The 72089-nt window shown below is 38.2% G+C and overlaps 1 protein-coding gene across 1 annotated transcript; it reads left to right on the top strand.

Annotated features, from left to right (window-relative positions):
- The first annotated feature begins 36394 nt into the window (after positions 1 to 36394).
- Positions 36395 to 50702, top strand: LOC149167263 (putative boron transporter 2). Its single transcript, XM_089432912.1, has 13 exons — positions 36395 to 36511; positions 36618 to 38220; positions 38590 to 38672; positions 39005 to 39197; positions 39384 to 39522; positions 47358 to 47523; positions 48123 to 48289; positions 48513 to 48686; positions 48841 to 48936; positions 49034 to 49171; positions 49282 to 49601; positions 49748 to 50018; positions 50097 to 50702. The coding sequence occupies exons 2-13, from the start codon at positions 38117 to 38119 to the stop codon at positions 50508 to 50510; spliced, it is 2265 nt and encodes a 754-aa protein (XP_089289038.1). The 5' UTR covers positions 36395 to 36511; positions 36618 to 38116; the 3' UTR covers positions 50511 to 50702.
- The last annotated feature ends 21387 nt before the right edge of the window (positions 50703 to 72089 follow it).

Genomic DNA, 72089 nt, shown 5'->3' with positions numbered 1-72089 from the left:
TTAAAAACAATGACTATAATCATTAAAAATTAAGATTAAAAACTAAACCTGAATTAATCACCACGTGTCAATTCATTCTCCTTCAAAATTGATCGGTTGCCACTCATTTCCATCTGAACCCTCACCTTTATTTATTTACACTATTGAGTCCTGACTTCTTCACTCATGGATCTATCCTGATGATGAACCACGAAGGATGGTTTGAAACGTCGATTCTAATAATTTGTATGTGATGACTTCGGAAGACAACACTACACATAATATAAATCGCAGAAGCCTCAAATCAATAAAAAAAATTGTCCCATCCAATTTGGATTTGATTTTCTTGGTCATTTGATGAATTATAATTTCTTGTAGTAAATATGTTGTTTCCTGTAGTACTCTTCCAGCGTGTATATACTTGCCCAGATTTGCTCAAAAAGATTGGTTTTGGTCCCTTAGGGTTGAATCATGACTCCTAGGCTCTAAATCAATGATTAGGGAAGACTAAAGACCACTTAGGACTTGCCTCTTTACCCATGCAAAACATTTCAGCGATTTGGGCTAATGGACATATTTATGAAATAGATAATACAATGATGATTGCCACATCCAATGAACTCTGTTAATGGATCTAAACTCTTTGAAATGTAATGGTTTACATTTAATTCATGATCTTTACTTTATGCAATTAGAATAGGTTTATTTCCTTGTATTTTCTTTCTTGCAATAGGTTAAGGTTTCCATTTCGAGCATTTCATTTCCTGTAATTAGTTTAGGATTTGATTTCATTCATGCACTCCATGACATCATGACAGCGAAGGAAAGACACATTGTATGTTGCACATATAGTGACGATACCTCTTAAGTTTGTACCAACCTCGGGTTGATAATTAAAGTTGGTAGCCTTGGGAGTTGCATCATTCTTGTTGCAATATCAAGGCTCATCACTTAGTACATGTAGCCGACTAAACCAACCAAGACTCCACATGCACTTCTTTTATCAAGCCACACCTATCCACAAGGTCAATATTAACATAACTATAATTAGATCGAGGATTAATCAAAATAGAATAACTCAACCACAGATCTTACCTTCCATCTCAATAATGGATGTCTAATGATTTGCATACTTATTAGATATCATTTTTGGGATTCAACTGCGTTAAGTAAGTCATTCATCTAGGACCATTTCCATGAGAGGTAGATTTGCATACTTGTTGTCTACAACTGCATAAATCCGAGGAATGTTGTGACCAACATCTCCAACATTCTATGCCTGATCTAGGTGGATCTCAAGACAACAGGGGAATGAAAAAGGCTCAAAATTCAAAGTGGCAGAAACGCAATTTTCTTGACATCAAATCGAAATGCTCGTCACCCTGATTCCAACGGTGCGAACGACGCTCCAATCCAAGTCCAGATGAAGGAGATAGACGCAGTCAAAGTTTTGGGTTGACTTGCCTATGTGGCAGGCTTAAAGGAGGTAAAATTTCACCCAAACCCGACCCCAGATTCCGGCCAACCTGGGCCGGATTCCAGGTGAATTTGTGGCCTAGTTAAAATGTCTCCTTCGGCCTAAAAATGGGTATTTTAAAAATATTCATGTTGTTATATAAAATAAAGATATATATATATATATATATATATATATATATATATATATATAATAGGCCGACGGGCCACCACCCCCGTCGGCCTTCCAACTGATATAACAAATATGATACATTGGGGGTGGATAGTCATGACCTCTCCATCCCACCGCATTGTTTGATATGTATATATAGGCACGGTTGGGCGCGGGCTGCCAACCTCGGCGCCCACCACTGGTCGTCACCCCACCACATATAACAACAACATTGCGGAGGTTTTGGGTGGGGGCACGGGCCACCAATCCCGTCGCCCCACACCACCATACATTAGCGAAACGGAACCTTCTGCCACTGGCCCACAGCAAATATGGAAATACACCACATCATTAAACGACCGCCAACTGCCAGCTCACACTGCCTTACACACTGCCAGAGTATGGAAAGCCGTCACGGGTAAGGGATACACAGTTGGGCAATCCATGTCTGCCGTTGCAACAACCAAAACCGCCGCCGTTCAAAGCAATCCGCCCGCCGATATCTCCGCCAGATATAAGCCACAATTCCGCCGGAAATGAGCCAAGAGTCGTCGCTGTTTCAAAACAATGTTTAAATAAAAAAACATGCCATCAACGAAGGTTCCGCCAGGTTAAAAATAAAACGTGTCGTTGTATTTTTAAAAAAACAAATGCATATTTTGAGAGGGGCGGGGTTTGACTGCCCGACCCCTCCCCTAATAATTCCTATTATTACCATTGCGCCAACCGAATAGTTGGTATGTCTGCCCACATTTTTATAAAAGAACCCAAGTTTCCTAGAGTGCTGGGTGGAGGAAGGTGGGCATGCGGATCAATGCAGGAGAGTGGAACCCTAAGCAGCAGAAAACCAGAGTTGGAACCCTACCTGAGCAAAATTTTCCAGGGGGGTTATTTTGGTCCAATGTCAAAATTGGGCAAGTTTTATATTGATTTTACACCACTCCGCGACGGGAATCCAATGGTGGTATTAGTTTCTACAACATAGCTCTCCATTTTTTTGGCCAATTTCCAGCATGGAGGTATAAGACTCCTTTTTGTAACTGATGATTGTATTTCTCTTTCTGATGCCATTTAATGAATGAAGGCCTCCCCATTGATCGAGCAGGGCCCGGAGACGTAGTCCAAGATGGATGAACTCTGTTATCAAGCTTCTTGTCTTCTTCTTATGCTTCATGTGTTTCTTCTTCTTCTTCTCTCATGTGCACATTAATTCTCTATGGTTAAGCTACAAATTATTCATGTAATATTTAATACATATATAAGCAAAAGATAACCTGGATCAAGTGGTATCAGAGCAGGTCTTTTTAGATGTGAATTGCATGTTTGTATGCTAACAAGGAACAGGTGTCAAAGAGGTGAAGGGAAACTAAAGTCTTTCGATCCCGAAGCGAGGCATGCACATCGAAGAAGAAACATGGCAGATGAAGAGGCTCGTTATGAAGAGGAAGTAAACTTCTGCAAGATTTTATACACAATGGCAGATCATGTTGAGAAGCAGTTCTTAAGACTTGACAACTTGAAAGTGCAGAGAAAAAAAGCTCCATAAGGACAAGGTTCAGTGCACAGAGATGATGGAGGAGATCCACCTCCTTCTCCTTCCTCCCATCACCATCATCATAAAAATTCAAGGGATGCACATAAGAAACCTTTCTTTAAATTAGATGTCAAATTTGATCTTCCCATGTATAACGGTGAAAGTAATACAGAGAAGCTTAGTAACTGGATTAGGCAAATCGAGATCTACTGCAGGATTTAACAGAGTGCAGAGGACAAGACAAAGATTCAGTTGGCCTCTCTTCGGCTGAGTGGCACCGCTCTCGTCTGGTGGGAGAGCAAATTGTGAAGCAGTAAGAGTGTGGGTAATCTTCCTTCCTCATGGCCTAGTTTCATTTCTGCATTAAAGGAACAATTTTATCCCTTGGGTTATAAGCAAAAAGCCTTAATGGATTGGCAATATTTAAGGCAAGGCAAAGGTCAGGATGTGCAAAGTTTTACAAAGGAGTTTAGAAAACAAGCACTTAATTTAGGCATTGCACTTGACTCACCTAAAGTAGTAACCAAGTATATTAGATCATTACATAGTTACATTAGACATTCCTTATTATTGTTTGAACCTACTACCCTTGAATCGGACAATGTAAAGGCCATTCATCTGGAACACAGGGGAACACATGGACAAGATAACCACTCAAAGAGAACCACAGCAGCCAAGAGGAGGGGAGCAAAGCCCTCTTGTACACATTGTGAGAAAGAGGGGCATGATGAAGAGAATTGCTGGAAGCTGCACCCTGAGCTGAGACTTGAGAGGAATTACAGAAAGGGGAAGCAGAAGGCCGTCACCACCGTGCAGCAAAGCCAGGATTCTGAGTCAGAGGAAGATGAGAAGGTCACAACTGTAGGATTTGCACGGGGTAGGTCCATTGGCTTGGGGTCTGACTCCGGCGATGAGGCGAAGTTTGCAGCCCTTGGGATCGCGGCAGGAGGACCCATAGATTTGGGGTCTGATTCCGGCAATGAATCAAGGATTTCAATCGACATAATGAAAAGGGCACTCCCCACAGCAGGACTCCAAGAACTTGAGAAGATCAACCACTGCATCCAAGCAAAAAATGTTGAGCTAAGGAGGCTTTTACAGGAGGCAAGGGAAGAAAACCAAAGATTACTACACCAGTTGCAAGCCAAGGACGAGGCCTTGGAAAAGTTGCAACATAGCTATCTGGAGGTAAAAAGTAATTCTCCGATTTCATATGATTTTCATGATGATGAATTTGCTGCTTTTGAAAAACATACTATAGGGATTGGATTCAAACTAATGAAGAAAATGGGATATCAAGGAAAGGGCCTCGGCATCAAAGGCCAAGGCATCATAAACCCCATCAAAGTCAAGGAGTTTCACACCATGCAGGACTCAGATACACTAGAAAGGAAATGGGGGAAAGCTCCAATACAGCTAGTAACCAGCCAACGACAGATGATGAAATTCCTTCCTCACAGTCCAGCGATAGTGAAGGCTCCATGAACACTTATCAAAGCAACACCAAGGGAAAACACCCCAAGGCGGCCCCGAAAGTTTGGAGGAGAAAGAATCATTGTAATCATTGCAACAAAGAGGGACACCAACAAGCCACATGTCCGATGCTCCATGTTCTGGAAACATTGCTAGAGGAGCCGAAAGGTGAACATGTTCAACAGATGAATCCACCCCATTCACGGTGGTCTGCTTTATTAAGTTGGTTTTTTAGGGTAGTATCTTGTTATGGCCACCATTGTAAATCATACGTTGCAAGTAAATGTAAAAATGATGGTGTGTTTCCCATCACTTCAAGACGGAATGATGATATTTTGGCCTTTCCTTATTAGTATTTGAGGTATTAATTACTTTTTATGTAATCCTTGGCCAATGCGTGTGTGCTATGAACTCTTGACAAGGAGGGGTTGTTGAGTGATGTGTGGTGTGCATAATTGCAAGAATGTACCAGTTTCACGTGCAGGTGATTGAAAGTGTGGATTGAGACAACGTGATAATGCTTTTGGGGTCCAAAAGCTCTTTAGTGGGGAGCATTGATCTAGGTGGATCTCAAGACACTAAGGGAATGAAAAAGGCTCAAAATTAAAAGTGGCAGAAAGGTAATTTTCTTGACATCAGATCAAAGTGTTCGTCGCCCTGATTCCAACAATGTGAATGGCGCTCCAATCCAAGTTTGGATGAAGGAGATAGATGCAGTCAAAGTTTTGGGTTGACTTGCCTTTGTGGCAGGCTTAAAGGAGGTAAAATTTCGCCCAAACACGGGTAGCCTAGTTAAAATGTCTACTTCAACCTAAAAATGGGTATTTTAAAAATATTTGGGTTTTTATATAAAATAAAAATATATATATAATAATAGGCCGACGGGCCACCACCCCCGCTGGCCTTCCAACTGATATAACAAATATGATACATTGGGGGTGGACGGTCGTGACCCTGCCACCCTACCGCACTGTTTGATATGTATATATAGGCACGGTTAGGCGCGAGATGCCAACCCCGGCGCCGTCACCCCACCACATATAACAACAACACTGCGGAGGTTTTGGGTAGGGGCACAGGCCACCAATCTCGTTGCCCCACACCACCATACACCAGTGAAATGGAACCTTTCGCCACCGGCCCGCAGCAAATATGGTAATACACCGCAGCATTAAACAACCGCCAACCTCCAGCTCACACCACCTTACACGCCACCGGAGTATGGAAAGCCGTCACGGGTAAGGGATACACAGTTGGGCAATCACATGTCCACCGTTGCAACAGCCAAAACCGTCGTCGTTTAAAGCAATCCACCCACCGATATCTCCACCGGATATAAGCCACAATTCTGCCAAAAATGAGCCAAGAGTCGTCGTTGTTTCAAAATAATGTTTAAATAAAAAAACACGCCGTCAACAAAGGTTCCACCAGGTTTAAAAATAAAACATGCCATTGTATTTTAAAACAAACAAATGCATATTTTGGGAGGGGTGGGGTTAGACCGCCCGACCCCTCCCCTATTAATTCCTATTATTACCATTGCGCCAACCGAATGGTTGGTAAGTCTGCCCATGTTTTTATAAAAGAACCCAACTTTGCCAGAGTGATGGGCGAAGGAAGGTGGGCACGCAGATCGAGGCAGGAGAGTGGAACCCTGAGTAGTAGAAAACCAGAGGTGGAACCTTACCTGAGCAAAATTTTCCAGGGGGGTCATTTTGGTCCAGTGTCAGAATTGGGCAAGTTTTATATTGATTTTACACCACTCGGCGACGGGAATCCAATGGTGGTGTTAGTTTTTGCAATAGAGCTCTCCATTTTTTCGGCCAATTTCCAGCATGGAGGTATAAGACTCCTTTTTGTAACTGATGATTGTATCTCTCTTTCTGATGCCATTTAATGAATGAAGGCCTCCCCATTGATCGAGTAGGGCCTAGAGACGTAGTCCAAGATGGATGAACTCTGTTATCAAGCTTCTTGTCTTCTTCTTGTGCTTCATGTGTTTCTTCTTCTTCTTCTCTCATGTGCACATTAATTCTCTATGGTTAAGCTACAAATTATTCATGTAATTCTTTAATACATCTATAAGCAAAAGATAACTTGGATCAATGCCTCCTAAGTGCTATAGATATGTGTAGAAATTAATGTGTAAATTCAAAGTTGCTCATGAAATTTAGTAAATCACAAGACTTGAAGCTAATCTACTAATCTACGGAAGTTAATTCGCCATCTAGAACACAAATCATAGACATGCAAAAGGAAACATCACACATGCACAAATATTTGTCTAGGGGAAAGAAACTGCTCAAAACCCCTTACTATTTATATTGCATTAATCAGAGAATAGAAATGAAATATATATCCTTTCTCAAGCTTGAGCACACCCTGCAAGTGTAGTCTATCCCTTTCTCTGATTCATTGACTCTGGCCAACACTTCACAAGTTTTGAAGCCCTCCAAGCTCTTATTTCCTTGCGTTATTCCTCAAAGAAATTAGCCCCTTTTATTTAGGAATTCCCCACTATCGAATTGTGCAATTTCTTTAGGTCCTTCCTATGATTGCATGAACCACCTGTACACATTGGAATATGCTACAACTAATATTAAACTGCCTTGGAATCTCCATCTCAACTGGGTAACTCAAATTCTCTACATGAAACAACTATTTTGGGTTGATTTATCAATTAACTGGTTGATCACTGAGTGTGGCTGAAGTTCCACTTCCACAACTTGACCTCCACTAGTTCTTTGGAAAATTAGAACTAGTTAAACTAACAATGACTCAATTTAACTGAAATAGATTGCTACAAATTTTCAATCAAATATATTGAATTAAACTCAAGCTTACCCAACTCGAATTAACTTATTTAACTGAGTGATAATTTCCATGTCACCTCAGTTAACTACCTCCAAGATTTCTGTTGAAATAGAAATTCAAATTTTCTCTAGTTTAACCAAGGAAAAGTCAAACTGAGATGTTCTTGCTGCATTTTCAAAACTCCCTCTTAACAAGAAATGGATTATCAACCACCCCTACCCTGCACCTGTGGAACTCGAACTTCCCTATTGACAAGGCCTCTGTCAAAATATCAACATATTATTCCTCTGTCGGAATGTATTGAAACAACATAATCCACCTCTGCAGCCAATCCCGTAGATGGTAATATTAGATATAAATATGCTTGGATCGATCGTGAGAAACAGGATTTTCAGAGAGTTTGATGCAACTATGATTATCACAGTAAATCACAATTAGATACATCATCTAACTAAACAAGCCAACAAGTATCTTTCTCATCTAGATTGCCTCACATGCTCCTTGACTTGAAACCATGTATTATGCTTCTGTTGAGCTAAGTGCCACAAATATTTGCTTCCTTCTATACCAAGAAATCGTTGTGGACCCAACACTAAAAACTCCACTTGATGTATTCTTCTAGTTTTATGGACTCCTTGCTCAATATCCATAGGTGAAGCCACACAACTTCTCTCCCTCTGTCTATCTGTACCAAAATCCAAATTGGGTAGTGCCTATGAGGTGCCATAGAAAATGCTTAGCTTCGCTCCAAAACAGTTTGGTTGGCCTAATAATAACTTCGCTCAGATGGTTGACTGCAAAGCACATATCTGGTCGTGTGTTCACAAGTACATGAGTGAACCCACCAACTGCTGGTAAACAATTGCATCCACTTCCTCACCTGAAGTGGCATCCTCTTTCCTCTAGTGGGTCGCTAGAGGAGTCTCCATGGGTTTGCACCTATCCATGTGGAACCTATGAAGTATCTTGTTGGCATACTTTCCCTGAGACACAAACAATTCCACATCACCTTGTCATACTTCCAGTATGAGGAAGTAGTGCATGAGACCCATGTCATTCATCTCAAACTCTCTTGCAAGGTCTTCCTTACAAGATCTGATCAGTTGCTCATCACCAGTCAAAATCAAGACATAATCATATAAAACAATAATCAACAATTTGCCTTCTACCAAAATATGATAGAGGTTTGCATTTACTTCACTTTTGGTGAATCCCAAACCAGTGAGATAGTTATCAATCCTGGTGTACCAAGCACAGGGTGCTTGCTTGATACCATACAATGCTCACTTGAGTCTACACACATGATACTCTCGATTAAAAATCTCGAAGCCTTCTGGTTGATTGATATACACCTCCTCCTCAATAACTCCATTGAGGAATGTTGTTTTCACATCCATCTAGTGGATCTTCCACCCCATCTGTGCATCCAGAGCAATGATTGATATGATGGATGATTACCTTGCTACATGAGCAAAGGTCTCCTCATAGTAAATCCCCTCAACCTGAGGGTACCCCTTAGCCACAAATCTGGTCTTGTAATTTTCTATCCTCTCATCTGCTACATGCTGCACCTTGAAGATCCATCTTGAACCCACAAATTTTTTTCTGCTGGTCTTGGGACTACTTTCCAAACATTGTTGTTCACAATGGATTCATACTCCTCCACCATCGCATCAAGCCATACAGGTTGATCTACTGCTTCCTCGAAATAGGATGGCTCAGTCTCTACTAGTTCAGTAATTAGAGCCATGTAGCCAGTGTACCGATCTAGTGACCTTCTTTACCTGCATTGATTTGAAGGAGCACCCATATTCTCCCTCGCATTCTGCATAAGTCTCTCAGCTTCTCTGGTTCTCTTCCTACCTTCTCTATATGGTTTTACTTGAGTGCCTGTCTCCACTCTCTGCTCCTCGACTTGTGGCTACTCCACAACATACTGAGGCTCCTCCTTTGGAGGTAAAATCTCCTCCTCTGGTGGGATCTGAAGCTCCCTCTCAAAAGAGCACTGCATGGCTTTGTCTTCATCAAATTTTACATCCCTTCGCACAATTGTCATTCGGAGGGATGGAAAATACACACAGTAGTTGTAGGGGATTTATGTGTAACCCACAAATACCCCCAACTCTATTATCAGCTCTAGCTTCTTCCTTGATTATTTGGATACATGGAAGTAGATAGAGGCTCCAAAAATATTGAAGTGTGACACATCCGACATCCTCCCCGAGAAAGCCTCCTCCAGCATAATCATGCCAAGAATCCGATGAGGACTCTTGTTTTGCAAATAGACTGATGTGTTGCATGCTTCAGCCCACAAGTGCAAAGTTAGGTGTTGGTCATGCAACATCACCCACACTACTCCCATAGTGCTACACATATTCCTCTCAGCCACTCTATTCTACTGTGGATTGTGGAGTGTTTTCAACTCTCATCGAATGCCTTCAAACTCATTCGACATGTACTCACCTCCATTATCACTCTTGAGAGCCTTCACCTTCTTGTTTGTTTCTTTATCCACCAATGCCTTGAACTCTAGTAGCTTGGAAAAAAATTCATACTTCTTTTACATGAAGAAGATCCAGCGCTTCCGCGAGAAGTAATCAATAAAGATGACAAAATATTTGTGCCTAACAGTGGAGGTTGTTGAGAAAGGTCCACATACATCAGAGTGGATACTTTCAAGGACTTTATATGATATGTTTTCCCGATCATGGAAAGTGGCTTTTGTGTACTTCCCCAAGGTATACCCTTTGCATGTGTCATGTTGCTCTGGTGCTCCTTTAAGGAGGCTTGTGGTAATCGACTGCATGATCTCCAAAGCAACATAATGCAAATGGCCAAGTATTCTATGCAAAAGTTCAGCAACATCACGACTCTGCAACTTCTCAACCTTTGTGCTCAATGCAACACAATCCTCCACCTCTAGCTTGTAGAGTTTATTCACACAAAACCTGATCTGGTTCACCTGTCCCATGGATATGTGTCTCAGGAATGCCTTTCCTTTGCTAAAGATCACATCATAACCACAGTCTTACAAAAATGAAATTGAGACAAGATTCTTCTTTAGACCTGGAACAAAGATCACATCCTTCAGTCTAAGAGGGGAGCTCGACTCCCTCTAAAAGGTGACTGTACCAATCCCATTCACGTTGTACCTTCCATCATCTCCCATATCGATGTGTATATGGAGATCCATATCCTCCAAATCACTAAAAAAATATCTATTCCCCGTCATATGGAATGAGGCACCACTGTCCAGGTACCACACAATTCCCATCATTGTGTTGGTTATGCATGCAATGGGAGAAAAGTCAAGCTCGAACTGTTAAGCCAAAGCTTCACTTGCGGCTCCTCCTAAGGTTTTATTGCTTGTCTTCTTGTGTGGACACTTCGTGGCATAGTGCCCGAATTCATGACAATGGAAGCACTTGATTCTGGATAAGTCTATCTTCTTTCCCCCTTGACTAGATTCTGCTTTGGAATGGGATTTCTTCCCTTTCCCTTTCTCCTCATTTCTAGCCAAGGCACAATTCTCTTCATCCTCTCTCTTAGATGAATTATCATCTCTAGTGTTCCGCCTTATTTCCTTTTGTACCAAATAAAACCATATGTGTCCCTAATTTGGTAGTTTCTCCCTCCCACTCACCGACTCTTGGTAGTTGTGTTAGCTCTTTGGAAGGCCTCAAAGAGTTAGGGTCACCAAATCATCCTCTACTACAGTAACACCAACTTGACCAACTTCATCACCACATTTTGTGAACCTTCTCGGGTATTGTGGAATGGTCTCATTCTTCTTCATCTTGATATTTCTAAGTTTGTCCTTGAGTGCTAGCTTCTTGTGGTCACTACTATTTTGGAATAGATTCGTTAATTCCTATCACATTTCATATTAAGTCTCTTTCCCATGGATATTTGAGACAATATGGTCTCATAATCGCTTCAATATGATTATCCTTGCCTTGGCTACACACTTCTTCCATTTTGCTAGATCCTGAGCTTTAGATGCTACTGGTTTCATAATATCATTACCAATGAATTCCTTCAACCCATTATCTTCCAGCACTGCCTCCATGTGGTCCTTCCATGCAACATAATTCGAGCTTCCCTCAAGGTCATACTTGAGCCTTAGTCCATATAAATCCATTCTTCTAGCTCTGAAGAATTGATCCTGCAAATATGATCCTCGTGTAATAATAACTTCGAAATCTCTGCTCTACAGTGAATCCAACTCTGATACCATGTAGAAATTAATGTGTAGATTCAAAACTGCTAATGAAATTTATTAAATCACAAGACTTGAAGCTACTCTATTGATCTGAAGAAGTTAATTCACCATTTAGAACACAAATCACAAACATTCAAAATAAAACATCACACATGCACACATATTTGTCTAGGGGAAAACAACTGCTCAAAACCCCTTACTATTTATATTGCATTAATAGGAGAATAGAGATGAAATACATATTCTTTCTCAAGCTTGAGCAAACACTGCAAGTGTATAGTATATCCCTCTACCTAAATGACTGACTCTGGCCAACACTTAGCCAATTTAAAAGCCCTCCAAGCTCCTATGTCCTTGTGTTGTTCCTCCAAGAAATTAGCCTCTATTATTTAGAAATTTCCCACTATTGAATTGTGCAATTCCCTTAGGTCCTTCCTCTGATTGCATGCACCACCTGTACACATTGGAATATGATACAACTAATAGTACACGGAATTGGGATCTCCATCTTCACTGGGTAACTCAAATTTTCTGCATGCAACAATTATTTTGGGTTGATTTATTAGTTAACTGGTTGATCACTGAGTGTGATTAAAGTGCCACTTCCACAACTTGACCTCCACTACTTCTTCTGATAATTAGAACTAGTTAAACTGACAATAACTCAAATTAACTGAAATAAATTGCTAAAAATTAACAATAAAACATACTGAACTGAACTCAAGCTTCCCCAACTCGAATTAACTGAGTTAACTGAGTGACAAGTGCAATGTCACCTCAGTTACCTACCTCCAAGATTTCTGCTGAAATAGAAATTCAAATTTTCTCTAGTTTGACCAAGCAAAGTCAAATTGAGATTTTCTTGCTGCATTTTCAACAATCTGAGGTCTTCCACCCTGGTACAATGGACAATCCTTCTTGCAATTATCTTTTCCACATATCCAACATTGCAATGGTCCCCTACCATCACCTTTGTTCTGCTGCTCTCCAGGCTGCTACCCATGTCCCTTCCCAACTACATTGAACTTCTTGTAAGGAACACCATTTTCTTTCTCACATGCATCCTGAGGTTTTCCCCTCTTTGGTGGCCACTTCCTTTTAACTTTCTCATTTCCCTTCAAATCAGGCTTAGGCTTAGCTTTGCACTTTGAATGCTCGTAACAATGCTTCGACTTCCAAATGGCCTTCTCCAACGATATGGGCTCATCAAACTCAATCTAGTCTCTATATGCTGGTGGCAACCCACTGATGAATCTATGAATATTAGCCTTCTCATCCTTGAGGTAAGGACATACCTAAACAACTCTAGGAACTTGCTAGTATACTCATCATATGTCATAGAACCCATATGCAGCTCATAAAATTCCTTAGCTCTATCATCAAGTACCTCTGCGATAGATACTTCTTCTTGAAGAGTCTCTCAAACTGATCCCAAATCAACCCTTCTTCTCAAATACCCTTGACATTCTTCGCATCTTCCCACCAGATATATGCTTTCCCTTTAAGACTAAAGATAGTTATTTTTTCTTTCATGTCCTTTAAGTAGTTATGCAATTTGAATAATTTCTTCATCCCAAGCACCCATGCCTCTACATCTTTTGACTTCTTTATCTCTCCATCAAATGTAGGAAGCTTGATTTTATTGAACTCCTTAGGCAAGTACTCACTCCTCCTATAAGGATGATGATGGTGATGATGGTGATAATGTCTCTTGGATGAGGAACTAGAATGATACACATACATAGTAGTCCTCCTATCAAGTGCATCCAATGATCTGCCGCCTCTTACTGTATCCCCTTTATCCAACCTGTATTCGAATCGAAACCTGCTACCATGGGCTCCATTAGTTTTCTCTTATTGCTCTCAACCGATCCTCAACCATCCCTGTTTCTACAAATCTGATGAGATCTGAAGAATCACTGCATTGACTTCTGCCTTCTTTTCCTGAGCCTCAACCAACCTGTCATTGTCTGCTTTGAAACCTCTGATATCTGCCCTCAAACTCCTCAATCTATCTGCTATACCAGGAGAATACTCATCTCCTTATTACCCAACTGATCTGTAGGGAGAGTCACGGGAATTGCAGTCTACGATTTTGCTCGTCATCTTTGATTCTCTTCTTTCTACAAGTAGGCCATGTCAAATAAACCAAATAGATACCAAAATCAAAACCACACCTCATTAGCGTTCAAGGGAGGCTTATCTCATTTGCAACATTAATCCACATTAGCATGATACATATATAATCATAATAATATCAATATAACAACATAATGCATAACCATACCAACTGTATACCATGACCCCATGCATGACAATCATAACCTTGATAACATCATATTTTTCTCAAAGAAAGCGCAACCGCCTCCTCCCAAACTTACCCACTTTCACCAATTTGCCCAGAGTGAACATGAGTTGAGGGTCACTGTGGTAAGACTCAACATCCTATATGACCTTAAGGAAATTGAGTCGATAACTTAATACCACAATGACTTCCCTAAGGTGTTACAGGACCTCGAGGAGCTACCCAACCCCTCCAGGTGTCCAACCCATGAGCTAACTCTCTTTTTCAATGACTTGGGCTCTCATTCGCTCCCTTGTCAAGGCCTCCAAACAACTGTAACCCTCCAATCACTCCCATAGGTTTGCTTTCCAGTGACTATGGACTTTTCCAGTAAGTTCTGTGCTAGCGACCTCGAATTCTTAGCCACTTTTTCAGGGCTAGAACTCATGCCTCTGCCTAGAACTCAATGAAACTTCTAGAAATGATGAATAACATAGAAACAAAGCTTCTAAACCAAGAAATTTAACAAGGAATTGACCTAACCCCTCCCAACTAGGACAGGCATTCCATCAAACACATGGTAAACATGCAACCTACAGGTCATGAATGCATATCTAAACATAGGGATCTGAAACTTATTGAGGCTTACTAAGAAGGACTAATGCCTTCTCACAATAGTTGTCATAACACCAATTAAGTCATGCATTCATTAACCAGACATTCATTAATTAAAATGTGATAAGAACCATACTTAAATTTGTCATATAACCATGCTTATAACCATCATATAACCAAGTAGATAACAATGATAGAACAACCATTAAAGCCACATAATACAAGTACAGTTACTTATCAAAGACAAGAGAAACTTATCTCTTATTAACCATATGCAAAAGCCAACCAAGTCAGGGACTTCCACGTACCACCCGACCATAGATTAGGATGAACCAAATCTTTCTTTCAGCCAATCACCTTCGTGCCATATTCCAAGCATGAATGTGGGATCTCATGGGATAAACCAATCCATAAACAACCAAGGGAATCCATAGGTTAAACCATATCCACCCCCAACCCTTGGGATTTTCCTGAGACCACCTCACCCAAATCCAAAACCTTCTGACAATCTAAATCTCAACCTGTTAGCGTTCGAATTTGCCTCAGGCTGAGGAAGGCAAAACTCAAGGCAACATCAAACCACGCTCAGCCTTGTAGCTAGCCCTACGAGGATAGGAGAGGGCTCTCTCTGGGTCAATGTCGAAAAAATATAATCAATGAGGCTCGAGATGACTGAATTGATGACTAATTTTAGGCTAGGTATGAAGTACAAGGATTATGGAATTTATTTTTTGAAGTTTTGTTGAATTCAAGGGAAAGGCAATTTTGGGTGCGGGGATGAGGCACAGCTTTTGCAGAGGTCTACTTGAGGCAAGATAGGCGATTGATTTGATGCCTTTAAAGTGATTGAATGAATAGAACTGACAGGTGAGGAGCTAAGGAGAGCAAGGAAGTCTCAAGGATTCTCCTTAAACTGAAGAAAACATGGAAAATTAAACAAATTTAAAGGCAGAGCATAGCAAATTTATGGATTCTACCTTAACACTTCATTTGTTTAATTGCAGAAGATTAAATAAGGAAAGTGGTACACATACACAACTTACAAGTACTGAGAGAAACACACCATCAACACATAACGCCACATGAATCCCAAGTAGTGTTGCAAAACCCTGGTCTATCCTTTGCCAAAATTGCAGAGAAAATATGTACAATAGTGTATCAAGCTATTCCCAAGAGTCCAACCCTGAAAATGACCAAGAAAATACATAATATAGGCAAGCTAACACATTCCTTGCCTCTAGGGGTCGAGCTCATCATCCTAGGAGCTGTTTCAACCAATTCTAAACAAAGCACTACAATCTAGGCAGTCAAAACAACTTGCCTCTATAAGCTAGGAAACCAATTCATTCATTAAATTTTTGCTATTTTATGAATGAATCATCTAGAATAAGTAAATAAATGTCAAGTCAACATAAAGTTCCATTAATTACATCAAGGAGGGTGAAAAATCCCATCACAAGTCAAAACTAGTCAAACTGGCTTCGTTTCCTGAGCTGAAGATGAAAACTTTGCAAAAAATCCTGATGCGTAGCGCGCCTGAGCCCTATGCGTAGCGTGCCTTTCCACCTGCTTTTGGGGCACTTCCTGGCATCCAAATTGAGCTCAGGTTGGCTTGTTGGAAAGCCCTGGATGTCTACTTTCCAACCCAAGTGGAATTTTCCAATTTGATGTCCATTTGCCCCTCCAAAAGTGCATTCTCCCAAGGTTGCTTCCTGTGTGTCCAAAAAGGGGCAGTGAGGTCATTTTTTGCATGTTTTTTGACCTTTTGGGGACCCAAACCTTGATGAAATGCCTTGGCAGTAGCTGAGCAGGTGTATTTCATCATGAAAAATCCAAAAATGCAAACCTTTCGTGATTTGGACCTCCCAATCTTATGGGTCGCCCGCGGCGCGCTACGTGTTGAGCCAAAAAACCTGTTTTTAGAGCAAAAAATTCAAAATTGACAAAATTTTCTCCAAATTCCTTGAAATTTGGATTGAAAGTTATTCATCAAGTGCCATGTTCAGCCAAAGAAGCTTCGGCCAAAACTCGAAGTGGATCTAGCCTCTTTCGCCGTTTTAGTGCTTTGCTCAACCTCCTTGGATCTAGCGATTGTATTTTTGACATTTCTCTAAAACCATGACACCTGTGTAAAAAGTGAAGGAGGTTTTGCTTCCCTGGCATGTTGTGGACAAAAACCTCTCTCAGTTTTCCCAAATTCATCTTTGATTGCTCAAAAACATCATGTGAGTAAAACCTATCCCGATGTGTGAAACAAGGGATTTTGTTGAAATGAAGCGAAATGAAGGGGATAAGAGGCTTCTAAATTCTTGGGGAAATTTTTGGAAGTAGGGAGGGATGTTAGGAAGCAGGGGAAAGTGGAATCTCGGAGATCGAGTGAGGGGAAGGGGTCCAAAAGGGCAAAACACAAGCCCAACCTAGAAAATTGCCAAGTTGTAGCAAGAAACTAGGGTTTGTGGAAAAATGAGGAATTTGGGGAATCTCAGTGATGGGAAGTGTTTAATAAGGTACATGAAGGATAGCGGAAGGTGTATGAACATCTGGATACGAGTTTTGCCGATGATTTGACCGTCCAAGAGAATTTACCTCCAAAACCCTAGGAGAGGGAAATGAACCTTGCCTAGGCGCAACTGAAGCATGAACAAGGTGTAAAATGACCCAATGGAACCTGACATGATGAGGACAACCCTATGAATGATGATAGACTCAGCTGAATGATGACATGGACCGACATTTGGACAAATTTAAAAGGAGTGAAAGAAAACCCTAGACCTAATGCCTAGTGACCAAATTTTGCTTGAAGACTCTTTGAAATGACAAAATTTGACCTTGACACTCTGAGACCACTTTGTAAGAGCATATTTGATCACTGGAGGAAGGCTGGAAAGACTGACACTAACATTGGCTCCAATGGGGATGGTAGCTCCTTGGAGGTGCCAATAATGACAGATCTTTGGGAGAGCAGACAGTGCCTTCGTCCATTCAGCAATGGAGTCAAAAACTCAAACTAAAATGCGTGACTGAAAACTGATGACTCAATTTTAAAATTGAAAGGACTAATCAACTGACTCGACAAACTGTACTCATAAATACTAAGACCTGAAACTTAAAACAAAAGCTTGTTGGCAGTACATGGCCACCTGTGTTTCTTACAAGACAATATATCCTCAAACTATATCAAAATGCCAATGCAACCAATCAAGAAGATGGCTTCTTGACTGATCCTTCTTATCAGATCTTCTGGTCAACAGTACAAACCTATCACTGGGCATCCAAAAACATAGTTGACCATGGCTGCAACAAAACACTGTAATAAACACTTTCACTGCTGGCTGTAACAAACTTGCTAGAGGATCGTAAAAAACAAGAAGATTTGCCATTGCCACCTCCTGCTGAAAGATCAAGGTGTCCTTTGTTTCAATTTCTGATCTGCCTTCATCATGTGCTTCGGTAAAAGTATGCTCATGGGCTTCAAAAAACTCTGAACAAATGGATGGGCAGATCTCTTCTTGGAAAAGCATTTCAGCACATGAAACATATGAAGAGGAATCTGAATGGAAATCCTGAATGTTTTGTTCTTCTGTGGTGTGAATGTGCTGTAGGTCATTTGTATATGATATGACGGCCAGGTTTTCATGTTCCTTATTACATTCTTCAATCATAAGGAAAGAAACTTCAGATGATCCTTGAAGCACAATATTATCATTTATGTTGTCTACCACAAATTCATTCAGAGAAACGTTTTCACTTGCTTGAGCAAAGATCTCACCTTGCTGTTCATGAGCTGACTGAATGACCTCCTCATGAAGACTCTGTTCTGATGAGATGGGAGCACTTAGATTTGTAACTCTGTTTTCTTCATGCCAGATGATCTCAACAGCCGAGTTTTTCTTTATAGGATTCGGCACAAGGTATTCTTGGTCATCATGATCTGAATGTTGATCTGAAATAGTTGACTTGACTGCATCACATGAATCTTGACTACCCTGCACGCTGTCTTCTTCTGTGGGCAGATCTGAAATAGAACCCTCTCTTTCATCATTTTCAGCCATATGGCCATCTTCAACCTGCTGATCTTGATTTTGCTGCAAAATTTCCTGATCATCTTGATGGGTATCCACTAGGTTCTCTTCATGTTGCTGAAATGGATTCTCATACAGAGCCTCCATGATCTCATCATCCATAAAATTATCATCTTCATAATATTTCTCAAGGCTTTCAATAAAAGTTGAAGCATGTTTGCAACAGTCATGAACTAAATTTAATGATGGATAAGATGCTTGATATCTTTCAATAAACAAGGCATGAAAATCCTTTAAACAGTAAATACAGGCCAGCGGCAAATTTTCATACCAGGATTGGGCTTCACCTTCCAGAGTGGCTAGGAATATCTTCATCAAGCAATCTTCAGGAAAATCAACCTTCAACTTGCGAATATGCATGTGAAATCTAACCAAATGTAGAGCAGCGTCCTTCCTACCATCATCTTTAAATGTAGGCAAATTCCTTGACCAATCTACCTTCGGAATTTTATTTGGAAAACCAGGGATGTGATCGCGGCTCATGGGAGCATATCTTCTTGTGATTCGGTCCATCTTGAAAATCTCACAACTACTGATCTCTCTGCAGTGATGTCACCATGAAGCACAGGTTGCTGGATTCTTCATGAAAGGAGTCGCCAGGTGAATGATTTCAGCTTTGCCAGTTTTTGATCGTTGTCCACCATCAACAATCAGATCTAAACTTGAGACATGTACTGGGGTAATTAACAAGTTAAATGTCACGTTTACAAGCTAGACCGGAGATTGACTGAAGCAGCATTTATCTACTTCTGCTAATGCAAAGCAAAAGCGTTTCGAAGGCTACCTGGCTAATCTTCAGGCTCCGTCTGTAGCTTATAAAACAAATGACATCAACAAGAAAACCATGTTCTCCCCAGTATGGTCGCCACTATGTTAGCGCTCGAATTTGCCTCAGGCTGAGGAAGGCAAAACTCAAGGCAACATCAAACCACGCTCAGCCTCGTAGCTAGCCCTACGAGGACAGGAGAGGGCTCTCTCCGATCAATCTCGGCAAAAGGTAATCAAAGAGGCTCGAGATGACTGAGTTGATGACTAATTTTAGGCTAGGTATGAAGTACAAGGATTATGGAATTTATTTTTTGAAGTTTTGTTGAATTCAAGGGAAAGGCAATTTTGGGTGAGGGGATGAGGCACAACTTTTGCAGAGGTCTACTTGGGGCAAGATAGGCGATTGTTTTGATGCCTTTAAAGTGATTGTATGAATAGACCTGACAGGTGAGGAGCTAAGGAGAGCAAGGAAGTCTCAAGGATTCTCCTTAAACTGAAGAAAACATGGAAAATTAAACAAATTTAAAGGCAGAGCATAGCAAATTTATGGATTCTACCTTAACACTTCATTTGTTTAATTGCAGAAGATTAAATAAGGAAAGTGGTACACATACACAACTTACAAGTACTGAGAGAAACACACCATCAACACATAAGGCCACATGAATCCCAAGTAGTGCTGCAAAACCCTGGTCTATCCTTTGCCAAAATTGCAGAGAAAATATGTACAATAGTGTATCAAGCTATTCCCAAGAGTCCAACCCTGAAAATGACCAAGAAAATACATAATATAGGCAAGCTAACACATTCCCTTGCCTCTAGGGGTTGAGCTCATCATCCTAGGAGCTGTTTCAACCAATTCTAAACAAAGCACTACAATCTAGGCAGTCAAAACAACTTGCCTCTATAAGCTAGGAAACCAATTCATTCATTAAATTTTTGCTATTTTATGAATGAATCATCTAGAATAAGTAAATAAATGTCAAGTCAACATAAAGTTCCATTAAGTACATCAAGGAGGGTGAAAAATCCCATCACAAGTCAAAATTGGTCAAACTGGCTTCGTTTCCTGAGCTGAAGATGAAAACTTTGCAAAAAATCCTGATGCGTAGCGCGCCTGAGCCCTATGCGTAGCGCGCCTTTCCACCTGCTTTTGGGGCACTTCCTGGCATCCAAATTGAGCTCAGGTTGGCTTGTTGGAAAGCCCTGGATGTCTACTTTCCAACCCAAGTGGAATTTTCCAATTTGATGTCCATTTGCCCCTCCAAAAGTGCATTCTCCCAAGGCTACTTCCTATGTGTCCAAAAAGGAGCAGTGAGGTCATTTTTTGCATATTTTTTGACCTTTTGGGGACCCAAACCTTGATGAAAAGCCTTGGAAGTAGCTGAGAAGGTGTATTTCATCATGACAAATCCAAAAATGCAAACCTTTCGTGATTTGGACCTCCCAATCTTATCAGTCGCGCGCGGCGCGCTACGCGTTGAGCCAAAAAACCTGTTTTTAGAGCCAAAAATTCAAAATTTTCTCCAAATTCCTTGAAATTTGGACTGAAAGTTCTTCATCAAGTGCCATGTTCAGCCAAAGAAGCTTCAGCTAAAACTCGAAGTGGATCTAGCCTCTTTCGCCGTTTTAGTGCTTTGCTCAACCTCCTTGGATCTAGCGATTGTATTTTTGACATTTCTCTAAAACCATGACACCTGTGTAAAAAGTGAAGGAGGTTTTTCTTCCTTGGCATGTTGTGGACAAAAACCTCTCTCAGTTTTCCCAAATTCATCTTTGATTGCTCAGAAACATCATGTGAGTAAAACCTATCCCGATGTGTGAAACAAGGGATTTTGTTGAAATGAAGTGAAATGAAGGGGATAAGAGGCTTCTAAATTCTTGGGGAAATTTTTGGAAGTAGGGAGGGATGTTAGGAAGCAGGGGAAAGTGGAATCTTAGAGATCGAGTGAGGGGAAGGGGTCCAAAAGGGCAAAACACAGGCCCAACCTAGAAAATTGCCAGGTTGTAGCAAGAAACTAGGGTTTGTGGAAAAATGAGGAATTTGGGGAATCTCAGTGATGGGAAGTGTTTAATAAGGTACATGAAGGATAGGGGAAGGTGTATGAACATCTGGATACAAGTTTTGCCGATGATTTGACCGTCCAAGAAAATTTACCTCCAAAACCCTAGGAGAGGGAAATGAACCTTGCCTAGGCGCAACTGAAGCATGAACAAGGTGTAAAATGACCCAATGGAACCTGACATGATGAGGACAACCCTATGAATGATGATAGACTCAGCTGAATGATGACATGGACCGACATTTGGACAACTTTAGAAGGAGTGAAAGCAAACCCTAGACCTAATGCCTAGTGACCAAATTTTGCTTGAAGACTCTTTGAAATGACAAAATTTGACCTTGACACTCTGAGACCACTTTGTAAGAGCATATTTGATCACTGGAGGAAGGCTGGAAAGACTGACACTAACACAACCAAGAAAGAATCCCATCACACCATGGCTATCCGGAAATGGTAAGGTAAGGCTAAAACCATTGTCGAAACCTGGCAAAACCCATGCCAATGACAACAAATGAACCAAATACACACATGCACATACCATGCATGCCAAAACCAATTAGGAAATCATACATGCAACATGTTACCTACAAGTATTCCCGTTGAAGCTACTTGATCCAACCTTTCCTTGCTTGATCCTTACTTTCCTTTTCTTTCCTTGTCCTTCCTTTGCTTGCTTGCTTTCCTTCTCCTCTTGGTGCTCTTCTCCTCTCTGAGATTGATTCCAAAACAAAATTGATAAAAGGCCCCAAACTGATGCTTTGATGTCTTTTTTATTATTGATGCCTCTAATTTCTTCATTTTCCTTAATATTCCTTCAATTTCCTCCTCACATGCACCTCGTGACCTTTCACCTCCCTTTTCTCCTATTTCACTTTATTTTCATCAACAAAATACCAATAATGTCTTTTTGCCTTTTTAAGGCCTTTGCCATTGCCTTTTCCAATTTCTCCTTTGCCATAATACACAACAAGTGATGCCGACTAAGATGATTTTCCTAACATTCAACTTGGAATAAGTGTCCCATGATCCTGGTCTTATTTTGCCTTTATTAACTTTACTACATGAACTTTTAACCTGGGGTTGTTACACTTGTAAAATTTGTTTTTTTCAAAACAATGATGATAAAAATTTCCTAGCAAATTTGTTTGAAGTAATGCTTCCATGCCGTTGTCATTGTGAGTCCATAGGCGCACTCTAGAAGCTATTGATTCCTATGTAGTGAGTTGGAGTCATGATCTAGATGTGTCGATGTTAGTGTGTTATGTCCTATATATTTGTAATTGATGTGATCAATAAGATATCTAAGTGTGGTTTGTTGTGTGCAATCAATATCTCTCTAATCTCTCTCAATTTTCTATCATGGTATCAGAGCAGGTTCTGGCTTGACTCCCTCAAGGGAGGGCCAGAAAGATGTGAGAGAGCATCAATGTTATTATTTTTGTACATACTAGTATAAGTGTGTGACATTTTTTAGTGTGTGAGAGTTTATTTTTGTGAGCCTGTGTATTTCGTGGTGTTGAGGTGCTATGATATGTTTGCTTGGCAACAATGTTATGGAGAATTTTCTTTTTAATTTTTGGTGTGGTCAAACTGGCTGAGAGAAAAAGATCCAAAGTGATCTAAACGCTTTGGAAAGAATTTTAATTTTGAAGTAATAGTGCATGAAGGCACAAAACAACAATGAATTTTGGATCCCCCGGATGCGGGTGACCATTAATTCGCTTGTGATGAGAAGACGGGATGACGGCGAACGGGCTGGCCACCTGGCTCTCGGCAATCTTCCCAAGCACAGAATTAAAACTCCTCAGAGTACCCTGCAGACGGCATTAATTGCCCTCTACAGCCGAGGCAGAATCATACTCTGTTTAACCATGAAGCCCGCTCATAAACATGGCATTCTTCCCTTGATCCATTCTGCCCGTCCTCTGCAGGTAGCAGTGCATATTGAAAGAACCAGAACAGGGCATCACCACTGGTCTGTTTGTAGCCCTGTTTCGGGCAAGGCCCACTACCTCTCCCAAACAATTCTTCGCAATTCTGCTCCCGTTCTCCAGCTTTCGGATTCATTTGTGCCCAATTACCCTATCAATCCCCCTCCGCTCACCCTAACGCTCTCTTTGCTCTTTATTCCACCATGGTTCGCCACTGTTTGTTCAGCAGAAGGGGCGGCTCGTGGAGTGGAAGCTCTCGGCCTCAGGCCAGACAGCGAAGTATCTCGGACTCTCCTTCTTCCTCGACGGAAATTCCCCACTACCCAAATACAAGAAGTGGCTGTGGTCGAGCAGGCCTTCACTGTTCAGGCAGCGGTGCAGAGGTTGTGTTCTCTGCTCTCTTCCCTTTGCCCTTACATCATATCCCCCATACCACGCAATTCTAATTCAGAAGCTCACTCAATAGACCGATCATCGTCGCCACTATTTCCGTCTCCTTCTCTGAGGAAGAAGAGCAGAGTATCCCGATGACCTTCTCCATGGACGAGATGCACAAAGCTGGACCGAGTCGAAACAGAGACAAGGAAGCAACGCAAGGAGGTCAAGGTGGTCGGAACAAACAGAATGGGAAGGCCGTCGCTGGCAGCCTGCATGAAGAATTGGAACCGCAGAATGACACGCAGGCAGTGGCAAGTGGCATGAGGGACGCGCCGGACCCGCAGCTGGACGCAGGTAGCAGAGAAGGCGAGCAGCAGGCCGTGGGCCAAACTCAGTCTGACAACCCAGATGACTGGGCTTGCCCGATAGTGGAGGAACCTGCCACGGAGGAGTTCATTACAAGCGTCACGAATGCCAGGTGGCACTTTACTTAGATCTTGGTCTTTTTCCTCTTTTTGTCCATGTTGGCGATCCTATGCGGATGTAATGCTGGTTTTCTGGGTGGTCTGCTGTTCTTGGATGGAGTAGCTGGGTTTACTTTGCTGGTTCAATGGTTCTCTTCAGAAAACTGTGGATAAATTTTAATGTTGTCTCCTTTTTGTATCTCTCTCTCTATCAGACTGGTTTCCCCTCTGTTGGGGCAGTCTCAGATCTAGTTAAATGGCGGCAAGCTGAGTTAGGCTGTATTCCTTTACGACCAGAACACCTTTGTAAATATTTTTTTATTTTCTTTTAATAGTTTAATCTTACTTAGCAAAAGAAAAAAACAATGAATTTTGGATCTAAGATCCAAGAGAGGACGTGAGCAACATCTTAATCGCAATTCGGATTATTGTTGGTCATGGTGGAATTCAAAGTTGTTGCAGACTGTGAATTGAATTGTTCTCTCCAGCAAGCTCCCAACGTGAAGCACATCGATCTGGACCAGATCTCTATGAGGAGAATTAGATTGAGAGTTGCAGTCGTTTTGTTTTCAGTTAATTTAAGGTCAAATTCAAAGGCTTTCCTCGTTAACATATGTTGGGTATGGCATCTCAGATCTAGACGTGAGCACTATGGAAATCATTGTTGTGGGGGTGATTTTGTTGGCCCTCAAAGGAGCAGAGGTTCAAAAGAAATTGCTGCATGGGTAAATAAACGATCCGGAGGAAATGGTTCTGTACAGGATTCTCAAAGAGGCTGCCAACTAAGGATGGAGATGAAGAATAAAGGCATTTTGTCTAGTGGTGATATGGGCAGCAAAGTTATTTGTTTTTCCAAGTGCGAAAAGTTTTTAAGCAATGACAATCTGCATATAATGGGAGATTCCAGTGCTGTAGGATGCTATTGGACAAAGAGATGGGCCACGCTGCTACAAAAGCAACCGAAGAGCTCGAACTGAAGGGTTTGAGAAATGGACTCAGATTTGAATTTCAATAGTATGACACTGCAATTGCACCATTTTGATTCGAAGCGTTAGGCTGCCAGAAATATGTCGATGTCTGTCAAGAAACACGTGAAGAAGAAGAAGAACAAAGTTAGTATTATAGGGGCTAGAGTTTGACTCGACACTAACACCGACACCTTCATTACTGCGGAGGAGGAAACTCATGCTTATGATTGTATTACTTACTAGATGTAGGGTTGTAAGGCCTTAATTTCTACTGCACATGACTTCAAGGAACAATAATATGAATACTTCATGACCTGTAGGAGATCATTCTACCCTTTATGGAGAATATGTTTTGGTTTTTGCAGAAATTGGTTTAGGTATCATGTGACGGTGAAGATCTTGGCAAATCATTAGGCCTTTTAATATTGACTTGGATGGTTCTATCTTACCTGGCATGTGACTATTTTAATAGTCTCAGTCACTGCAATGAGTCAAAGAAATAAAGAAATATATGCAGTGTCCCCAAAGCTTTGGTTTTTTATAATTAAAATGTATCTGTATGTATGTCATGGTGTGTGTTGCAGTTTTATAGTGTGTTAGTGTAACAATGTAATGTGAAAAATGAAGTGAAGAACCAATTATAGAACATATTAACATATTTTTAAATTGGTGGTTCTTGATGCATACAATGACACAAGAATATATCACTAATTTGATTATGTATTATATGTTATAAGCTAGTGGCGTTGTGTGGAGCCAGGAACATAAGCTTACAGGTTAATTTGATTATGTGTTTAAGAGGTCATCTTGTATAATTGACTTCTGAATACATTCAGTACCCAGACAACCTTCCTAGATAACTGGGGAATCCAACGGAATACCATGTGTTTAACATATGGAGGTGTATCCATAGGATGGTTCAATATCGAGACTGACCCATTGTGCTTTGGGAGGTTGAGAAGCGTCAATTCTGCAAAGTACGTCAAAGATGGTCTGAAGCAGTTATGTTTTAAATGGAGGTCAAGTGAGAACTCGAAGATGTGGTTGTGAAAGAGCGATGTTTGCGAGATTCCAGAGTGGATGTGAGTGTTGATGAAGACCAACCATACATAGATTATTCTTGTTGTTGTAATATGTGTTTTAATGTTTTCCATGTAAGCATTGAGGGAGGGTGTTGGAAGTAATGCTTCCATGTCATGCGTAGTTGTCATTGTGAGTCCATAGGCATCACTCTAGAAGCTATTGATTCCTATGTAGTGAGTTGGAGTCATGATCTAGATGTGTCGAAGTCAGTGTGTTATGTCCTATATATTTTTAATTGATGTGATCAATAAGATATCTAAGTGTGGTTTGTTGTGTGCAATCAATAGCTCTCTAATCTCTCTCAATTTTCTATCAGCATTCCCAATGGAGGAAAGTGATGTAAGATTCCATAAATGCAAGGAAGGTTCAAAATCCTTACCCAGACTAGGGTTTTGGATATTGATGTCGTAACCGAATTGAAAGTGGGAGTCTAGGCCTACATGACAATACCAACACTACCCAAAAACCATGGCCCAACTTCACGGATGGCCTTCTTGTTCTCTATATTATCAAAAAACACAGTGAAAAACCCCCAAGCCATAGGGTAAATTCTCATTTCATCCGTCAAAAGGGGCTTCCAAGACTCAAATATCCAATAGTGTAGATCGACTAGTTGTGGCCAGTGCCCATTAAACTTGCAAACCAAACCATTCTCCAAAAAGTATTTTTCATAATAGAAAGCTTTTTGATGCACAATAACATTAAGGGAAGGAATTTATTGAACCACCAGAAAACCAAAACCAAATTTTAGTATAGACTTATATGAAACCGAAAAAGAGATAGCTTAACCGATAACCATATCTGCAAAGAAAACAATCTTTTTTGCCGAATCACAATAATTCACCATTAAACGATATGTAGAAAATCCACACAAACAAAGCAAAAATTATATGACTAAAGTAAAACCCTAACTATGACAAAAATGCCTAGAGCTCCTTCCATTCTCCCTTCTTATCTATTTAAAAAAAGTTATATTATTATAAAAAAATAATTTTTTATTTTTGTAGAATATCTTTAAATATTAAACTATATCATAGAAACAATTACTTAAATACCAAAAAAACACTTATAACCAATTCTAACACACAAACTAAAATAATAAAGAAAAATGTATTTACCAAGGCCAAAGTTTGGGTTATAAATTCCCCCGAAAACAAATAAAATACATATGAGCACTCATAAAAAGAAAGGTCTATATGGAGAGGGAAAGGCCTTGACCTACTTTCGCATTGACCTTTTCTCCTCGCCTATGAGGGACCTAAAAATTTTGATATCCATAATCTCAAATTATAGTCGCATTCCTTTAATTTTATGTTTGGATTCTTAATTACAAAGATTGCTTATTTCCATTGAAATTGATAACTTATTATGCCTGTTATTATATATTGGGTTCTAAGGTTTACCGTTTAATAATTTGGTTAAATAGTTAAATATTTTTAAGAAATTTTTAATAATGAAGTAATTTTTAATTTCTAGAATTTTATAAATTAATTTTTTATTTTTTATTAATATTATTTTTAAATTTAAACATATTATTGAACCATACCTCGTAACTCTTAATATGATTTTTATGCTACAATAAATACATAATTTTTTAAATAATCATAGATGCCTCATAAATTGTTTAAATCCTGCTTCTTCCAGATTTAGTGTGAGCAAGATTCACAAGATTCTCTCCATTTTGCAGTGGTACAACGTTTCATTTAATATGATTTCACACGTTTCAATATATGAGTTGTTGTATCTCTTAGTTTCGGTAATTCAGTGTTATCAGATTAATAACTCTCACTATCAACTTCGACGATAAGAAAAATCTAAAAATAATTCATTATAGTCAAAAGTGGCTGGAATCTAGGTAAAAAAATTTCAAAATTTTTTGTAGAGGTAGTGTTTTAATCGTGTTTTTGATGGTGGAAATAGATTCAGAACCATCAAAAACGTCTAAGACACCTAAAATTTTGAAATTTAACAATTATAATTTGGATTTACAAAAATCCTCGCTGAATTTTCTCTAACTAGGATTGAAATTTCCATAACTTTCCTTTCTGAGCAATTCCTCCAGCTAATTAGACTATGGCTTAATTATACTACAAAACAATTAATATACTAATTAGCTAAATTAAATTATTACCATTAATTTTTAATTACTATAAATTAATAAATTATTAACTAATTAAACTAAAATACAAACCATAACAACTATGCAGCCTTGTTTTAATTCTTAACTTATATTTTAAAATAAATATTATATATTTTAAAATTTAAAATTTAAAAGCTACCTGCTTTTTCTTTTTATATTTTACTGGATTAATAGTGATAATTTATTTTTATTATCAAAGGAAGAAAGCGGCGACTATTTTTTTTTTCCAAATTATGATATCGGTGAGGTTTGTGTTTGTATTTTCCTCAATAATTTTTGTTTTTTTTTGTGTTTTTTTATCTTTTAGAGAATCAATTTTCTGCTATCTTTTCAATGGGTTTATTATTTTTTTTAAGTATTTGATTTTTGCAGATACTTCATTGTTTTTTTTCCAAATTATCATTTAGTATATTTATAGGATGTCGATTCAGTTTTCTGCTGTCTTTTCAATGGTTTTATTATTTTTTTAAGTACTTGATTTTTGAGGATTCTTCATTGTTTTTGTTTTTCCAAATTATCATTTAGTATATTTATATGATGTCTATGGGGTTTGTGTTTGTATTTTGGAAGAAATTTTTTTTGGAAGACGAGATTTTAGTTAGCATTATTTACAAATATGAAAGTGATTAGTTAGATATGATTGTATTTATATCAAATTTGTGAGATAGAGTATAATTTGTTTTTTCTATTTTATAGGGTTTGATTATATTGTATTTTATTTTTATAATTTTTAATCAATATTAGGTTTGTTTTATTTTGTTTTTAGTATTTGATTTTTTTAGATTTATAAGAATTGGTAATTTGTTGAAATTGTTTGGTTGAGACTAGTCTACATAATCTATAGGTTAATCAATATAATTCATAAGTTAGTGTTAATAGCCTTATTGTGAGGGGTGTCTACTTTTTTAGCCTTATCACAAGGGCCACATGTCATTTGTGGGAATTGAATCTAGGTAGGGAGGAGAATAAATCATCCACCCAAGCATTTGAGCTATGAACCCATCTCTTTTAAAGAAAGGACATGGGGTGAGCTTTGATCCACTTATGTGTGCATGTGTTGTAAGACTATTAATATAATCTTTCTAGGTGCAACCACACATTTGATCACTACCTTAAGGTGTGTCCCCATACCAATTTCTAGGGTAAGCAACCCGTATGATAACCAAACCTTGCCTAATGGTGAAAAACTCCGAACTTATTTAATACTTAAAACATGGAGAGATTTAGACTCATAAATTTATGGAGAGATTTAGACTCTCATTCAAACTAAGGTGGTTGAGATACTCTTGGTAGTCAAATTGCTATCTAGATAACATAGTTTGGAGAACAAAATAAAATTATCCCATAACTAATGATATTTTTTTATGACAATTTTAGATTTTTTAAATTTAAAATAATTAAGAGGAAAAGTACGAATAGAAACATCTCCAACAATAATTTACTCCATATAATTTGCACATGTTTAACTCGGTGCATTAAAAAGCTTTAATAACAATATCATATTTTAATAGACATGAGGTAAACCAAGAGAATATATTACCCGTACACTCTTTTAAGAGTAGGCATCTCTAAGAAAGTTAAAGAAGACCTATGTCAAAGTCTGACTAAAATGTATAATATAAATATTATAGAGTGATGTTTAATGCTAGTGATTAGGAGCATTCCAGTAATGATGTAAAAACATTTTTGAATAAATTTATAAATGCAATAAAAATATAACATAAATGAGTGGAAAAGAGTGTAATAAGGGTTGAAGCAAATGACAATCATAAGAATAAAGTGTACACCACATTGTTTTTATTAAAAAAATAAATGAACCGAGAAAACAACGAATGCAACCAAAGTATAACATGACAAGAAGTATATACAAAGAATGCAACTAAAGTATAAACATGACAAAAAGTATATAGAGTGTGAGCATGCTTGAAAGGAATTGCCATAATTGCATCATATGTGGTTCAAATACATGGAAGAAAAATATGCAAGACAAACATCTTATAATCACAACATGACAAGAATGATATAGAGTGTGCCTATGCTCGAAAGGAATTCACATCAATGCATCATGTGTGGTACATATGGAAGAAAAGTATGCACAACATACATGTTATTATAATAAGTGTTGGTAAGGGATATCAAAAAGTTGAAATTCTTAAAATGATATTTAAAACACTAAATTGATGTGGAATTTTATTGAGAATAAATTAAGAGTTTAAAAAAGTTTAAAGAGTAAGTAACCAAAGAAATTAACAAGTAAAAAAATGATTATAACAAAATCAAATAAATAACTATTAACAAATTTGTAACCATTTTTTAATAATGCTTAATAAAAATAACAACTAAAATAAATTACTAAACACATAATGTAAATATATACATTTATGATAATATCTCATAATGAAAAAATGATCTTGATTTATATGTGTGTGGGGGATGACAGCCAGATTTCTTGCAATTTGTAATTAGGAGAAGTTTACTAGCATTTGCCCAAATTGTTCTAATCTTTACAATATATGCTATCTATTAAATTTAAGATATATTGGAAACTAAGTTTTTTACATTTATGATTGTATAACAAATTTACATAATTCAAAGAGTTCAAAATATAAGGAAAATGAAAATATTATTTTTGGAGAAAACAAATAAATACTTCAATTAAAAGATTAATAAATATGGAAGAATTAGACTCATGTCCTTCATGATTATACAAAATGAAATACAAAAAGTAAATGGAATCAAGAATATTAGTGAATGCATATTTAGCCAAATCACAATAAAATGAAAACACATGGGATGATTAAACTTTATTTGCCTATATAGTTAGAAATGGCCATTAGTAATGAATTCAATAATATAGATCAAATTTTGCCAGGGTAAGTTAATGGCCTTTTAAAATATATATGGTGAATTTAAAATAGAAATTGGAGGGTCTCTGTTGCCCAAGAACATCTTCTTATCTTGGCAATGTGATTGTGTGGCGCAGTGGTGGGAATTGTGGTTCCTTCAACTTCAAAATCAAAGTCTTTTTGAGATATAATAAAAAACATCTTTATCTTTCCAAATTCTTTGAATCCTCCTCCTAATATGGTTTCCCGCTTATGGAACACATTGATGAGGCATTGATAGTAAAGATTACAATGCCAAAAGTTTCAAAACTACATTTGACATTTGAGAAAGATGTGATTATTTTTAATTTAAAAGGTATTAGCTTTATACCTAGCTTTAAGCTATATCAATTGTTTCACTTCACTTGACAAATAGTTTTGATTCGTTTGTTTGTTTCAAAGTTATTTTATTTTGCTTTTTCAATTATTTAATCATATTAATTATCATAAAGTTTTTGAGGAGGGTCCTTGGTTTTGGGGAAGTGTGCACTGTTAGCTTCGCTGACATAAGGCCCAAAATTGGATCCATATGTGTCCTAAAGGTCTCCAATTTTACTTAGAAGCATGCCAATGGATCCATTAAGGCACTTGACATTTTCAATTTTGGCTCAAAGATCATCTAATGATCAAAATCAGCACAAGAGGAAAGTCCTTGGAAGGGCAGGAATACACTATCAAGAGGCTCAAATCACTCTAAAACCATGAAAAATCATTATTGCAGGCTTAATTTGGGTATTGCACAACCATTGTTAGATTTGGCCAATCAACGACCAAGATCTACGCAGCAAATCACATATCGGTTGGGCAGAGGTGACAGGCTTAAAGCGGGCGCATGACACTGTCGATCAACGATCGCCGATGATCGGATCGGTGGGTCGCATCGGCGGGAAGCTATGTTATATACATATATAAGGTTCGGGGAATGAGCGATCAGAGATTGCGATTGGATCGCATCGGCGTACTACCAGGTGGTAGGACCTCCACACATACATACGGGCGACCCGAAGAGCCGGACCTAATGGCATTATAGCTGGGAATGTATATATTTTGAGATCCGCAAGAGGGTCGTTTTAAATGTATTTCGTTTATTTTTATGATTTAACGAAAAACACAGGAACAGGGCCGAGTGTGACTTGCGCTAACCCTAAGGGCGGACCCGATGGGTAAATAAACCATTTTTTAGGACTTTTAAAGTCCGAAAGGAATAGACATTGGCGGGAGTTTACAACATTACAGTGTTTTCTATGTAAAACAGAAAACACTCATTATTAAATATTTTGAAGAGAAACTAAGGCCGAGAGGCATATACATCGCAACACAGCACGCCCAACTAGCCCGCAACAGAAATATCATGGGCATCTACAGCACAACACAACTCGAATCAGATACATCATGGAGCAGCTCAGCGCGACACAACTGAAAACAACAGAAGAGATTGTGGGCATCTCTGTCAAGAGAGAGATCCCTGCTAGCGCACCCAAAATATCAGAGAGCAATTACTCTTCTGTCAGAAGAAGAAACCGCCGAGCCATGCTTGCCTTCAGGGAATCAAAGTAGTTAACAATGCAGATAGAATAGATTGAGACTTCGAGCCTTCTAGAGAGCTTAGGAGCATTATAAAGGGCCTATAAAAGGTAGAAAACTAAATGTAATAGGGGTTCAACTTCTGGAGACTGTTGCTACCTTGTTCCTTCAAGCTCTTCATCTTTATTCTAGCAATACAAGCTCCTTTTGCCATCATATGTTCAACATCCATGTTCTTTACTGTTCTATGCTTGCACTTGAACAATTTGTTCATGTTTCCTTTGTGTCTAAGGCTAGATAACTGTTATCTTATCTATCCTTTGATAACTTAGACTTGCAAGCTTCTTTGTTGCCTGTAGCTAGTCATTCATTTATGTTTATATATGCAATCTGCTGATACTATTATTATTCTCCATCTATCCATTAAATCTATAAACTATTGAGCACTAGTGGTTTAAAGCCTTGTGTTGTTGAGAGTGTTCATGCATGTCTTGAGTGGGAATAGAGCTGAAATGGTCTTCTAACTTGATCAAAACCATCATCCATTCCAATAGTTTTGAGAACAATATTGAAGATTATATGTTACTAGGAATCTCCGAGCTGCAACCTAGGAAAGTTTCTTGGAGTGCTAACATGTACTTTTTATAATTCCCTGGTTTCGAGAATTTGATCCTAATCCTATGTAATTTACTTGAATGCTAGTTTGAGTTTTTCTTTTCAAATTAGGCTAAGCGTAGGTTGGGCCAACCCAAATGTTGGATTGAAGAATGATCTGCCCACCAATGGTGCTATCACCAAGATTGTGCAAAGCTCAGTCTAGCTTGGACGCCCCTCGGGATAGTTTAATTCCCCCAAAGGTGGCTCTCATCCTCAACCCTCCCCATGAAATTTGAACCCTGGTGGGGACTAAACCCCACACAAACCAATGAGTCTACACATCATGAGTTTTCCTTCCCATTTTGCCTTTACATTTTTAGTAATTACTAGTTATCAAGGATATTGGGAATTCTTTCGACACTTACATAAAATAAGATCTTGAGATAGCTATAGTGGGATTATGCACATACACTTTTATATGTGTGCACATAACTCTTAGTAAGGTCTTTTGAACAAAATGATATTCTAATGGAAATTTTTTAAATATACTTAGATGTTGGATTATGAAAACATAATATTCCAATGTTGATTATGTTAACTTTTCTAGAGTATTTATAAGTAATTTGTCCTCATGATTGAGTACATCTTTCTAAGAAAAAAAAACTAAATCAAAAGCAAAATGTTAAAATTCAAGATCAAAATAAGCTCACTCATAAAAAAAGTATTAATTGCAGAATCCAATAAATTAATTAGTGAGAGATAGATTAGAATGTAAATATACTAGAGTTATACCTAAAACTTCTAAGTGGAAATAAAAGAACACATGATGCTAATACATTTGATTTAGGTAAGGAATTGATTTTCTAGATGAATCCTAATTAATATGTCTCTTTCATTAAAAAAAATGATATGATATTAAAAAGGAAGAAATGGAAAAATATAAGGATTACTAATAATTTTCTAAAGGACCACAAATAACATGTACATTCATTTTATTGTTATAAACTTAATCCAAAAGTTTGAATTGCACTTGAAATTCAAATTAGTCATTGAAATTGCAATTATTGCATAAATTGGATGCACAATTGAATTTTTGTTGATTCAACTTCCAATTAAGTAATGGAAAATTATATTTACATAAAATCATATAACTAAATTCCAATAATAATTGCCCAACAAAAATATAAATGTTTAACCAACCTATAATCTTTATTTATAATGAAATAAAAATTACAACATATATATATTAAATAGTTCAATATCCACCTAAACTTTATATCACTTAAAAATAACTTATATTATATAAGTGCATTATTAGCGGGGTCTAAATCTTGACTAACTACATTATTAAGACATTTTTTTTATGATATCACTAATTCAAACTTTAATTAGTTTATGTATTACGGATGTAAATAAAGTAAAAATTATAATTATAATTATAATGACAAACATTATCACTAATTCCACTAATCACAAATTAAAAAAATAATCCCTTGAATATATTAACAAAATCATATTCAATTACCACTTATAGCAAAATCATATTCAATTACCACTTAATTAGAAAATAACAAATTTCCGCCAACCACCTGAACTAATTCAGATCGAACGTTATATTATATCACTATCATAATAATTATAAATAACTTTTCCATTTCCATGCTTTAAAAGTTATGGCTTTACCTAAAAGACAGTATAGGTTTAAGCGTTCCCTTCTGAACTTTATTTCTTTTTATCCGAAAGGGATGCTAATGAAATTTATAAATGAAAAAAATAAAACAGATATCTTTACACGTGTAAATGAAAAATATAAATATACACCTTTACATAGAAAAACCATGGTACCTGATAAATTATATTTTAAAATGTAAGATTTTTAAAATTTAGGGGAAATTAAGTAGATACGTTGGTAAATAGTTTTTGGAAAATTTATTTAGTGAGAAGTTTATAGAGAAGTTGGAAATATTTATTTTGAACCTTCACAAAATATGATTGAATATATTTACCAGAAAAAAATAATTTGTTTTATTTATTTTGAAGCTTCTCATAAAACACCAAATATATCCGCAGATAAAGAAACAATCTGTCCTATTTATTTTGAAGCTTCATAAAAAAAGCTAATATATCTACCAAAAAACAGCCAATGTTATAAACCATCTTTAACCGGTAAACGTTAAATTCTTTAGCCAATGTTATAAACCATCTTTAACCGGTAAACGTTAAATTCTTTTTATCTTTACATGTATATAGAAAATTTGCCAATTTGGAGAAACGCAGTCCAACCTGTCATGAACATTCGGTGGAATTTTTATAACTCTTTCAGATTTAAAATATTAAAAAAAATCAGAATCTATTTAAAAATTAGCCCGTGGCCATGTGCATGAACTATCGATCTTTCTCCATGATAGAATCTTTACTTCACACGAGCGAGCAGTGACAAAAGGACAAAAGGGCAATAGTGAGACGGGCACGTTCCACGCTGGCCTCGGCCTCAAGCGTCTGGTGGCAAAAAATTACAATATAACGGAAGTTCACCTACCACTGCATGCTTCGTCAGCATACCAACGAAACACGACCGCAACCGCACGCTGGTCTCTGGCCTGCCAGGCTGGCAGCCATGGACGGTCAACAAACTACGGAAAACCGCTCCTGGTTTTCCAGTTCCTTGGCCATAAAATAAGCGAAATATGTAAAGCGCTGCCGTCCTTCGGAAAGTTCAAGACCGCCGGCAACTAGACGAAAACCCCTGCTAAAGTTCCCTGTAGTTTTTTAGTAACAAGTGTTTGGTTACTTGCATTTTTTACAGTAACAGAGTTGTTAATGGCGTTTTACAGCGAAGAGGACTTTTCAGGGTGAAAAGTAGCGCACTAGAAAATGCGCCGTTTCGGAGTGGGAAACCGCCATGGCGACCGCCGCTACAAAGGTAAGCCGCATTTTTCATTCGACTTCGTTAGCCTTCGTTTTAGCGGGGTGCCGTATTGAAGGGATGTAGCGGAAAATAGCGAAAAGAAGGGATTTAAAACAAATTTTGACGGCGTAGAAACTGTACAATGCAGGACACTTTTCTATCGTTTTGGAAGGTAAAATAAAAAAAAAATAATGACGCCTCGGCATATTCTGTTGGGTGTGAGTGAATATTGTGCATTTTTCTGCTTTGCTCACGTTTATTACTTCGCTTCCAATCAGGTGTTCTGACAGACAATTTGGATCTCGAAAGAAGACCGACAGACAGCTATACATTTTATCATTTGTTCATCAGAATATCCAGTTCTGCAAGTTTCAATCTATAAATATTTTCATCAATAGAGCTTCCGTGCTCATTCATCGCTGTGATTGCTCGAGAACTGTCATAAATCATTTCGATCTGTGCATAGCTTTGTGCCCCGGGGAATCTCAACCAGTTAAGATTTTCCGTTTTCTTGATTGAAAACGCAAAATGTAATCCAAGTGTTTGTTGCCGTTTAATAGCGTTCTTTGTCATATTTGGGGTAAAATCGTCGCGCTCAAGCAAATGTGTAGTACTCTTTTTATCAGAGCCATCGTTTCGCTGAAGCTGTGCATGCGAGCTTTAAAAAGCAGTGTTTGTTGCCGTTTAATAGCGTTATTTGTCATATCTGGGGTAAAATCGTCGCGCTCAAGCAAATGCGTAGTTCTCTTTTTATCAGAGCTGTCGTTTCGCTGAAGCTGTGCATGCGAGCTTTAAAAAGCAGTTGCATTTAGTATGCACGGAATGGCGTATTCATTCTCTTTGCCGTAAATGCTGCAGTTCTTAAAATGAGGAATACATCGGCCAATATTTTGTCTGCAAAATAGCTTTAATTGGAGCCACTGTGAGGTTTCCTCTAATGCCTAGCAATCCACTGTACTGTTAGCATCTGCGTAGAGATATTACAGTCAGCATGTAAACTTTTAAAGCTGGAAATCCGAGTCTCTGTTCGTTAAGTATGTAGTTCGAAACTCTCGGCTTAGGCTGCTTCCTTGTCAACGCTGCAGACATTTATGGATTTCAATATATTCATTCCATTTTCTTCAAGTCCGTAGACAATACAATGTTTTTAAAGGACTGTACTCGTTAACATTCCCCCTACTATTTCCGGGATCCAGCTATGGGGTTCAAGTAGTGAGTCAATTGTTGCCAGCTCAAGCTGGAACTCTAGTTAGTAGTTTTATATTTTTCGTTTTCTTTGGCTCCAATGGGCTGTATTGCATTTTTTTGTTTCAAATTATCAGGTTTGCAGGCAAATACAAGTATTTTTGCCTCGTTCGAGTAATTTTTTGATGCTAAGCATCCGGAGATATATTTTGTTAAACTAAATAAATCATGGCAAGTTAGCTCTGCCATCGGAAAAGCTCGACTTCTATAATTCTTTGTTTAGGTTAAGCATTCTATAAATTGGGAATAATTTGGCCCTATCATTACAATTCTCGACTCCAGTCTTTTCCCTCTTTTTTCTTTTTCTTTCCTTTGAATTGCTCATCGTGTAAATTCAGATCTGTTACTATGAATAGTGGAGATCCATACTTCATCCATTTAATCCAACATTAAGCCGTGCAAATGTAAACGGCTCATTTCCATTCCCCATGCTTTTCGTGCACAGCTTATCTTCTCCTCCCTATTCCAAAGTTTTGTTTTCAAAAGGAGATTATACAACACATATGTGCAAGTTTCCACCAATCTATCTATCATGGAGGAGACTTTTGTGCCATTCCGAGGAATAAAAAATGACCTGAAAGGAAGGTTGCTGTGTTACAAACAAGACTGGACTGGTGGTTTCAATGCAGGATTCAGGTATTTCCTCCTACTTGACCTTGGACATATTTGGAGAGTTGGAAACTTCATTGTGGAGTCAAAGCTGAATAATCTGGCATTTTTTACTTAGCAATTACTGGGTCTCGTGCCTTTGTTTAATTATTGTTGTTAAAAGTTTTTTGCTCTGTTGTAAACATAACTATGATCATAAATTTTATATTAGATGTAGTAATTTCTCAGGCATGTGCACAGGTTATGAGGTATGCCAATGCACTTTGTGCTTTTATCATACCTGTGTCCCAGAGTCATCATAGAATTCCTGAAATCCTTGTCTGATCATTAATGCAAGCAAAAGAAAATTAGTTCTTATTCAATCTCACAAATTGATCCAATATGATGGTGCTTCAGGATACTTGCTCCCACAACGTACATATTCTTCGCTTCTGCTATTCCAGTGATTTCATTTGGAGAACAATTGGACAGAAGCACGAGTAAGCTGGTGTATTTTGTACCTCTCGCTTTCAAATTGTCTTTGTGGCATAACTAATAATATCTGAAAGGCATAGTTTTCATGTAATGGTATTGACTAACAAGCATTCATTGCAGACACATATTAACTTTCATCCCTTTCAAAATCACAAGCATTTCTTTAAATTTGCTAATCACTTTAGTTATTCAGATGAATCTTCCATTGAAATTAGCCATCATTTCACAGAAAATGTTGGAAAAAAATTGCAATAGGGTCAATAAAAGCTGTATTTTTTCTTGCTTGAAGCTTTACTGATAAATGTTATTAAAAAATGAATATCAAAATGCACTGCAGATGGAATCCTGACCGCAGTTCAAACACTGTCATCTACTGCAATATGTGGTATCATCCATTCTATTTTCGGGGGTCAGCCTTTGTTAATTCTTGGGGTGGCTGAACCTACTGTGCTTATGTATACATTCATGTACAACTTTGCCAAAGACAGAGAAGATTTAGGCCCAAAGTTGTTTCTGGCTTGGACAGGGTGGTATGCACTTCAAATTTGATCACCTTGTATCAAGTTTCAAATTTATTTGAAATTTCAATAGTAGAATGTTTGATACCTGCAGTACGTTGTATTTCTGTAGTTTTTTTATCAACAACAATAGAGATTTATGCAAGTAGGTGTGCTTTCACATTAAATAACTACAAGTACTCTGCTCATTATACACAGGGTATGTGTTTGGACTGCATTCTTGTTGGTTTTGCTGGCCATTCTGGGTGCATGCTCAATTATCAACAGGTTTACCAGGGTAGCTGGAGAACTTTTTGGGATGCTCATTGCCATGTTGTTCGTGCAGCAGGCTATCCGGGTATAGTTTTGGGTGCATTAGAAAATGATCATTCTGCATGATTCACTTTCCATAGAAGCTTACATTAATGAGTTCCTCTTATCAAATTTCAGATTTAGCTACATATATTTGGTTACCCTGGAAACAATTAACTTTTTCTTTTCCTGCATTTGACACATACATGAGCACATGTAATATGAATGCCCTCAGTAATGCATGTTTTCCCTAGTGTATGAATTTAAATTCATTTATAGAATTTCTTTTGAGTATAATCTCTCCAGCAAGAGATCACAAGATTGCTAGAAAACATCAAACGAAGTAGTGACCATGTTAGATTTTAACTTGGTTGCTCCTGACGCTTGTTCTCCACTGTGATGGTGCATTCCAGCAGAGGGTGCAACAGGTCAGAGAGATGCATAGCAAATTAGCAATAGAGGAAAAGTGAAGGTGCACAACACTTTTCTAGCATCCAGTGAGGCCGCATGCATGTCTCAAGCATGCACATGATGACCTTTAGTTATCTCCAAGGTTAACTGCAGTCCAGAATTAGTAATTTGAGATTAGGAGTTTTCATTTCTAGATTCAGTTTAACTTTGTCAGAATTGGTAATATTTAGAATTAAATAGAGGAAGAACAGGGCGAGGGTGAACTGTAGTAGCTCCAGCACATGCATCACATGTAGGATGGCTGCACCTACCAAGGTGCCTAAGATAGGTCTGTACACCCTGGACCTTCTCCTGTATCCAGGAAGGCAGGGTCCCTTTTTATTTGTTATTCAGATTTTACCAGTCAGTGTGTGCACTGATGCCCTTTTCCTGAGTTACCAAAGAAAACAGAGATGATTTCCGAGTGCTGCAATTTCTTGTTAGTTGCTATTAGTGCAATTTAGTTAGTTTATATGCTTTCAGATATAGCGAGCATAAATACTTTAGAGAGTTCTTCAAGTTTTACAGCTTTCTAGGGTTATCAATTTGCAGGTCTGTTTACCATGTACTGAATTTTTAACTTGTATGAGAGTGCAATTTTTGAAACTTTTTGGAATTCCACATATGGATAGTAGGGCTTCTACCAAGGATAGGGAGTTGTCGTAAGGTTTCCAGGGTGGGATGCCTGAGATCTGTCCTTTGGAAAAGCACTATGATTCTGTGATAGGTTGTTTTTGGTTGCTGATCTGTTTTTCCAAGCGGGTTTTCCTAGTAGCAGTAGTGTGGCTATGTTCAGTCTTAGATATGAAGATGGATTGGAAGGCGTCTTCAACTTCGTTTTGTGGAGGTGTCAAGTGTATATACTTTTGGAGGAGCATGAGTTTTGGAATCCTGTGGAGAAGAAGGTTACACTTCTTTCAGATGCTACCTTGTTGGAAAAACATAACAAGAAGAAGTTCAAAGGAAAGTGAGTCATCTTTGATTCAGTTAAGGATCACTTGATCCCTCACATTGCTGCAAAGACAACCAGTAAGGAGATGTTTGATTCCGTGGTTACTCTATAGTGAGAACATCAATTCGGAGATGCCTTCGAGGAATGAGCTAAGAGCCACATGGATGACCAAGATAGATATTGTAGCTCGTTATTTGATGAAGATGATCAAACTTCTTGATCAGATTGCAACAATTGGAGAAGTCAAGAGTGAAGAGTTAGTACACATAGCTTTAAATGGGTTTTCATCTTCTTGGCAGTGTGTCTAGGATGTCTGCGCCTAAGATAAGCTTCCCACCTTTGAGAAGCTATTGGAAGATTTGTTAGTACACATAGCCTTAAATGAGTTTTCATCTTCTTGGCAGTGTGTCTAGGATGTATGTGCCTAAGATATGCTTCCCACCTTTGAGAAGCTATTGGAAAATTTTGTCTAAGATGAAATTGGAGATCGTGGTATGCATAATGGAGGAAGAGTAGAATCTATCCCTCATAAAGAAGATTTCTGAAGGGAAGTAATAAAGGAGGGCTTGGGAAGGGTTAGACAAGAAGGAAAGAGGATTTAGGGTTCTTGAATCAAGGAAGAAAGACCTAAGCCTTGTCGAGTGTTTCAAGTGTTAGAAGTTTGGCCACTATGCTTCTTAGTGTCTTGAAAAGAGGGAAAGGGAAAACCAAAAACACAAAAGTAGTTTGTAGGGAGGGCATAAGCCTTTGTGGAAGTGGATGAGCTTGCGTCTATGTTTGATACAACTTTCTTGTTGATCTCATGTTTCATATAGCACTGTATATGGTGTCAAATGGTATGTTGACTTCAAGAGTAGGAGGCAAGCATACACGTGGAACTTGGCAATGATGCCACATTTCTAGTAGTGGGAGTGTAGATATATAGTATTCTAGATGTCGTCATTTGATGTTCTTGAGCTTAGTGGTGTTTTATATGTTCTTGGTGTGACTAAGAATCTATTTCCAGTTTCAATGATGATATAACTAGGATGTATCGTTGTGTTTGATGACAAACAAGTGCTCATTTGGAGAGATGTCTTGATCTTGGTTAGGTTTTGTCCAAATGTGTTTATGAGGGTGGTCTATATAGGTTGCAAGGAGATCTTTTGAGAGCTCTAGTGCATGATAATGACAACTTGTGCAAGTTTTGGTACAAGAGATCGGGTCACTTGCACTATGGAACATTGTTGATCTTTGAAGGGCATGGTGTACAAAGTGTTGGATTTCAAGATCAAGAAGTCAGAAGTGTGCAAGGGTTGTGCACTCAACAAGCATACCAAGACTGTTTTTCCAATTAGTAAGGATAGGTCGAGAGATTCTTGGCCTAATACATTCAAATGTAGATAGACCTATGACTTCATTATTAGGCAACACCTGTTATGTTTTATTTATTGAGGATTCCTCATGGAAATGCTATATTTTCTTCATGAAGACTAGGGATGAGGTGTTATTAGTGAAGTTTCAAGAGTTTAAATATCTTGTATAAAATCATTTAGATAAGAGGATTAAAGTGTTGAGATCAAATAATGGAGGAGAGTATATCTCCAAGGAGTTTGATGCTTTGTGCAGGTTAGTAGGAATCAAGAGGGAGTTGACAATGCCTTACAACCCATAGCAAAATGGGTTTGCATAGAGGACGAATGGGCTCAGCATAGAGATTTCCAAGGCAATGATTCATGACCTAGATTTTCCCATATATCTTTGGGTAGGTGCATGTTGCACAACAATTCATGTTTTGAACACGTCCTCATAGAATATTGAAGGATAAGACACTAGAAGAAGCATTTACAAATGTGATTGTAAATATCACGTTTTTTTGTCATTGGTTGTCCTATATATATTTGTATTTATGAGGAGAAAAGAATTAAGGTGGAATCCTTCAATTTGAAGAGTACAAAATTCACATTTTGTCTTTAGAGAAAGATAGTTGTAACTCAGATGTCAAGTTTGATGAGGATGTTGGGTCCTATAAGTCTCAAAACCCTCCAACAAAGATTGAGGAGGTTGAAAAACTTGTGACCCAAATTCTAATCCTCAGATTCATGAGAAATTGAAGTAAGATCAATGAGATTTTGGTGCATGTATAAAGACCATTTTGCCTTCCACTTTAGTAAGAAGGCCTAAATGGTTTACCTAGATAGTACAGAAAGCATGAGGGTAAGTAGGAGAGCCTAAGATTTCTTTTCAAATTAGTCATCCTACTAAGAAGTTTCCTAATTCTGGTGCTTGGTATCTTCCATTATTAATGTAGAGCCTTTTAGTTTTGAGGCGGTAGCAGGTGAGAGAGTATGGTAGGATACCATGGCAGAGGACTACAAATTCATCCTAAAGAATGTTGTCTGTTAGATGGTATTGAGACTAGTAGAGAAGTCAATGATTGATTCCAAGTGGTTGTACAAGTTGAGGCATGCAACTAATGGTAGTATTAGGAAGACTAAGGTGAGGTCATATGTGTAGGCTACGAGGAGACCTTTGCTTTCTTTGCCAAGTATACTTCCATTAGAACCATTATGCCTTTAACACATTAGTATTTGATTGGCCTTTATATTGGATGGATGTTAAGACAACTTTTCTTAATGCTTTGACAGAAGAAGTATATGCTGATTAATTGAGAAGTATTGAAATGCATGGATGAGATACCCATGTGTGTAGTTTGAATAAAGCCCTTTATGGATTGAAGCAAGCACCACTTGCTTGGTATATGAGTATCTATAGAATTAAGGCTTTGGTAAGACTGCGACATATCATAACTTGTATTATTTGTTTTATAAATTTGTTCCGCTTAACATAGTGTTGTGAATAGATGACCTTGTCCTAACAAGTAGTTTAGAAAAGCTCATAACATGGTGTAAGAAGAAACCAGCAAGTGAATTTGACATGGACATTGCCCTTATGCACTATTTCTTGGGTTTGGAGGTTTGGTTGAGTCTAGGAGAAGTGTTCCTTAGATGAGCAGGGTAAGTGTGTTAGTTGATATTTTGAAGAGGTTTTAGATGATGGACTATAGACCAATGTTATCAAAACTGGACCGAAATCAACAAAACTGATTGGTTTGATTGGGTTCTGGGCCATATTCGTCTTGTTGAAAGAATAGAATTATTGGCCACCAATGCTCAAATTGGCTGGTTTTGTACTGAACCGTACAACCATGGTGAGGACCATGTAAACTCAATTTAAAAAAATCAATAAATTAAAAAAGTTACTACACTAAACCTAACCCTAGGTCCCTGCTAATGCTATTTAAAGAGGTCCCCACCCTCCATTTCACTCATACAATTCATTTGAGAAATTTGGAATTTTTGAGTTGAGCCTTAGGTTGATTTGGAGAGTTGATTGAAGGGCTGATCTGGAGAGTTTTTGAGCTGAGATTCTTGGGCTGGTTTGGACCTGATTGTAGGGTTTATTTTAGAATTTCCTGGGCTAGTTTGGAGCTGATTCAAGGGTTGATTTTCATAATTTCTTCGACTGTTATGAAGATGTTTTTCCTGCTGTTAGGAGGTGTTAGTTGCTATATAGTCACGTTGAAGATGTAGATGATGAGAATTCAGATGATTCTCTCCTATGATTAGATTGTAGAGTCTAGAGTATATACTATATTTAATATTTATTAATTAATACTATTTTTATTTTGGACTCTAGAGGCCATTCAAAGCCTCTTTGTTGTTGTATTTTGGTTCAGATTGGATTGCACTTAGTGTTATATTGGTTATATGCACCCTTGCTATATACATGGAAAACTTTGCATATTTGTATATAATGGCTTGGATTACATGGATGCACATGAATATATGTGTGTTTTCAAAATTTGTATTTTATGTATAGTTTGGGCGATTGGTTTTGTGGTTTGGTTTGTTTCTGGTTTTTGTTCAGTTTCAGTTTTCGGGATTGATTGGTTTCGGGGTCTGGTTTTGTTTCTGTTTTTTTTTTTTTAATTATTTATTACTATTTCAGTTTGGTTTTTGGGGTCGACTAATTTGATGACTGGTTCGGTTCTGGAAATTTGCTATAAAACCCTTTGCTAGTTGTAGGCTTAAATCTAGATTTTGTTAAGCCATAATTGTATAGATAGTTAATAGGTTCCCTCGTGTATTTGGTAAATACCATACTGGATATTTGTTTTGCAATAAACACATTGAACTATTGTATGATTGAGCCAATAAAAATTCATTGGGTTGTTGCCTAGTCATGTTGAGGATGTAGATGATGAGAATTCAGATGATTCCCTCATATGATTAGATGGTAGAGTTTAGAGTCTATACTATAATTATTAATTATTAGCCTGTTTGTTGATATATTTTGTTTCATAATGGATTGCACTTAGTGCTATTTTGGTTATATGCACCCTTTCTATATACATGAGAAACTTTGCATATTTGCGTGTAATGGTTTCGATTCACTTGGATGCATATGATAGCCACTTTTGCTAGTTGTGAGGCCATGTAGCTTCGCAAGTTGATAGCAAAGTTGAGCGAATGGTGTTTTACTATGATAACCAGAATTGCATCAAGTTCTCTAAAAATCCAATGTCTCATGTTTGCTTCAAGCACATTGATATCTGGTACCCTTTCCATCAGGTACAAAGTTCAAAAGGATGTAATGATGCCATAGTTGCAGGAACCATCCCCTGGCCCCCAAGGATCAGGAGGTGGAACTGGGTCCTGTACGTATCCGCCATCGATCCTCTGGCAGTTCCACCATTTTTTGGCGATTCCATGAAAATCAGATCCGCAGGGGCCCGATCTTGTGGATCTGTGGAGGTTTGGGCGTGTATCCGCCGTGGATCGCAAGTGGATCCGAGAGAAGGTGGATGGTTCACGCAGTTCTGCGGGGGTTTTTTTTGTTATTTTTTTCAGAAATTTCAAACTGATATGTGAGGAACTATGCTTTCCAAATACTCCCAAGGTGCCCCTTGATGCTCCCTAGATGCTTCCTAGATGATCCCTAATGGTAATGTTAAATTCTTAAAGTAAAAGGATGAAAATGAAAGATTTCCTTTTACTTAAATTTTTTTACATTACCATGAAATGACTCAGGATGTTTGAGAGTGGTTCCAACTTCATCATACTTCATGGAGAAAATAGAATTTCATATCCCATTCAAAATTCAGCAAACTTAACAATTTTCAGGATCAATGGGATTGTGGTGTTCATTGGATTATATCATGTATGAGGGCATGTGATTTCCATTTAATCAAGAGGACTGAGCCCTATATGTACCTCAATGTTGGTGTTGTAACTGTTGTTGATTGTTGAACTCCTTTGTCATGGCCTTAGTAAAAATGTACCCTTCACTCATGTCAAAATCATTGATCAGGCATGTTAAGCTTTCTCTACCATATTATAAGGCTTGAATTAGGCCATTTGATCAAAATTGGCCAATGTTGACTAATATCCTTAGAGAATCGAAGTAGAGGCAAAGGCTAGACAAGAGGAGGAATCTAGATTCTAGATGGTTGATGCTGGAATAATTAATCATTGATGTACTATGGATGCTATATCTATCTTGATTTATGTAAAAATATGCGTGTTCTCATGCCTTCTACAACTAACTTGGTATTTTGGATGCTTTTTTGAATATATATATAGCAGATGCTTCCGAGACGCTTCGCTTCCTAGATTTTTGGGAAATGATGCTTCCGCGGATCCGCTTCATCCCCGCTTCGTGCAACATTGAGTGATGCTGAGAGAGAGACTGGGCTTGGTGCAGAACACCTTCCTTGAAAAAAGTGTTAAATTTTACCTTGGTTGTTTTGAAGTTGGTTCTCCATGGTGATGGTGCATCTGATAGAAGGCCATCAGGTTAGAGAGATGGTGCAGCGATAGAGGAAGAATGAAGGAAAGCAGTAGTTTTTTAGCAGCCAGTGAGGAAACATGCATCACTCAAGCACGTGTGCACTGGTCTTTAGTTATCTCCAGAATTAACTGCTGTCCAGAATTAGTGATTTCCAGATTAGGAGCTATGTTTCTAAATTCAGTTTCACTTTGTCATATTTGTAATTTCCAGAATTGGATAGGGAAGACACTGATCCCAAGAACAGGTGAGGGCACACTGCATGAGGTTACCTACTCCAGTTTTGGCACAACTATCTAAAGACCCCAGTGCATGCATTGCATGCAGGCTGGGTGCTCCTACCTAAGTGTCTAAGATGGGTTGAGTCAATTGTAAACCCTAGGTCTTCTCTTATTAATTGCTGTTAGTACTTTTCAGTTAGTGTATGTGTTTTTAAATCTACCAAACAGAAGTAGTTTTCCGAGTTCCTTAAGTTTTACAGCTTTCTAGGGTTAATGATTTGCAGGTCTGTTTAACCGTGTGGCATGTACTGAAATTTTCAGAGACTCAATAAATATTAGATTTTAGCATTACACTTTTAAGATGGATTGAAAATATGGAAATGTGTTTTGGTGGGTAACCGAAGCCTTGCATGGAATAATTTGTTACAGGGTGTTGTGGATGAATTTCGGGTCCCAAAGATGGACAATCCAAAGCTTGAACAGTTTACCAATTCTTGGCGCTTCGGAAATGGAATGTTTGCATTGGTTCTATCTTTTGGGCTTCTATTTAGCGGACTGCAGAGCCGCAAAGCAAGGTCATGGCGTTATGGGACAGGTACTTACAGTAGGAAAATACATATCTAAGCACAATCCTCTGCCATACAAACAAATTTTGATCAAACTTTTCTGTTTTCTCCTTTTGACTCTACCTTATGATGATGCTGGATTTTTCATTTCCTAAAACTTAAATTTGATGCCGAAATTTAAAGTTAACTGCAAGATAGATAGCATTTGAGGCTTCTAATAGCCAGGTTACCTGGATTCATCCCTGAAAGATGATTTTTTTTTTTTTTTTCGTTTCACAGGAAAGTCCCTAGTATACTAAATAGATTCGGAACAGAAATGACCCCAACAGCTGCCCTTCTTTAGCAGGGACACTGTTCCTAATGAGAAATTTGCCCCTTGTTTCAGTCTTCTTTGCTGTTAGTCCTACTTAAACTCAAAATATTCTTGTCAATGCCTTTTGGTCTAAAGTTTAAACTACCACCAAATGGTTTGTTGATATGATGAATTGTACTTGTTTCTTGCTTATAGCATGCTTGAATATATACTAGATTTTATCTGTTTATTTCTTACAGGATCCTTGAATGTATCCTAGATTTTATCTGTTTATTTCTTATAGCATCCTTGAGTACACAACACACACTCTGACAGGTTGGCTACGAGGTCTCATCGCGGATTATGGAGTCCCTTTGATGGTTCTTGTTTGGACTGGAGTATCATATATACCAAGAGGTCATGTTCCAGATGGAATTCCCAGGCGCCTCTTTAGCCCAAATCCATGGTCACCTGGTGCTTATGACAACTGGACTGTAATTAAGGTAAATATCGTATTTGTTATAATACTGATATCAGATAGCATGAGTTAGTAGTTATTTTAGAGCTGTTTTCACAATAATGAACACATTTGCAATGCCTGATTTAAGAGCTTAGACAATGAAATCTTTTATCATTTTTTGAAAAATTCAAATTCCTTCGATCTTATGAACTTAGGAATTTGAAGTTGCCACGTTCATCCTTGATAAGCTTTATTTCTCCATGTAGGAAATGTTGGATGTGCCATTGCTATACATTATCGGTGCATTTATTCCAGCTACAATGATTGCTGTCCTTTACTATTTTGACCACAGTGTGGCATCTCAACTTGCTCAGCAAAAGGAATTCAACTTGAGAAAGCCATCTTCTTTCCATTATGATCTGCTTCTTTTGGGTTTCTTGGTATGCACAATCACATGAAATTTTATTTTGATTGCAGTTTGGAAACTGCTATAATTATACTATTGTTATTTATATTTTATATGTCAAATGACTAAGAGCATTGGTAAGATTTGCCGGCACAAGAGGTTATGGAATGTGATCTATTGTGCGACAGGTTATCATGTGTGGTCTTCTTGGTATACCTCCTTCAAATGGTGTTATTCCTCAATCTCCAATGCACACAAAAAGTTTAGCTACTTTGAAACAGCAGGTATCACTGAATCGCAGCTCAGTTTCTCTGTTTCTGAAGATGTAAGCATGACTAGGACTTTGATAGTTGATAAATTACTGAGTTATGTTTGTTACAGTTGGTCCGTGATAGATTGGTGAAGACGGCTAAGAAAAGCATTAAACAAAACTCAAGCTTAGGGCAGTTGTATGGAAGCATGCAAGAAACTTATCAACAGATGCAAACTCCATTGGTCTACCAGCCACCTCCAGCCCTTGTAAGCTATTGATGCTTTTGGATATTTTACTTCTTAAGCTTTTCTTGATCCAAACCTTTCCTTTGGTTTCTTCCTCATCCAATTTTGGAGGTCTTTGGGCTCTTGGACAGGCACTGAAAGAACTTGAACACAGCACCCTTCAATTAGCTGCATCTACAGGGAATCTAGATGCCCCAGTTGATGAATCGATTTTTGATCCAGAGAAAGATATTGACAACCTACTTCCTGTTGAGGTCAAAGAACAGCGTCTTAGTAATTTGTTACAAGCCGTGATGGTTTCTGGTTGTGTTGCAGCTATGCCCTTTCTTAAAATGATTCCTACATCAGTGCTTTGGGGTTTCTTTGCATTCATGGCCATCGAAAGCTTGCCTGGCAATCAATTCTGGGAAAGGGTGCTACTAATCCTTACTGCTCCAAGCCGTAGATACAAGTATGGACATTGTCGTATCATACACTCAAACTCTCTTTCATTTTCAAAATCTTGTGCAGTCTTTGCTTGCAAAAATTCTGAACATGTTAATTTTAGAATGCAATTTGTAGGATTGATAAATTTTCTCTGTTATATTTTGATAACAGAGTTCTTCAGCGGTCTCATGCTTCATTTGTTGAGACAGTGCCTTTTAAAGCCATCGCCAGTTTCACAGTTTTCCAGACATGCTATTTGCTGGTCTGTTTTGGGGTTACATGGATTCCGATTGCTGGTGTTCTTTTCCCTCTGCTTATAATGCTCCTGGTCCCTGCAAGACAATATGTTCTTCCCAAGTTTTTCAAAGGGGCGCACCTTCAAGAACTGGATGCAGCAGAGTACGAAGAGGCTGCAGCATTGCCATATAGCATAGCAGTAAGGGTAAGTACTTGTCATGCCAAGTTTGATACATGATTTGCTAAATTAAAACTAAAATCTACTAATATAGCTGTCTTTCAGGAAGCTGAAGTTCATGGGCTTGGAAGAGGATCAGTGGCTGGAAAGGTGGATGATGATGAGATTTTAGATGAGGTGATTACACGAAGCCGGGGTGAGGTTAAACGTGCTTATAGTCCAAGAATATCTAGTTCAAGTGAGGCAGGTGAAGTCAGACACCCTTTCAGCCCACGGATTTCTGGCTCAAGTCAACATACAGAGTCTGGAGAAGTTAAACTTGCATCTAGTCGATGGACTGCTGAAACCAGACAAGCATTCAGTCCACGGATCGCTGAACTAAGACACATGCATAGCCCCAAAATTAATAGTCCACGAACTGGCGAAAGACACCTGCAGAAAACGTTCAGTCCAAGGATGTCCAACTTTGGGGAGGGGGCAAGGACATCTACATCCAGTGACTGTTCAGCTGGTCAGTGAAAGCATAGGGCTGGATTTCACTACGTAGAGCTGTTCACATTTTGATTCTTGCACAGGATACAAAATCTGCAAATATTGCAAGTTAGGTAGTAGTTAGATGTTTCATTTGTAAATCCTTTGACCTTTTGTTCTCTCTTCTGTTTCTATGTTTGTTAACCCAGAATAAATAATGGAAGTCCGAGCTTAAAATGATTCGTTTTGTTACAAACTATGCAGTCACATATATACTAGTGGCCTGAGTCTACGTACTAGCGATAGCATCAAATGACTCGATCAATTCAGTTAATGGTGTAATTAAGCAAGAATTCTACCCTCCCAAGTTCCCTCCAATACATGCAAACAACTAAAATAGGCCATAACTACATGTCAGGATAGGTCGTCTAAGAAAAATGCAAATCCCTGCCAATGGTCATTATCACTAAGAGTTGGCATGGTTTTCTGTTACCATTTATTAATAAATATTAGTTAAGTTACTAATCATGAGCTTGAAACAAAACATTATATGGAAGTTTGTGAAATTTGAGTAGATTTCTGTTTCAAAAATTTTATGGGTAAAAATGTAAGAATGTTTTCCCACATTCATTTCCTGTAGACTCTATAAAAAGTTTGTGCTGAAATGACAGGCTTTCAGAGAAAAGTTTGTGGGATCTTTTTGGTGATATCAAGCTAGTTTGTTATACTATAATAAATTCTGTCATTCTCAAATTTTGCATTGTGAGGCTATGGTGATCACATGCGTTGGTAGATGGGCGTCATTATAAAAGCAACGTACAGTTGCTGTTGCTTTATTCACATAATTGATGGCTATGGGGTTGCAAGTTGCAACAAGGGAGTGAGATTAATTTCGATAGCTGGTTGTTTCGAGAATGATAGTTGACCTATAGAGTTGCTTTTTTTATTTTTTATTTGTACATTGAGGCCGATTATAAACGGACTGAAGGCAAGGGTCTATCAGATCGAGAAAAATAGTTCAGCTGAATGATTAAGTGTCGTTGTAAACAGTCTCTCAATTGGCGAGGTCTATCAGATCGAGAAAAAACAATTATTGTGATGGTTAAGTGTCAATGAAGATGTGATTGGTGATGTACATTTAGATGAAAATTTCTGGCGAGACTCACCATCAAAGTACATGTTGAATTTCAAAATTTTAAAAACCTTAGTTTTATCGAAGGGGATTGGAAGATTAGTAGGCGAGAGAGTACTGACTATTGATGTGCAAAATTTTGGAACCTTTCAGATAGAGACAACATGATATCGTGAATCGAAGATCGACTTTTTAGATGCAATCGAGAACAACCGTAAAAGTACAAGTTGAATTTCAAACTTTATTTTAAAGGGCATGTTTGAGTTATTAAATATTTTGTCGGATAAGGATCTTTCATACTTTATGCAACTTTCTGGCCATTTGTTCTTAGGCTTTATTTAGAATAAAAATTAATTTATTTGTTATGAAGTTTTCTTTAGTTTTATTGTTTTAGTTTTAACCTTAACTCTGTGGTCCTGTGTTATTAGATTTTATTTAGATTTAAAATTAATTGATTTTGTTTATGAAGTGTTTTTTAAATATTATTATTATTTTGATAGCGTGTTTGTGATTTGTAAAATTAGTATGTGATTTATAGGTATTTAAGTCATCAAAATTATTTGGAGATTGCATTCGGCTTGGGTTACATTAACTTTTAACATAATTGAATTTTTTTTTGCTGTCTTCTTTGAATTATTGCAAGTTTTGAACCTTGGTCACTTTACAAAACAAAATCTTCTAAATTCATTCATGCTAACAAGATATGACAAATAAAAATGAGGACATGGGCTTGGGCTTTGATTCAGTTAAGTTTGCATGGTCATGAGACTATTATAATCTCTTTGGATGTGACCACACTTTGAAAAACAAAAAATGAGGACATGAGGTCAGAGTTTGATCCACTTATGTTTGCACATGTCATGAGGCCATTATTATAATCTCTTTGGGTGCAATCACACTTTCTATCGCCATCTCAAGGTGTCCCCATTGTTTTCAGGGTAAGGGCTCTCACAAGGATTGAACTTTTCGCAATGGTGAAAACTCCACTTTTCACCATTTAATCCAATCCCTTTAGGTTCTTTAAACTTGGGGGTAGGTTTTGATTCACTTGTGTATGCATGGGTCATGAGACCATGTGTCATACCCTTGGAGCATTCCCACAAGTTAAGGTGCGTCGTGACCTATGATCGTGCAACGCCAACGTGTTTTGCCTACAATGGTGCAACCAACTTGTGAGTATTTTGACTAGTGTCCAAATTGGCACATTTTCAACACTTGCCTGCAACCCCGCAAGTGCTTCTGATCGACACATAGGTGTTGTAGCTCTTTAGACCAAGACAGACAATTGTTGCAACTCTCCTCCATGCCATTGCCACAACTCCTCTGCATTATTGCAACTCCAACGTGGCCACTTATAGAAGAGAATGTTGCGATTCCCTAGTGATCCATGGAGCTACTACAACTCACTAATGCCACATTGTAGATGGAATCCTTGGACTTTGCGTCGCTGCAACTCTGGCAAACTACGCCAATGCATTTGTCAACGCTCCAACTGTATGCATAGCACGAATCTCTCACGATGGAAGATGACATATGCAATGGATGACTAATTAAAGACAACTTAGTTGCCAATGGTGACCAACTGATTTGAGTCAATTTTTGTTCAATTCATATTAATTTCTGAATACACTGTTGTAATAAGACAAGCCTCTTGATTCTCTCGAGTTGGTCGTCCAATCTTTCACTTTGTTTAGATAGCAAAGCCTTTGTATACATACTTGGCATCTTTTGAAAGCCGAGGGAAGGGAACAAAGGAATACTTTACTATTAACTATTGTGATTTTTCTATTCGTTGTAATATAAAATCTCCTTTGTTCTAATCGTTCGATGTTAATTTTAATATAGCCTAAATGAAGATTTCACAATACCTCGTCTAAGGAGGTCCCCTCCTTAGCATGGTACTACTACATAGTATTAGTAGGTAGTTAGTTTTTATAGTTTCGTTAATTACATATGCTACAATTTTGTTGTTTTTTTGCTGCAACTCAATTAGTTTCCCTTTGCGACAATTTCGATATTTTCTTGTATTGTAGTCATGTTACTTGTTGCAATTCCAGGTTATGTAATGTAGGGATTTATTCTAGGGTTAACGGTTGGCTAATAGATTTGTGTGTTTTTGGAAATTATCGTTGTTGCTACAACTCAACTATAGCTTGCTTTTATACTCTTTCAGTAGCATATTACAATTGAGAGTTGTTTGATGTTTACAAATTGTTTCCAAGTTATTTGTTTTTCATTCATTGCACCATAGGCATGTGCCATTGCATTTTTGTTACAACAAACCTAGAATATCATTGTACTTAAATATGTCATTTTTAGTAGTTGGTGTGTTTATTTTTTTGCAAGTATGTTTACTTTCATGAATTGTGATTTACTTTCCCGACAATTTACTGTCTTGCAAGAGTGCTTTATTTTCTACAAAGTGTAGTATGTTTAATCAGATCAGTGACCTATGAAGACATCTTTATCTTGTATTGTGACAACCATCATATTACTACAACTTAAGGACACATACCAGATTGCTGTTAGGATATTCCGACACATAGGAAATAATTAAGTATAACTTGGTCTAGTTTATAGTTAGGTAAAGTGTGTTTCTTTAGTATGTACTTTTTGTAACTTACAATCCGACGGTCACGATATGTTCTAGACATGAAGTGATCCGATTGTTCATTCTTTCTTTGGTATTACCGACACTTGATTTGTGATTTAACACCTGATTGGTCCATGATGTCTATTTAAAGAGCATGGAGGGTTATTTGTTAGGTGACTGTTCATGAGAGAAGTTTATGTAAAATTTATTTCTTTTACATTAATAAATTGCTTGAAGCGGTCGCGTTGGCTCAGGTCGTGGACTGTTTTCCTCTTCGAGAGTTTTAACCATGTCAAGAACACTGGTGTATTGATTTGTGATCTATTTGTGAGCGGTGTCCTTTGGTGTTCTATCTAAGGAACTTACCCTGTAAATTCTTACATGGTACCAGAGCTATTCGAGCGCCGCATCCGTTGGTGATCCAAATTTGAAGCCGGTAAAACTGCATCCGATTGTCGTTTCCTAGATATATTGTTTCTGACCACTTTCGGACTGAGATGACTACTCTATTTGTTAGGAGCATCTGTTCTAGTGAAGAACTCCTTTCGTTTCACACGAAAAGGGGTTCAGTAGCTTTAGCTACATCATTTTTAAGATTTGGAGGTACACAATCTTTATTTGCAGTTATAGTTATTTTCTCTTTGTTTATTTTGGTTTATAATCTTCTATATTTTTTTTTATTACTAGATCTATACCTTTTATTTTGGCGTATGCTATCTGCCCCGCGACTCTGTGCGATGTGGGCAAACTAGAAACATAAAGAAATGATTTTTCTCATGCGTATGTTATTTTCTGCGGCGCCTTAGTGTGATTTCGAAAGATCCAAAACATTGAGGAAACTATCTAGTTTTTTGCTAAGTCTAACTTTAAGTTGTAAGGTTTGGATATTTTTGTTTGTTCGTTTGGTTTGTGTAGTTGTTTTTTTTGTTTTGTAGGCAAAAAAGGTTTTTCAAGTAAGCACGCACTCCAAAGCTTTAGTGAGCAAAAAAAAAAAAACCTTCTTCCTTTCCAACAATTACTAACCTTTTAAACTAGCTCACTTGGTCTAAAGTTATTTTATGAGAATAGAGGTCTTGGGTTCAAGCTTTTTTTTGTTGAGTTACTTTTGCAAAAAGCACATGTAACTTATATTTTAAAGTTACTTTATGTAAAAGTGTTTTCACCCATTATAAAAAATGAGTCACTTATAATTCCAAAGTCAATTTATCTTTTATTTAAGTTACAATTTAGTGGATAGTTCATAAAGTACCATTGTAAAAGTGACTTTCACTTACTTATAAAAGTAGGTCACATAAAGTAATTTTTTTTTTAAAAGTGAGCTAATTAAATTAAGTTTGGAAATGAGAAGATTTTTTTTAAACATAATATTATTATCCACTTCCAAACATTCATGTGGTTTGTTGGCATATTCAACAACTTTTAAAAAAAAAACCATAACTTTTTCATTCGGAAGTTGTTTTTAGAGTTGATTTTTTCTGAATCAGCCTAATTTTTCAATATCTTTCCATTTGAACACTTAGTTTCCACATATACAACTCCAGTTTCTTTTAAAATGGAAAGTCCATGTTTAGTTATTCTTGATAGCATCAACTACTTCCAATGGCTATCTTACATTGTAGATTTACTTAGAAGTGAAGGTCTTTATGGAATAGTCTCATGCCAAGAGTTTGAATCTCAAGATGAAGATAAGCAAGCCAAATGAGAAAATAAGAAAGATCAAGCCCGTGGGTTGATAGGGATGTCTATTTCTTTAGACCTTAGATTCTAAATCGTAGAAATTGATACCCTTGATGAAACAATGAAAAAATTCAATAAAGTTTTTGGAATTAAAAATGAAATGCCCATCAACTTGAAAATGAGTTGCTTACATTGGACTTCAATAATTTTTCTTCCATTGAATATTTTTTGTCCAAGTTTAAGACCTTTAGATTTCTCTTGGAAGGTGTTAAGGTTAAGAAAGAAAATGGTAGCCTTATTTATTCCATTCTTACCAAGTTAGGACTAGTCTACTCTGTGTTTGTTTCCACCTTTCATTCTACTAGAGAAACTTTTATTTCTCAATGACAAGACTATAAGTCCCCCTCTTTTGATGCCTTTTGTGATTTTTTAATAAGAGAGCAAAAAAACTCTTACATCATGGTCTTCTTAACACTGGAAACTCTTTTAAGAAAGCGTTAGCAGCCCAGCAACAACCAAATTCAAAAAATCCTAAGAAGCAATATCTTAAAAAGAATGATCCTCGACCAAACAAGGGTCCTAAGCAATTTCAGTTTCGCAATAAAAAATCAACTCAACAAAATGATAAGGCAAATAAAAACAAATGGAAGAAGATTAATAGACATTGTAAATTTTGTAATCGTGATGGCCACTTAGAATTCAAATGCTTTGAGAAGATGGAAGCCTTGGAAGCAACAATGAAGAAACATAATATCCATTTGGAACACTCTTCAACTTCAATTTCATCTTCAGGAATAACAGTTTTTGCATGTGGTTGTCAAGCATCTCGGTCTGGTTAGGCACTAAATGTGTCTTCTTCTTCTCATTGTCATGAGTGGCTCATTGATTCTGGAGCTTCTTATTGCATGGCAAAAAACAAAGCCATGTTTTCTTCTTTAAATGTTTGTAACACCAAAAATATATATGTTGGTGATGACAATGGTCAATTTAATGATGTATTGTGTGTTCCTACCTTATCCTGCAACCTTTTATCTGTATATCAGATACTTCATTCAGTTGAAGGTAAAATCGTTGAATTTTCACCTCATGATGTTGTAATTAAGGACCTACGAGATCCTAGAAAGAATTTAGCTACTAACATTGCTGATGATTCTACAAGGTTGTATAAGTTTAACAACTTTGGTTCATCAAATTTTCTTTCGGTATTTGTTGCTCATAATGATGAAGTGAACAAACTTTGGGATGAACGATTCAGTCACTTAAACTATCATTCCATTCAAAATCTATGTAAAGAAAATATGGCGACATGTCTTCCTATGGTATTTTGCAGAGATATTGTTTGTTTCAGATGTGTATTCAGTAAAAATCATTGAGATAGTTTTGAAAAACGCGCCTCTTGGCACGCCTCAGCCCCTTTACAGCTTGTGCATAGTGATTTATGTGGTCCACTTCCAGTTGTTTCATTCTTTGGCTACAAGTATTTCTTAACTTTCATTGATCATTTCTCCAGACGCACTTGGGCATACTTCTTAAAACTCAAGAGTGAAGTCTTTAACATATTCTTGGCCTTTAAGGCATTTGTTGAGAAACAATTTGGACATCAAATTCTTAAGCTAATATCTGATAATGGCGGAGAATATGTTAACAACAAATTCATCAACTTTTGCACTGAGCAAGGAATTAAATTGCAACATACTGTTCCATATACTCCACAACAAAATGGTATAGCTGAAAGGAAGAATTGCACCTTAAAGGAAATGCCTAATTGTATGCTTCAACTTAAAGGACTTAGTCTTAAATTTTGGACAGAAGCAATTAACTGTACAAATTACATAGTAAATCACACATATACTAAGGTTTTAAAGAATATCACTCCAAAAGAAGCATGACACTCAATTAAACCAGATGCAAGTCACTTTTGTGTTTTTGGAAGTGAAGCATGGACCCATATTCCAGATGAGAAACATAAAGCCTTAGAACCTAAGAGTGAAAAATGTATTTTTGTTGGATATTCTGAAGATGTCAAAGGATATAGACTTCTTCACCCTAAATCCAAAAATGTGATCATTAGAAGAGATGTAAAGTTTGTTGAAAATATAACGGCCTACGAGCCTAGTTCGGCGGATGTGCCACCTCTCTCTATCCCTTCTACTTCTGAAAATATTCCTTCTTCAGAGGATGACAATGAGGATGACAATCCTCCCCCATCTTCTCGGGATCCTTCTTCAGCTCCTAAGCTTCCAAAATGGGTTCGTGCTACTCGGGATGCAATAGGTGCTCTTGCAGGTGATCCTACAGATCAACGTCGTACACGTTCTCAATTCGATAGAGCCTTTTCTTTATTGGTTCAAGCTTCAACGAATTATGATCTTGACACCTTTGCAGAAGCTTCAGGCCATCCAGATTGAGACGCAACTATGAATGAAGAATATTGTTCATTATTGGTAAATGATACATGGGACCTTGTTCCTCTTCCATAGGGACGAAAACTTGTTAGATGCAAATGGGTTTACAGAACCAAGTTTGGACAAGATGGAAAAGTTGATAAACATAAAGCTCGTCTTGTTGCTAAGGGTTTTTCACAAGTTGAAGGCATTGACCATACTGAAACCTTCTCCCACGTTGCCAAAATGAACTCTATCTGCCTTGTTCTTTCCTTCGCTGTCTCTTTCAAATGGGAAGTCCATCAGATGGATGTTAAATCCGCCTTCTTGCATGGGGACTTGCATGAAGAAATCTATATGGAACAACCTATATGGAACAAACTCTAGCCTTGTATGTAAGCTTAAAAAATCCCTTTATGGTTTCAAGCAAGCCCCTTAGGCTTGGTATGCCAAAATGGATATCTTTCTTTTAGAGACTGACTTTTCTAGGTGTCATTCTGACAATATTGTCTACACCAAGAAAATGGGTAAGTCTCTTATCATTCTTGTTCTTTATGTTGATGATCTTATGCTTACTGGTAGTGATCCCAACTTTAGAAACCATGTGAAGTCCAACCTTAAAAAGCAATTTGAAATGAAAGACTTATGGCACTTGCATTATTTTCTTGATCTTCAAGTCTTGCAATCCAAAGACAGTATTTCCCTTTCCCAGTTCCAGTGTGTCTGTGATCTTCTACGCCACTTTCACATGGAACACTGTAAGCCAACCCCTTCTCCCTTTCAGTATGTAGCCAAACTTTCAGTGATTTGTACTTCCCCTGAAGTTGATGCTACCTTATACCGTCATCTTGTTGGAAAACTTTTGTATCTGACCCATACCCATCCTAACCTTTCTTTTGCTGTTGGCCTTGCTGCTCGGTTTATGCAAAAACCACATGAAAGTCCTTGGAAAGCACCTAAAAGAATACTTCATTATGTTCGAGGTACAATTCAGTTTGGGATTCATTACAACGCAAAAACATCTCCTCTATTGGTTGGTTTCACTGATTCTGATTGTGTTCGGGACCCTGATGATCGGAACTCTACTGCAGGTTATGTCTTCACTCTTGGTTCTGGACCTATTACATGGGCTTGCAAGAAATAAAGTGCCATTTCTCTTTCTTCAACAGAAGCAGAATATTGTGGCGCTGTTGAAGCTAGTAAGGAAGCCCTGTGGCTTCGTCAAATCTTGTTAGAGTTTGGTTTTCAACAACAACATCCGACTACATTTTGGTGTGATAATCAAAGTACCATTCAACTATGCAAAGATCCAGTCCAAGATCATCGCAACAAACACATTGAACTACACGCACTTCATCAAAAAGCTCATTCATGACCATGTTATTGAAATGCAATGTTATTCAACCGATGATCAAGTTGCATACATCTTTACAAAGACTCTCACAGAGATGAAGTTTACCAAACTTTGATTTATGGTTGGAGTTCATGAAGTTGTCACTAAGGGGGGATAGGCTCTAATGCCTTCTCCTATTGTGTCATCTTTGTACATCCTTCAATCCTATCCCAAGTTTTTCTTAAGGGGGGATGTTAGGATATTTCGACACATATGAAATAATTAAGTATAACTTGGTCAAGTGTATAGTTAGGTAAAATGTGTTTTTTTAGTATGTACTTTTTGTAACTTACAATCCGATGATCATTATATGTTCTAGACATGAAGTGATCCGACGATTCATTCTCTCCTTGGTATTACTGACACTTGATCTGTGGTTTAACACTCGATTGGTCCATGATCTCTATTTAAAGAGCATGGAAGCTCATTTGTTAGGTGACCGTTCATGAGAGAAACTTATGCAAATTTTCTTTTACATTAATAAATTACTTGAAGTGGCCGTGTTGGTTCAGGTCATGGATTGTTTTCCTCTTTGAGGGTTTTAACCACGTCAAGAATACTGGTGTACTAATCTGTGATTTGTTTGTGAGCGGTGTCCTTTGGTGTTCTATCTAAGGAACTTACTTTGTAAATTCCTACAATTACACTATCATATATTGTGTATGACAATTCGCAAGTTCCAAATGAACCTCATATTGACAATTTAAATATACAATTGATCAGTTTCTCACTAAGATAATTACAAGTAATTGAAATCCCATCATTTGTAGCGCTGTTGCTAGGGATTGTCAATAATAAAGTCAGTTTTGTGTCAATTTTTTTGCTGATTTTTGAAAATTTTAAAACTTGATTGTTATGACCTTTTATTTATCTTTCAGTGTGTGCTATTAGATGCCTAGGAGTAGGGACCAACTTGGTATATATACTAAGAAAACCTCCCATACGAACACTGCATAACATTCACAAGAGGGAAAGGAACAAGGTCAACCAAACTACTTGACACCAATAACAAGTTCTCTTGCTAAGAAAAAGCCTAGAGCTTCCACTTCCATTGTATAAGATCTTGCACAAAAAATGGGCGTTCAATAAATTTCTAATACAACAAAAGATTTGTTCTTTGATAATCCAAGTTTCCAGCTCATTGTGTTGAACTTTATGGAGAACGAATATTACCCTCTTGAAAATCAATTCAACAATCAAAACTCTCTAGAAAGTGAACTGTGTCCTCCCGAGGAACAATACAACTTTGAATATAACAACTTCTTGAATCTCCCTAAGCACCTTTAAAAGCAGAACATACTCTAGAAAAGATGGCACACTAGATTGTTAAAGAAGAATCTCAATCCTTCGGATTCTCCATTATAAAAATAAACTCGAATGCTAAAATGAAGAATATTCCTCATTCAACAATATCAAACTTTCATGGTTTCTCTAAGGAAGATCCCAATACCTTCCTTTTTGAGTTCGATATCCTCTGTTGAAGCTACAATAATGGAAGGTACCATCAGTTCATGGGAATAGATGAAGCGAAAATTAGTCTTGGCGAAATGCCAAGATTATTGTAAAGTCGAGGAAAGAAGGGAGGAAGTCTTTACAATGACCGAGGAAGAAGATGATAATCTTGAGGATTATGTCGACATTTAATTACAACCTATGCATAGCAAGATAAGAAGTCTTAACCCTTGACACACGCTGAGTTTTGTTGAGAGGAATTTGACATGAGTGCATGGACCTCCTTAACCTGATGGGTGGAGGAGATGTTTCTTCGCTAGATTATGGTGACATCATAGATCTCTGTTGTAGATATACTAGAGGAGTGTCTAAAGCAATCAAAATAACTCGGGAAATGATGTCAAGAAATACTATGGATGCTTCGAATGGAGTCACCATCGCTGAGCTAGGGAACTTATTTGAAAATTTGAAAATTGACCTGCTTAGTTCCTTGGGTTCTTAATTGGATTTATTAAAGGCTAAAAAGGAGGAGGAAGCATAAACAACTCTATATATCATTTGTTTGAAATGTAGAAAAAGACATTTTCTCAAGGAATGCCACGCAAATCAGGTGGAAATTTGCACCATATTTGAGAAGGACCATAACACCAATAACTTCCTATCTTTGCCTAGCTTGAATGTTTTTTATGAAGAAGCAAAAGAGCAAGAGCAGTTGCACTTCGTTGCTCCAAAGAGACCATGGCATCACAAACCTCAAGGTATGGTCCAGGATGAATCTCATTTTTATAATAATTCTTATTGAAATAACCCTATTACGCACTACCCTTCACAACCATGGAGTCCACTAACACAATCATGGGATCCTCCCCCAAACCAGCGTTGGCAGCTAGGGTGGAGGAATCCCACCTATGGAGCACCCTAGCAAGTTGTCATACAACCACCGATGCAACTCCTTCCTCCTTTTCAATTGCAAGTACCCGCACCTAACCTTCCTAGACCTCAATTTCCTGCACAATTGATCCCTAACCCAAATAATGGGAAGGCACCTTAGCCTGCATAGTCTACATCCAATTATGCTACCTACTCAATCTCCACCATAGATTATAATAATATTAATATGCAATCTGGCAGGACCTTAATCGAAAACCAAATTGGGTATGTAATGAATATATAAACAAAGATGTTTGGAATGAAGCATTAGGACAATAATCCTCCATATTATGAACTCTAAATTCTACCTTACCCTGAAAGATTAAGCCAGGAGAAGCCTATTACTCAACCTAAATTAGATCTCTCGAGAGAACTCATAAATGTGTGTAAAATTACTACTACTTCCAAACCATTAAGGGTGTAACCTTTTATTCTAAAGTGATTAGGGAACTTTGTTTCAAGAAACCTGGTAGAAAGAAGAAAGACCCTCAGAATGTCCATGTTATGGGAAAATTGTTAGAACTAATGATGGGAGGGGCCCTGGTGGCCAAGTATTATGACCCAGGAAACATAGCGGTTAACGTGCAGATTAACACATTGATCGATTTGGGTGTTTCCATTAATGTCATGACAAGTGAAACTATAGAAGCTTTAGGATTCTATGGTATTAAATGAACCCCCACTATGTTGGAACTTGCTAACATATCCACCATTAAACCAAAATGGATATTAGAGGATGTAGTAGTTTCGATGGTCTTATGGGAATACGACATAGATTTCATGATTCTGCAACCCAAAACCTCTTTGGGTGGCCATTCTCTGATCCTGAGTAGACCTTGGTTGGCCATTGTTGATGATTACATTGATTGTAGGTCAGGAAACATGACCATCTCCCATGGGACCTCTACAAAAAATTCAATCCTTTATCCTTCCTGCCAAGCTCAACACATATTTAGAAATTATTATTTGCACTGAAGAGGAGGATAATGATGAAGAGGGATAAGCTCGTCAAGCCCTTTCTATAGACCAATACTTGGTTATTCATGAGAATTAAGGATGGTGAAATCAATGATTTCATAACTTCCTCTTCTTCCTCAAATCACACACACACTCTTGATCATATTTTTCACCTCGAGATACAAGCTTCTCTTACCTCAACAAACACTTCACCCATAGAGAATCAACCTTCGGCTAGAAAAGATCACGATTCCACTATGGAAACCATAGAAATTGGCCCTAGCTGAACCACGAACCTCAACTGGTGATTGAATGAACAACAAAAGGAGCGATTTGTCAAGGTGCTATAGAAGCACGATGATGCCTCCGCTTTGGATTACTCAAACATGAAGGGGATCCATCATGAATTGTGCACACATTTCATAGCTTCCTATTCTTCCTCAAGTCACACATGCTTTCTTGATCATATTTTGCACCTCGAGATACAAGCTTCTCTTACCTCAACAAGCACTTCACCCATAGAGAATGAGACTTTAGCCGGAAAAGATCACCATAGAAATTGGCCCTAGCTGAACCTTGAACCTCAAACAAGGATTGAATGAACAACAAAAGGAGTGATTGGTCAAGGTGCTATAGAAGCAAAATGAAGCCTTCGCTTGGGATTACTCAAACATGAAGGGGATCCATCATGACTTGTGCACACATTATATATATATATATACACAAAGGAAGTATCTAGGCCCATTTGCCAACCCCAACAACAAATGAATTCAACACTAAGAGACATAGTAAAGGGGGAACTATAAAAATTGCTTGCAACCAATTTTATCTAACCAAATTTTGATAGTCAATGATTCTCTCCTCTTGTCGTTGTACCCAAGCAAAATGGGAAACAAAGAATTTTTGTAGATCATTTAGAAATTAATAACCCACAAAGACCATTTTTCTCTTCCCATTATCGATTAGGTCTTGGACACCTTGGTAGGAAAGAAATATTCTACTTTCCTTCATGGGTTTAGTGGTTACAACTAGATCCAAATTGTGCCTGAAGACCAAGACAAGACCACATTTACTTGTCCATGGGGAACATTTTCCTATCGAGTCTTTCCATTCAGATTGTGTAATTCCCTTGTCATGTTTCAATGAGTTGTATTCAATATAGTCTTTGATCTAATACATGACTATGTGGAAATATATATAGACAATTTCACGACTTATGGTGATGAGTTTGATGAGGCACTAGTGAATTTAGAGAAAACATTAATAAATTGTAAGGAATCCAATGTGGCCCTTAGTCATTTAAAATGTCAAATGATGTTAACTGATGGCATTGTGTTGGGCCACCATATCTCAACAAAAGGAATTCAAGTGGATCCAACAAATATTAAGGTAATATTAAACTTGCCCACTCCCTATTCACAAAAAGAGGTACTCAATTTCCTTGGACATGTTGGTTATTATCAATGTTTCATTGATTTTTTTTACAAATTGTTCGTTCATTATTTTCTTTACTAACTAAAAAGAATGAGTTTGTATGGACAAAAAAATTCCAACATGCTTTTGAGGAGACCTCCCATTTGATATTTCCATGGATGCCTCAGATATTTCCATAAGAGACGTATTAGGACAACTTGAAGAAGGAAACCCATATGCTCTATGCTTGAAAGGATTGCTAGTGGAACTAAACTATACAATAATTGAAAAAGAGTTCCTTGCGGCTATCTACGCAATCAATAAATTCCAACAATACAATATAGGTTATCCAGTAGTATTACATACTGACCATGCTATTATTAAGTATTTAATAAATAAACTAATCACCAATGTCAGAGTTACTATTTGGTTATTGTATTACAAGAGTATGATATCACCATTCAAGAAAAATCAAGAAAATATAATGTTTTGGTTGATTTCCTCTCAAGGCTTACATCTAATGAAAGCGGGCCCATATAGAAGATTCTTTCCATGATGAGCATCTATCTGCAGTTTCTACTAACTCAATGTGGTTTGAAAATATCTCTAACTACGTGGATGCAAGTAGACTTCCACACCATCTCTTGCCAAATGGATGTCAAAATATTATGAGACAAAGTGGAAGGTTCTCATGGATCAATGCGTGTCTCTTTTATATAGGCCCCAATATTATTATTTGAAGATGTGTAGGAGAAGATGAAATCTCTTAGATCCTCAAAGCTTGTCATGATGTATGTGTGGGGGTCACTTTGATGATAAAATAATTTGGTACAAGATGCTTTATTAGGGATACTATTGACCCACCATCTTCAAACATTTCGAGTATGTAAAAATGTATGACAACTGCTAGTGCATGGGAAGACCTGTGCAATCCGATGAGACACCGCTACAACCACAACTAATATTAGAACCCTTTGATAGATGGGCCATAGACTTCATTAGGCCAATCAACCCTCCTCCTCGTAACTCCTACATCCTGGTATGAACAGGTTATGTCATGAAATGGATGGAGGTCAAGTCACTTCTATCTGCAACTGTTCAAGAAGTAATATAATTTCTTGATGAAGGATTTTTCACTAGATTTGAGATACTGCGAGTGATAGTTACGAATGGAGAAACATAATTCACATCAATTCTCTTTGAAGACTTAATGAAGAAATACAAGATCAAGCATAGAGTTACCACACCATATCATCCACAAGCCAATAGACAAGTGGAAGGAACAAATAAGATTCTTGAGACCATCGTCACCAAATATGTTCAGTTATTTATAAAGGATTGGGATGACTGAATTCCTGAGGCGTTTTTGAGCCTGTAAGGCAACATGTAGAACCACTGTTGGATGCATTCTTTACGAGCTACTGTATGGAAAGAGAGTATTAGTATTGATTGAGACATAGATCTAGACACAACAACTTCCCAACTTGGAATCGACCTATCAAAAGCTCAAAGTAGAGATTCCTCTAGATTAATGAGTTGGACGAACTTCGTTAGGATGCCTTACACCAAGCAACAATAATATAAAACCAAAGAGAACAATGGCATGACAAAATAATCGAGAAAAAGAAGTTCAAGGCTGGAGACTAATATTTTTTATTTGACTATAGTTTTAAAAACTTTAGATGGAAGTTCCACACCAGATGGATTGGGCCTTATGAGATTGATATTATATATAAGACAATGGAGCCATCAAATGCAAAACTATAGACGAGGAAAAAAAATCCCTTGATGGCCAATGGACACATGCTTCACTTATATCATCAACCCTTATCTAAAAAAATATTTCCTAGGAAAAATCAAAAGTGGTGGCACAATAGTGATCTAGAGTTGGTTCATAAACAAATGATTCCCACAGATAATTCATTTATATTTCAACTGTTGTCACTTACCGCGAAATGTGTTTTTCGCTGTCCAAAGAGCAAATGAGCAGAGAAGTTTGTAGTCATCTTCCAAGCCACAAAATGACTCAAAGCCTACATCAGACCCTTCTAGTAGAAAGTGCTCTGAACAAGCTTTCAAACGACACGTGGAAGTCCAAAAATGTACTCCTGGATCAAAAGATGTGGTTTGCTGAAGTTTCAAGAATTCAAACCTTAGGAAGGAAAGAATATCAACAATCACATATGGGAGGACCCGAATATTGGTGATCGCAACATAAGAGCGTCAGAGAATTGTCCATTGCATATTGGAGGTCGGGCATATTAGTGCATCATAACATCAAAGCACCAGGCATACCGGCGATCGCATATCGACGATCACATATCGAAGGTCTTGCATGTCAGAGGTACAATACATTGGAGCAGGAAGTATCAGAGCTCAGAGGAGATCGGTGCACCGCAATATCGCAACATCAGAGCATCGGCAATCGAAGAATCGAAAATTTTGAAAGTGTAAACCTTTTAGAAGTTGCGATATTCAAAAAGTTTCGATAGCGTTAAAAACTGTCGGGAATGCCAATAAAGGATTAACAAATGATTTCATCGCAAAACCAAAGGTGGGCATGCCCTTTTCTCTCTCCTCTATCAGGACATATGGAAACATATGATTGGTTCTGTTAGAGTTGGTCTGGTCAGCCCTCCGTCAGAGATCAAAGCTCTTTGTGCATTTCAATTTTAGGTGTCCCGCTCCATCCACTTCGCTGCATTTCGCTAGGGACATGCCATGATCTGACGGAGGAAGTCATGCTACTCATTTCCCCTTATGTCTGGCCTCTACTGGTTCAGGTCTTTGTACATAATCACTGAAAGTTCATGATAGTCAAGGTCTGGTCATATTACAGGACAAAGTCATTTTTATTGTTGGGTATAGGAAATCATAAATGTGGTCTTTGAAAAACAGGTCCAGAACAAGCCATGCAGGCCAGAGGGAGACCTTATACAACTACTGTTCAGAAAGCTTCATCATCACCTGAAGAGACATCGACTCTTCTTCAAAACTCTGTTTTGAAGAAAAGTCAAACAAGGTCAAATATGAATTTTTTTTCCAAAAATCGCCAATTGACATTTCCAGATGCAGTCAATGGATTTCAAAGCCAGATGCCTAGTCACACAGTCACCGCAAAGAAACGCCGAAAATTTCATCATGAGAGCCAAAATTTCAAAGAAAAAAGGAAAAGCAGAGTGTTTTAAAGTCAATAAAAAGTGCAAAACATAAACATTATAAAGAGGGTTTTCAAAGAAGAAAAAATTGAACCCAACTCTCTCAAAGCCTATATATATTTGTTTTGACCCAAAACTAAGTCATTGTGATAAGGAAAATCTTGAGAGAGGCATTGTTGAAGAAAAGAGAGCTAAGTAGGAGGAATTCGAGTAAGGAGGGCAGATTTCTAGGTGGCGTGGCGCATACACTAGGGCGCGCGATGCACACGGAGGGCGTGACGCACCGGCAGCCAGCCCACAGTGAAAAATCAACAAGGGCGCGACGCACTCAGGGCGCATGACGCACATAACCAGGGAGCTCAAAAACACTTGCAAATTCGTTCTATATCCCGGTTGAAGGCTAGCAAACAAGAGGTAGGCTCGAATGAAACCCCTCCTCTGTAAATTTGGTCAATGGTTGGTGTTTCTAAGATGTCGAATGAGATCCAAAGCATATTGGCCATCCATGCAAATAATCACCAAAGCAAAAATGATAAACGGGGTTTGCAAATTCGAAGACACCACCAAGGTTGCTCCCATCCCCTTGTCCCCTCACTCCTCGTCATTTGCCACCTCCATTCCACCTTGCCTCCTAAAGAAACCGCCCTAAAGCCCTCTCCCCTGTTTTTCCAAGCAAATTAACGTCGTTTGACAATGCGCGGTGCACTCAGGGCGCTCGACACACTGGGAGCCCGGCCACAGTGTTAACACTGCACTGGCGCGGTGCATACCCGGCGCGCGGCGCACAGGCCTGTGAGCCTAAAAAACCACTAAATCGCCCAAAATTGTTTTGAATGCCTATCAAACTTGAAAGATGGGGCAAGTAATTTCACTCTTGGCATTAAAATTGATAAGAATACCATGATTTTGGTGAGTATAAATCCAATGCCAAATCTTTTTTATGAGCAAAGGAATACACAAAGAAAATAAAAAAACTAGGGTTTTGCTACAGTGACATTGTTGCTGAAGTATTCTTTCACCCCACCCCCATCAACTAATTTCCCTATAGCATGTTCCTCTTACCATCACCCTAGCTACATTGTAATCATATCCATGCATCCCTTTTATCCCTATAGCCCAAAAAATCCCAAACCCTACCCCATCAAAACCATACCCCAAACACTCCCAAATCCCTGATAAACTTCTTCTTTAAACCCCTATTCCCATTTTCATCATTCCCCTCCTAACACTCCCCTGTTTTATTGTCCCCTTGGTGACAGATTTTCAGAGCATTCATCAGTTTCATTGGATTCAGAGGGCAGCATTAAACTCAGGGTACAAGCAGCAGGAATGGCATCAGAAAATTCATCAGATTATGAGGGGGATACACACAATGAAACATCTTCAAGAGAGAGGGCCCATGGGAGACATCACCGGAGTGGCAGACATCTTAGAGATGAGCCAAACACCCTCACAGAGCTATAGGCATGCCCACTTTCCATGTCTTGTTTCCAGCACTTAGCATGTTATGAATTTTGTCAAAGGGTGTCGAATGTCAAAGTCCATCATGAGTTGGCCTGCCTTTTTGCACTTCATCTACAGGGAGGCCAATCTGTCCTGGCTGGGGTCACTTTCACCTTGACACTGGAGGCTATATCAGTGGCAACAGGGATACCAAACATTGGGGAGCAGTGGCATAAGAAAAAGAAGGTGGAGAGGCATCACTATGAGCCCTACATCAAGAACAGCTGTTTGAGCCAGCTCACCAGGGTTTTTCCATTCAGATTTTTGAGGGATGAGTATGCCCCACTCATGAGATTGATCATGAAGTATTTCAGTTGCGAGGGGAGGTTTTCTCGCCTTTATGCCTATCACATCCGCTTGCTCATGCACTTCACCAGGGTGCGGATGATGAGCCTCCCATTTTTCATCTGCAACAACATTGAGAAGATGAAAAACTTCATGCAGCGCAAGACCCCACGATAGTAGCTAAATAGTGTCTATCATTTTGCTCTCATCCAGATTTTGGTGGACCATCAGTTGGGATTGCAGGGTATTGCTTAGGAGGACTTCATCTCCCGTGATTTCTTCAGCGCTCCACCAGTGATATTAGAGGCAGAACATGAGGTGGGAGGTCCTTCACATCAGTCTAAGCATGAGCTGGGAGGTCCTTCATATCAGTTTGAGCATGAGATGGGAAGTCCTTCACATCAGTTTGAGAGCCATGAGATTTCCACCATGCCTGTTTTCATCACATATATCAGAGAGGCTATCCGAAAGGCACCAGACCATTGTTTGCAGCAGCAAAGCGAGTGTTATCTCCACCCGGGGTGGAAGGGGCCTCGGTTCCGACATCAGCGCCATAGGAGCAGAGTAAGGGAAAGGATTCAGTGTAGGAGGAAGGGCCATCAGGTGAGCAAGAGACCGAGTTTGTTCTCCTACAGGACGATGAGACAGACGCAGAACCCACCAATGAGGAGCTTATAGAGATCATCAAGGAGCAGCAATCAAAGATTGAAGATTTGACCATTGATTTAGAAAGGGCCAAGTGGGACATGAACTACCTGGAGCAGAGAAACAAACAGCTTGAATACCAACAGACGATCATGGAGCTGCAGAACATCCGTGAACAACGCCAAGTTGCTCAAAGAAGAAGGGTTCTGCTCACCTTTTTGGAGCAAGAAATCAATGAAGACCGGGAGTCCAACCTTGAGAGAGTCAACATGCATTTGGAGAGGCTGTTGGACAAAGAAAACAGGGAGAAAGACATGCTGAGGCGCATGAATCATCACTATCAGGCCCGCAACATGAGTTCCAAAGCAAGAATCAGGAGCCTAAAGGCAAAATTGAGCAAAGCGAGAAAGGAGGCAAAAGAGGCAAAGGAGGCAAAGGAGCAATATCGGCTTCGAATCTTGGCTGAGGCTTCCTTGGCACAGCAAAGCATTTCATAGGGAACCTCCAGCCCAAATTTCAAAAAATTTGGGCAAATTTTGGTCACAGGCAAATTTTTTGGGCACAAAACAAGAAATTTCTCCCTGTGCGCCACGCCACTGGTGCGACGCTAAAATTCTAGCACTCCAATCGAGGAACGACTTGCATATTTGGATTCAGCATCGAAAAATACGTCTACTGGTGTTTGGGCAAGAAATTTTGACAAGTTTTGGGTCTCCTAAAGGTCAAAAAACACCCAAAAATGGCCTCTCTGCCACTTTTTGGACACATAGAAAGCAGTCTTGGGAGAATGAAGTTTTGGAGGGGCAAATGAGCTTCAAATTCAGAAATTCTAGTTGGGTTGGAAAGTAGACAGGACAGGATTTCCAACAAGCCCACTTGGGCACATTTTGGACACCTGAAAGTGCCCCAAAACAGGCTCCAAAGTGGCGCGACGCACAGGGAATTTGGCGTGGCGCACAGGGAAAAAAACTGCCAAATTGCTCCCGTTTCGCAAAATTTCGGGTCGCGACTTCTCCAAGTGGGCCCGGTCATTTACTCTTCAGTTTTTTGGCACCAAAGGTGGCTTTTAAAGAGTTTTCTCTCCAAGTGGGCACCTATCCAAGTGGCAAAAGAATGCAAAGGGTCACCCCAACCAAATGTCATGCTTGAGAGCGCTGCACCTGTAGCTGATGGTTGGCTCTCCATCTCCTTTTCGAAATGATTTGTGAAACTTCCCAACCCGTGGGCGTTCCATCTCTTATCTACACTTTCTATATATTGTATAGCAAGTTATTTGCAAAGGGTTGGCTGGCTTGTAACTTCTGGGAGACTGTGGGAAAGAAACTCTGTTTCTGCACTGTGTATTTTTGACAGAGAGTTAATGAAAGGCAACGGCTCTGTTTCATGAGATTCTTGTGGTTGTGAGTGTAGCAAATGCGTTCTTATGTTCCATGTGTATATTGTTATGTTTCATAATTCATTTCATGTTCCATTTCAGTGAAATTTTCTAAGTGAGATTAGGTAGAATACAATTTATATTGCTCTGCCTGTGGGAAAATTTCATGTGCAGTGTTATTTTTCTGTTGAAAAGGATTCATGCGACCATGCCCTTTTCACTATCTTCAGCAATCTTTCCGTTCCACATCACCTTAAGTTGAAATTGCTGCGCTTCCCGCCTACCTTGCCTCACAGAATAATCTGTGCCTTCATTCTCAATTCTCTGTTCTTTGCTAAACTCCAGTCCCATATACATCCCAGAAGTTTGGTCACTTCAAAAATATTTTCCAAAATCATTTTTCACTTACTAGCCTAAGGTAAACATTGCATTGTAAGTCATCTCAGACTATTTTGCTTATCCATTCGCTAAGTGTGACTCGGAGAGAGCCCTCTCCTGCTCTGGTAGGGCTAGCTACCAGACTGAGCGTGGTTTGTGGTTACCCTAATTTTTGCCTTCCTTCAGCCTAAGGCAGATTTAGGTGATAACATAGTGGCGACCATACTGGGGAATAGTTGAAAATCAAATCCCCTTGTTTCATAAGAATTCTAGGCTTTCAGATGATGAGCTTAGGATTGGAAAGGCTGAGTAAGTTGGTTGTGTCCCGTAATTCATCCCAATAGCACACTGG

Source organism: Pinus tabuliformis, chromosome 5_1 (assembly GCF_031772625.1).
Source record: "Pinus tabuliformis cultivar Carrire ecotype Pingquan chromosome 5_1, CPIR1, whole genome shotgun sequence".
NCBI lineage: Eukaryota > Viridiplantae > Streptophyta > Pinopsida > Pinales > Pinaceae > Pinus > Pinus tabuliformis.
This window is presented reverse-complemented; position numbering and strand designations above follow the sequence as displayed.

Excerpts from the sequence above, each read along its gene's own strand:
- LOC149167263 (XM_089432912.1), top strand. The coding sequence starts at position 38,117 with ATGGAGGAGACTTTTGTGCCATTCCGAGGAATAAAAAATGACCTGAAA. Across the intron at positions 39,523-47,357 it reads TCGTGCAGCAGGCTATCCGG|GGTGTTGTGGATGAATTTCG; the intron begins GTATAGTTTTGG and ends AATTTGTTACAG. Across the intron at positions 50,019-50,096 it reads CATATAGCATAGCAGTAAGG|GAAGCTGAAGTTCATGGGCT; the intron begins GTAAGTACTTGT and ends GCTGTCTTTCAG.